Below are 72089 nucleotides of genomic sequence, written 5' to 3'. Positions count from 1 at the left end.
GCAAATGTCATAGACTCCTCAGGGATATCAAGATATACCAGCATGTAGACAAAGTGGAGAACATGTCCTGTAAATCCGCACTTTTCCCCTAAAACAGCTGTTAATAAAACAGATTATCACCCAGAGTGAGAAATCTATTTCTCTCTTTTCCTGACGCAACATGACATACTTACCAATTTGTTGAAGTAGCATACTAGAGGGAATATGGTACAATTGCAGTCAACAAAGATTTGTAATATATCCCATAATTCTAGAAAAGTGTAATGATGGCCTAGTGTGTCAGTGCATCCTAGATCAAAGACAAAGTTGACCTCGCATCGCCTTTTATTTTTTCTTAATTGAAAAGGACAAGATGTGACGTGCTGGCTCTGTATCTGTCACAGTCTCTGGTCTACTTCCTCCTCTCTTATCTTCTCTTTTGGTGTGGTAACATCATCTCCCTTCATTCTGCATGGCCTCACAGCCTACATCCCAAACCAAGGCTCTCATCCCTCGCCAAAATCAGCAACATCCAAGCCATTCACGTGCACGGAGGCAAACGTACACAGACACACACAAATGGACTCAGGAACATTCTCTCATCTGTCAGGCCCCCTTCCCTCAATCTCCTGAGGAAATATGAATGAATATCTTTTCTCCTTCTCTTAGCCCGTCTCGTTCCCTTCCTCACTCTTGCTATTTAGTTCTATCCCAGGCTTTCTATTACCCTGAAAAATCTTACGACTCCAAGAGACTTCACAGTATAATCTCTCCTGGGTCAGAAGCTAGTTTAATCACAGAAAAACTAAGAATTGGATTACAATCTCATATCACATACACAGTTGAAGTCGGAAGTTTACATACACCTTAGCCAAATACATTTAAACTCAGTTTCACAATTCTTAAATTCACATTTAATCCTAGTAAAAATTCCCTCTCTTAGGTCAGTTAGGATCACCACTTTATTTTAAGAGTGTGAAATGTCAGAATAATAGTAGAGAGAATGATTTATTTCAGTTTTGTGTCTTTCACATTCCCAGTGGGTCAGAAGTTTATACATACTCAATTAGTATTTGGTAGCATTGCTTTTAAATTGTTTAAACTTGGGTCAAATGTTTCAGGTAGCCTTCCACAAGCTTGCCTCAATAAATTGGGTGAATTTTGGCCCATTCCTCCTGACAGAGCTGGTGTAACTGAGTCAGGTTTGTAGGCCTCCTTGCTCGCACATGCCTTTTCAGTTCCATCCACACATTTTCTATAGGATCGAGGTCAGGGCTTTGCGATGGCCACTCCAATACCTTGACTTTGTTGTCCTTAAGCCATTTTGCCACAACTTTGCAAGTATGCTTGGGGTCATTGTCCATTTGGAAGACCTATTTGAGACCCAGCTTTAACTTCCTGACTGATGTCTTGAGATGTTACTTCAAAACATCCACATTATTTCCCCTCCTCATGATGCCATCTATTTTGTGAAGTGCACCAGTCCCTCCTGCAGCAAAGCACCCCCACAACATGATGCTTCCACCCCCATGCTTCACGGTTGGGATGGTATTCTTCAGCTTGCAAGCCTCCCCCTTTTTCCTCCAAACATTGTGATGGTCATTATGGCCAAACAGTTCTATTTTTGTTTCATCAGACCAGAGGACATTTTTCCAAAAAGTACAATCTTTGTACCCATGTGCAGTTGCAAACCGTAGTCTGACTTTTTTTAATGGCGGTTTTGGAGCAGTGGCTTCTTCCTTGCACCAAAGTACATTCATCTCTAGGAGACGCGTCTCCTTCCTGAGCGGTATGACAACTGCCTGGTCCCATGGTGTTTATACTTGCGTACTATTGTTTGTCTACCTTCAGGCATTTGGAAATTGCTCCCAAGGATGAATCAGACTTGTGGAGGTCCATTTTTTTTCTGAGGTCTTGGCTGATTTCTTTTGATTTTCCCATGATGTCAAGCAAAGAGGCACCGAGTTTGAAAGTAGGACTTGAAATAAATCCACAGGTAACCTCCATCAAAGGTCTCTTCTTATTATTGGTGTCCTTTAGTAGTGGTTTCTTTGCAGCAATTTGACCATGAAGGCCCTATTCACGCAGTCTCCTTTGAACAGTTGATGTTGAGATGTGTCTGTTACTTGAACTCTGTGTTATTTGGGCTGCAATTTGAGGCTGGTAGCTATAATTAACTTATCCTCTGCAGTAGAGGTAACTCTGCGTCTTCCTTTCCTGTGGCGGTCCTCCATCATAGTGCTTGATGGTTTTTCCAACTGCACTTGAAGTTCTTGAACTTTTCCGGATTGAATGACCTTCATGTCTTAACGTAATGATGGACTGTCATGTCACTTATTTGTGCTGTTTTTGCCATAATATGGACTCAATATTATTCTACAATGTAGTCAATAGTAAAAAAAATAAAGAAAATCCCTGGAATGAGTAGGTGTGTCCAAACTTTTGACTGGCACTGTGTATATAATTTAATATGTTTGTCAAATGTATTTTCCTTCTTTTATTATTTTCCCCCACCACCCCTCTCCTAATTGGAGTAAAATAATAGAAAACAATACGTAGGCTTCCACTTCCAGCTTAAGACACACTACTTACATTTCACGGACAGTACATTTTACATTAGTTATCTTTTGTTTGTTTTTTGTCACAGCCTTCAGCTACCCTCAACCCCTCCCATCTAGCTCTGAAGACCATCCAGTTCTGATTTCTAGCTGCCATGTATTTTTTCCACTGTGCTGTTTCACAAAAGTTCTGACTCTTTCTATTCTTATAGTTTCAGATTCTTCAGATTTTTTGGCCTTCAGACTACAATGACACTGTTGTACACGTAACACCAGCCATCTTGTCTGACTACCCTGCTGTACTTTTTACACACATCTACAAGTCACCTAATGAGTTGCTGGAAGAAAGAAATAAGTGATCTATCCTTTGAAAATAATGATGTATCTCAACTGGATTGCTACCTTCAAAATCAACTTTGAGATCCTGGACAATCTGACATCCTGGACTACTGCAGCTTGGCGTGACAAATGATAGGTAACGGCATCAGGTTTAGGAATCATGACAGGATTAAAATGGCTGCGTATACTGTATGTTTGGATAGACGACTACATTACCTGTGGAGTGGCGTCCTAGTTTGAGCATGCGGAGGGACCTCATGAGCCTGAGCACCTGCACCACGCGGCCCATGTTCTCCAGCTCAGTAGAGCCACCGTGCAGACTCTCAACTGCCAGAGTCACATAGAAGGGCAGGATGGCTAGCAGGTCGATCACATTGGGAACACTACGGGTGAAGCGGCACTTGTCGCGCACGGAGACAAAGCGCAACACCAGCTCGCCGGTGAACCACACCACGCACACATATTCCAGTGCGTCCACGAAGAAAGGTGTACCCCCGTCACTGCCCCCACTCTCGTCACCGATCCCGTTCCCACCCACATTCCCCAGGTCCAGCGAGATGAGCACAATGTTGACAATGGACACCGCCACGAAGATGATGGACAGCGTGCCGAAGGCGCGTGCCGCTCGTGAAGACTCTGGCTTCTCCAGCAGGTCCCACAGGCGCCGCCGGAGATCTGGGCACGCGGCGCCGTTGAAGTCTTCGTCCTGGCTTTCGTCAGCCTCAGCCTCGTTCCGCACGTCCAAGCTCTCCTTGAGCTCCTTGCGGCGGTAGTAGCGTTCCCGGCAGCAGGGATCGATGCAGAGCTCGTTGATGCCCCAGTACTCAATCTCCTGGAGGAAGGAGAACACGCAAAGCTCCTCCCTGACATACAGGTGGCCTGTGCGGTAGAAGTTTATCACATACTGGAAGGTCTGTGAGCTGCGGTCAAAGAAGAACTCATTCACCAGCAAGTCAGCGTCGTCACAGAGCTCCAGGGCAGAGTCCCGTGTGGACAGGGCCAGCTTGCCCAGACGGGTTTCTGGGTGGGATGCCAGCAGCTCCTGGGAGAGAACGTAGCGGCTGCCTCCCACGTTGATGGTGAAGAAGTCCAGTGGGTAGTCACAGACAGGAGGGGGCTCGCTGTAGAAGACGCTAGAGTCTATGGACAGGAGGGAGGTCCTGTCCCTGGAGAACTCAGCTGGGCTGGATGAGCTGCTCATCATGGCGGCCACAGGCCTGCCTGGGGTGGAGGGGAAAACCTGAAGTGGGACTAGGAGTGCAGTTGGGTATCAAGGAAAAGGTAAACAATGAGGTCAACATTTGTTCAGGTTCAGAATAGTGACTGGCACCAAATCCAATTGAGACCACATAGAGAACAGCTAACATGTAAGGTAGAATCTTCATACTAATTCCAAGAGGAATTCTCTACTCGGTCCCTGCTTGTTCCATCCCCTGTGTAGCCTATTAGCCATGTGGCAAGGGAATACATTGTACAGCTTGGCTAGAAGCAGCCATTAGTTATCCCTAATCCTCAGTTAAACTCCCTTTGCTCCCTGAATGAAGGAATCCACATTTCCTTGGCTGCTCCTACCAAGAGCATCGTGTCAGACATCAGATGAGGGGGAGAGAGCGAGAGAGAGAAGAGAGAGAGGGGAAGACAGGGAAAGAGCCTCTGGCCGTGTCCTGCTTCTTAAAGCTCTTTGTGGAGATTTAAATATTTTAGCTGGCCTACCTAATTAATAGAATTAATGTTCCTATTCCTTTAATCATTAATTCCCTTTGTTAAGTTTATCTGCTATCCAACAACGTCATGGTGTTAATTTTAAGCCGCACATATTTAAAAGATACATTCTGAAAAATGGATATCAGAGCAGTTGATCTGTTGGCAAGAACATAGACAATGGAAAATGTGCTCACCTGTCATGATTGAAACAAACTACCATATACTGAAAACATGCTCTGTGTGTAAAAGTGGTGAAAGATGAGGATTTTCCTACATTTTAAATGAGAGGAGGAAGATAATGCCTAAGCTACACCAATTGATATAATAACAAATCCAAAAGGGGCTAAATGTAAATTGCTATTTAAACCAAAAGCTTAATGGTCCTACCAAACAAGTTTCTGGGTATGGAGATATTCTAGTTGTGTTTACTCTACATGTTTCTAATGTTTCTAAATGGCTGTGTGAATTCAGAAGTTTACATTAACTAGTTAATGACTCAACCTAAGTGTTTCAACCACTCAGCAAATTTCTTGTTGACAAACTATAGTTTTGGTAAGTCGGTTAGGACATCTACTTTGTGCATTACACAAGTATTTTTTCCAACAATTGTTTACAGACAGATTATTTCACTTAGTTCACTGTATCACAATTCCAGTGGGTCAGAAGTTTGCGTACACTAAGTTGACTGTGCCTTTAAACAGCTGGAAAATTCCAGAAAAGTATGTCATGGCTTTAGAAGCTTCTGATAGGCTAATTGACATAATTTGAGTCAATTGGAGGTTACCTGTGGATGTATTTCAAGGCCTAATTTCAAACTTTGAAACTTTGAGCCTCTTTGCGTGACATCATGGGAAAATCAAAAGAATTCAGCCAAGACCTCAGAAAAAGAATTGTAGACCTCCACAAGTTTATCCTTGGGAGCAATTTCCAAGCGCCTGAAGGTACCACGTTCATCTGTACAAACAATAGTATGCAAGTATAAACACCATGGGACCACGCAGCCGTCATACCGCTCAGGAAGGAGACGCGTTCCGTCTCCAAGAGGTGAAGGTACTTGTGCGAAAAGTGCAAATAAATCCCAGAACAACAGCAAAGGGCCTTGTGAAGATTCTGGAGGAAATAGGTACAAAAGTATCTATATACACAGTAAAACGAGTCCTATATTAACATATTTTACCTTTATTTATGTAACTAGGCAAGTCAGTTAAGAACAAATGCTTATTTTCAATGACGGCCTAGGAACAGTGGGTTAACTGCCTGTTCAGGGGCAGAACGACAGACCTTGTCAGCTCGGGGGTTTGAGCTTGCAACCATATCAGTTTACAAGTCCAACGCTCTAACCACTAAGCTACATTGCCGCCCCATAACCTGAAAGGCAGCTCAGCAAGGAAGACGCCACTGCTCCAAAACCTCCATAAAAAAGCCAGACTACGGTTTGCTGCACATGGGGACAAAGATCATACTTTTTTGAGAAATGTCCTCTGGTTTGATGAAACAAAAATAGAACTGTTTGACCATAATGACCTTCGTTATGTTTGGAGGAAAAAGGGGGATGCTGCAAGCTGAAGAACACCATCCCAACCGTGAAGCACGGGGGTGGCAGCATCATGTTGTGGGGGTGCTTTGCTGCAAGAAGGACTGGTGCACTTCACAAAATAGATGGCTTCATGAGGGAGGAAAATGTTGTGGATATATTGAAGCAACATCTCAAGACATCAGTCAGGAAGTTAAAGCTTGGTCGCAAATGGGTCTTCCAAATGGACACTGACCCCAAGCATACTTCCAAAGTTGTGGCAAAATGGCTTAAGGTATTGGAGTGGCCATCACAAAGCCCTGACCTCAATCCTATAGACAATTTGTGGGCAGAACTGAAAAAGTGTGAGCGAGCAAGGAGGCCTACAAACCTGACTCAGTTACACCAGCTCTGTCAGGAGGAATGGGCCAAAATTCAAAGCTGGGGAAGGCTACCTGAATCTTTTGACCCAAGTTAAACCATTTAAAGGCAATGCTACCAAATACTAATTGAGTGTATGTAAACGTCTGACCCACTGGGAATGTGATGAAAGAAATAAAATCTGAAAGAAATAATTCTCTCTACTATTATTCTGACATTTCACATTCTTAAAATAAAGTGGTGATCCTAACTGACCTAAGACAGGGAATTTTTACTAGGATTAAATGTCAGGAATTGTGAAAAACTGAGTTTAAATGTATTTGGCTAAGGTGTATGTAAACTTCCAACTTCAACTGTATAATGATAAAATAAAATAAGACTGTAGAATTGAGTAAATTGGATTTTCATGCAGGCAATCACATGAATTAATTAGTCAATCAATGGTCATTGCAGAAGATATTCGATGAGCATAAATGCCAGAAAATGCAGGATAAACTGGGGGCATCTAGACACTAAACTGGCATCCTATTAAACAATAACTACATAACAATATTATATTACTGGCACAACGTCATAATGAAAACGAAATGTATTCATGGTTTTAATTTCACTCGCAAATAAAATAACTACCTACATTTTGTAAGCCTAGGAGGTGAGCAGTTTGGATTATGTAATAACAGAGCAACACACGTGTTTCGAATGAAAAATAGCTGTAGATATTCTGGTTTATTAGATTGAAATAAATTATTAATATGTCTTGCATTAAATTGTTTTTTTTTGTCAGAGATAGTAGGTTACTGGAATGAACCATCTCTGAAAGATTAGCCTGTACTGTACCAAGTGGACCACAAAACTACAGTAATAGCCACGAAACTAGCCCAAATAATATAACTTAACAAGGGGGAAAGATTGGTCTTACCTGGCTATATATTGAGAGTTTCCCTCTTGATAAAAGGGATAGTTGAGTTTTCCATCCTCTCCATTAGCCAAGTTCCTTTTAATATTCTGCGTAAAACAGCCAGTTATGTGTTTTGACACTAATGTTGATCATGATTATTATCTTCTTGCGAGCATAAGTGAAAAAGTGCTCCAGTTATTCGAAGAAAACATGACAAAACTCCGTGCGTTTCAGACAGCTCTAAGACCTCAGATGCGCACCGCACCGTGCACTAGACCCTCTTGACTCTGTTCCTGCTATCTTGGATCCTTTGGACGTCACTACCCCTAGTTGAAATAAAAAATGGTTAGGGTTAATGGTAGGGGATAAAGTTATGGTATGGACGTCCCAAGGATTCCGGATTGCACTAACCCTCTTTGCTCGCGGTGCCGTTTAAAAATGTTGAGTAGCAACGAGCTCTCGCAAGGAAGGGCGTTTTTCTGAATATAGCGCATGCAAATGTATTATGGGTCCAATTTACCTTATATTAGAAACCATGAAAATAAATATTTCATATGAAAGTTTTGAACTCTGGCTTATCAATGATATTACGTTATGCAGATTGATATTTCCAGAGAGATGGCATTGTAGACAATTTCACAAAATTGTTCCATCAAAAAATGTGTCCCATCTGAAAGGTTTTCTAACTGCAACACATATTTTGGTCCATTCAAACATGTCTCTGAAAAAGGGCTCATCTACATGCACCATTGTATGTTCTCAGCTCATTTGTATTTGCAAAAATCCCCCAACCACGCGCTTTGAATCAGACAAAGTCAAGGGTCCTCAATTGACATTTTTACCTGCCATTTCAGTTCTGTAATGAGATTTATTTTCCTTCCTTGTTCAATGAGAGGAAGCCAAGGCAGGGGAGAAACGTCAAAGTACTTTTTTTGTAGGATTTTGGTTCTTAAAATATCCACATTTATTTGTACAGATCCAGGACACTATTTTTAAATGGTAGGTTCCTGAATTCCCATTTCGTTTTTACTTGTCACAGTTCACCTTCCGTTGACCCCAGAGAGCCATCAGATCTTTTCTTCACTTCCCATGGCAATTATGGAAGCGTTGAGACAGGCTTGGTCTGCCGTAACTGCACATCCACAGCTCTCCAGACATGCAATTACTGTCCATCTATATGTGGCATTTCTCACATTGTTCACCCATGTGCATGGAAAGAATATGTATAAAATAGGATACAATGGGTCCTATGTGACATGCAGGACATCAGGATCCAGGTTTATCTGTAAAGTGTCTAAGAAAAATGATAGTTTCAAGTTCATATGGCTACAGAGTTATTATATCAATAGTATACTACTGTTCGATTGAGACTTTTTAATTTATCTGCAGTCCCACTAACATTTATCTAAGCAATTTGGTGGCAGTTTCCAGAGGCACTGTAATATCTGTACCATTTCTCCCATTGATAAGTTACTTGGCACCATCTTCTGTTCATGAGAGGTATCACCAAGATCAATATTGTGATGGGTCCGTTTTATTTTATCACCAAGATCAATATTGTGATGGTGATAAAATATAAGGACCCATCCATTTTGGATGGGTTCATGAGAGTTATCAACAATATTCAAATTGTGATGGGTCCGTTTTATTTTATGCACAACATTAATCATTTTGTATTATTCATGCATTTAAAAAAAACTATCAGTCCCAAAAGGTGGTATCATTTACAAAAAATAAGAGATATTTTAGAGTAATAACTAACTCACACCTCCAGGGAGTATGGACCAGACAGTGATCAGAATTTTGAGCTCCTTAATTCAGGTGGTTTCTCCTCATCGAGTCAGTTTTCAATAGTCACGCTCTCCAATGTTCTAACATCAACAAGTAAACATCCATAAGTATGGTGCTTGATTCAATTCACATATTTCACAATTCAAATATAGACAGCTAAAATGTATAAAACAGAGGGGTTACCCACATTGTCTTCTCCACGAGTGGGTCTATGTAGTCTTGGAGCTCAGTGTTGAGGGTCTCTGGCAGTAGAACGCACAGCCCCCCGCCGATGAAGGGCAGGAGGCCACAGATGAGCATGGACAGGGCCTGGTTGTACACATCTAGCAGATGCATCAGAGGGGCCAGGATGCCCACCCCAAAGGCACAGATGGAGTTAAGACCCACACCATTCTGTCTGCAGGACGACATGAAGAAGGACATGGCAATAAATGTAACCAAAAGTGGACGAGGAGAAAATTTGACACACACAGTATGAAGAATAAGGATATTATTCTGCTGTAATAAACAGTATACATTGGGAATTTAACTAACCGTACAATGGTGGGATAGAGTTCAGCAGTATATACATAGACAATAGTGAAGGAGGCTGCTATAGCAAACTTTCCAGTCACAGCAATGACTGTCACCAATACTGGAAGGTCTAAGGGTCAAAATAAGACAGAAATAAGTACCACCAACAGGTATGTTTCAGAATATAACTCCAACTACACCAAGTTCAGGGAAATTGGGGGGCTCTTGGGGGTGGGGAATGGAATTAATGGGGGGGGGGGGGGGGGGGGGGGGGGGTTGTGGGACAGCTATTTGGGAACTGGGGAGGGATCTTGGCGGGTTCGGGTTCACGTTTTTTGGCCTGGTGGGAGATCTGTCAACGTGCCCTTGAGCAGGGCATCGACCCTGGATGCTTCTTTCTGTGTGTCGCTCTGAATGGAAGTCTGTTGGATGACTGGTATGATGTAGTTGTTGAGCGGCTTCACTGTAAGTATATTGTATGTTTCGGATATTCAATAAAAAATCTAATACAAATTCAGGGAACTACGCCAAAGATAAAACTACACAATACAAATGCTACACAGTATAAACGCAGATTGGCTAGGTGCTTGAGCATTTGCATAACTGGAAACAGCCTTCGGAAGTGTACTGGTCCACTCAGCCCCTTCAAAATAGGAAAATAACAATCACACATTTACAAAAAGGTTTGTGGCTGTCAGCTTGCTCAATAGTCAAACACTGTTTGATGATTGTAGACAGTACAAGGTGTTATATTTTAGCTAATTGAGATTGAAGTTTGTGGTAAGAGACAACCTTGGAGTATTGCCCCACCTAGCACAAATGTGTTCATAGCATTGCCTGATATTGTCATGCCGACCACGAACCGAAGGCCAATGTAGACATAGATGTCGGGGGAGAAGGCAGCAGGCAACTCCAAACAGCAACTGGATAGGCAGGGAAACGAGGATGGCGAAGCGACAACCAAACCTGCGGGGGTATTTCACATTTTTGGGGTGACCTCTTCACTAAACTCGTGATAATTTATAAGTGGATTGTGTGTTTTACCTGTGTGCCATAGGACCAAACACCAGGGACCCTATTAGGAGGCCGGTCATGTAGATGAACTGCGATGCCTCACTCACACCTTTGCTTTCACACACCAGGTTAACTGATGAGGAGGAAATGAAAGATGAGAGAATTTAGTTGCCTTTGATAATCAGGAAATGGATTGCTTCTTTTCATAATAAAAGCGCCATACATGCCTAATCTCACAAAATTTCAGTTAAAGTGCATTTGGAAAGTATTCAGACCCTTTCTTTACCACATTTTGTTACATTACAGCCTTGTTCTAAAATGCATTGAATTGTTTTTTCCCCTCGATCTACACGCAATACCACATAATGACGAAGCAAAAAACAGTTTATTTCACCGTAGGCAGCGATTACAGCCTCAAGCCTTCTTGGGTATGACGCAACAAGCTTGGCACACCTGTATTTTCTCCCATTCTTCTCAAGCTCTGTCAGGTTGGAAGGGGAGACTTGTCCCGAAGCCACTCCGGCGTTGTCTTGGCTGTGTGCTTAGGGTCGTTGTCCTGTTGGAAGGTGAACCTTCAACCTGTTCAGGACCTCAAACTGGGGTTTCATCAAGGATCTCTCTCTGTACTTTGCTCTGTTCATCTTTCCCTCGATCCTGACTAGTCTCCCAGTCTCTGCCACTGAAAAACATCCCCAAAAAAGGATGCAAACACCACCACGCTTCACCGTAGATATGGTGCCAGGTTTCCTCCAGACGTGACGCTTGGCATTCAGGCCAAAGAGTTCAATCTTGGTTTCATCAAACCAGAGAATCTTGTTACTCACCATCTGAGAGTCTTTAGGTACCTTTTTGCAAACTCCAAGAAGGTTTTCATGTGCCTTTTACTGAGGAGTGGCTTCCATCTGGCCACTACCATAAAGGCCTGATTGGTGGAGTGCTGCAGAGATGGTCGTCCTTCTGCAAGGTTCTCCCACCTCCACAGAGGAACTCTGGAGCTCTGTCAGTCACCTCTCTGACCAAGGCCCTTCTCCCCTGATTTCTCAGTTTGGCCGGGTGGCCAGCTCTAGGAAGAGTCTTGGTGGTTCCAAACTTCTTCCATTTAAGAATGGAGGCCACTGTGTTCTTGGGGATCTTCAATGCTGCAGACATTTTTTAAAGTAACATTCCCCAGATCTATGCCTCAGCAATCCTGTCTCGGGGCTCAACGGACAATTCCTTCGACCTCATGACTTGGTTTTTGCTCTGACATGCACTGTCAACTGTGGGACTTTATATAGACAGGTGTGTGCCTTTCCAAATCATGTCCAATCAATTGAATTTACCACAGGTGGAGTCCAATCAAGTTGTAGAAAAATCTCAAGGATGATAAATGGAAACCGGATGCATCTGAGCTCAATTTCAAGTCTCATAGCAACGGGTCTGAATACTTACCTAAATAAGGTATGCAAAAGGTGTAGTTTGTGATTAGATCAGCTAGCTGCAGCGAACTGAAAAGAGGAGCGACCCAGGGATGTGTGTGCTTTGGGGACAGGTGTTGTATGTGGAGGATGAGGCCTGCAGTAGATATCTCAGATAGGGGGGAGTGAGGCTTAAGAGGGTTTTATAAATAAGCATCAACCAGTGGGTCTTGCGACGGGTATACAGAGATGACCAGTGTACAGAAGAGTATAGAGTCCAGTGATGTGTCCTATAAGGAGCAATGGTGGAAAATCTGATGGCCGAATGGTAAAGAACATCTAGCCGCTCGAGAGCACCCTTACCTGCGCCATTGACATGAGCCACAAATACATCTGGACCAAGCCGTGCGCCCTGGGGGAGGCCACAGGAATGTTCTTGAGGCCTGGGATAGAGTCTCATGGGATCTTGTAACCTGGCTACATGCCGGAATGGAAGTTTCAAATTCATGGCATGGTCTCTGGTCGGACAGATAATTGCAAAAGGTGTTTCATTGTAATGGTGTGATCCACAAGATCAAAGGCTGTGCTGTAGTCCATCAGGACCAATGTGCTGGAGGTGCCTCTGGTGTTTGCTGTTGTTCTGTACAGGTGGTTGAATGTCCCTTGAGGCAGCCAACTGTTGTTGCCCATTCAACAACAACAACCTTCACACACCTTTACCAGAAGGGGCGTGAGCAAGGTTGGTCAATGCTCAGAGGATTACTCTTCAGCAGTGAATCTGCCACTGATGAAGGGGCTTTTCTGGTTGGAACGGAGAGTAGTCTCCTGTGCATTTCCCATGGTTCAACAGTAGGGAGTGGCATAGCTGGCAAAAATCTAAGTAGGTCTGACAGGTGTAGTGTAGGTAATGATGTGGTGACAGATGAAAACTTGGCATCTATAGCATTGGCAGAGTGGTTGTCTGAGTGGAGCCTGTCAACTTTGATGGAGATTGTCTTTTTACTCCTGGTCAGAGATGTATTTTGATGGTACCATGTGGTACACCTGCTTTTTGCTAACTGTAAAGAATGTAGCATACAAATCATAAAGAGTGTACCGTGCATCAAAAACGCAGATTTTTTTTTTTTAAAGGTTAAATATTTGATTTCCAGTCACATAAATAAACCTATATTTTAAGCCCAGAAAGCAACCCTGCCTTTCCATAATACACTCAGCCTAGTGTGGGATAGAATGAAAAAAATCCCATTCTGAAAAAGCACTAATATTGTGAAATAGCCCAAATGCAACAGTCGCCTCATTAGTTTTAGGCCTACCTTTACCAGGTGAGTCCCTTGCCCCCGCTGTTTTCCTGCACAACGAGGTGGTAGCAACAGAAAGTACTGTACAGCACATCCCGTGGATCGGTTTCTACTGATTAATTGACACGCCAAAATGTTAACTCTTGAGGGAGTTATATTAACCTGAGCCGCGTTGCACCGGTCAATGGCTTTAAACTCCTCTCACCGGGGTAACTCGGGACAGATAATCGAATCCCCTCATTGAGTGTATTATCCAATCGACCAATAAAACCAGGGAAATACGACGTTGGATGTTAGATTAGTCCTAATTGGCTAATTTCTAATATTGTGTGGTTTAGTTAGTCATGATTGACTAATGTCTAATGTTGTGTTGTACGTCATCTAAATGATTGCCCATTGACGCCCACACTGCAACAACCCCGCCATTTGGAACCTAATCCAATTCTGTTTTGGTGACAAGGTAAAGTATTGAATTTATTGACACACTGCAATAGCTTGCTATAGATTTCGAATGAGCCAGAATGGTCATATTAAGTATAATTATAGCGATGAAACAAATAAATGTTCGGCTTTTAGGTGCATTCAGTAGCTAAAAAGATCTGCCTGACTGGATGCAACGTTGACAAGAAGACTGAGCTAACCGCGGTAACGTTAGCTAGCCAAGTCAGGCAGCATCAGCGGGAATGTATTGACTAGTTAGCTATCCCGTAGATCGGTTTCTACTTAAACACCATTGTCAATTCAACAGGTTAGCAAATATCGAGATAGTTTTCAGTCTGCGTGGTGGTGAACTTTGGGACATGGCGTATTAGTTGACTAGCTGGCTAACGTTAGCTCTATGTTGTGTTCATAACAAACCTGCGCGCCAAATCATGTCTCCGGGCGCCACACCGCAAACAATTTAACTCCATAAGATTGAATGTACTGTTGTAGCTGGCTAGCTATGTATACTAATAATGACAACTATCTGGTGGTGGGTAAATTGTGATTTGATTGTGAATTTAACTAACTAGGTAACGTTAGATGGCTAATTCCAGATAAGTGGTTAGTAAGCACAAAAAATGCAATTGAACAAAAACTATCTAGCTAACAATGTTCTCGGACATGACATTAAGTGCGATGGAAAGTTGTTGACTAGCTAACGTTAGCTTAATGTTGTAGTTTAATATTATTCGCATAAAAAGTAGGGACTATAGTCAGGTGCTTCTCCAGGGATATCTGGCTAAACTGATGGTGGAACTACTTTCTTCCCAAAACAGGGCAGCAGATGTTACAAAGTGCACTGACATGACTGAAACAATGGATGAAAAGATGGAGGTTTGTCCCCTGTCGGATGAGATGGAGAAAGAACAAAAGGTTGAAGACCTGGCTGACTCACCATATAAGGCCCCGAAACCACGGAATGAAATGAGTAGAGACATAAGTATGATAAGTCAATGATGTTTATGAACCCGTTTTGCTCTATAGGCCTACACGCTAGGTATCATCCCTCCTTTACCTTCCTCAGCGTTGCATGGGTCCAACTTGTTAGTTATTGCATGCACAGAGGCCTGGTTTGCTACAGTTGATGAAGCCAGCAGCACTGAATTCTATTTGACCTGTTATGTTCTTCTTGCAGCTCTATCTCAAATAGTTGAAGGGAAGAGGGAGAAAAAGACGGTGCAAAGACTTGATTTCCAGGTTGCGAAACCTGCGAAGGTGCTGAAAGTTGAAAATGGTAAGATGGAGCATCCTCGGACATGTCTATCACCAAAGGCTATAGATGAGCGCAGAGAACGTTTCCAAAGTTTTGTCGACATGAGACAGAATGAAGCCTGTAAAAAAGTTCTCATCAGTCTCGTAGTCTATGTATTGGGATGCAACTGTATCATGTACCAGCCCCGCTGGGATCCCATATCATGCTCCCACCACCATGTTGCCCTCTGTAGTCAGCTCATTATTTAACAGTACACACCTAATTTCCACTCCCCGTCAGGTGGCGGAGATAAATTAGGAGACATTGCGAGAGTGAACCACCACCTTGGAAAGCTGAAGGTTCCAGATCTGAAACCGCTTCATACAATTCTCTTTGATATGCCAGGTAAGGTAAGTGTATCTTACACCTTTTTAAAAGGCTGAGTAATGTCACAATGGACACCCCTGTGTGGGTAAAACAACTCTAGAGTTGTTGTTCTTAGTCGGTTGTCATTGTTGATGGTTCCCTCCTCAGATTGCCACAATGAGGAAAAACATGCGGCTGTTCAATGGCTTCCCGTTCGAGGTTGACAGTGATCCCTATATAAAGAAGAAGGAGAGGATGATGAGGTAAGAAGGAGAGGGGGTTGCTCAATTAGGACTTATGAAACAACAGTAGTAGCGTGTGTGCATACATGCATGCATACACACAGACAGACATACATACAGTAATATACATACATACAGTACATACATACATACATACATACATACATACATACAGTACCAGTCAAGAGTTTGGACACACCTAATCATTCAAGGGTTTTTCTTTATTTGTACTATTTTCTACATTATTCCATGTCATTTTACAATGTAGTAACCAAAAAAGTGTTAAACAAATCAAAATATATTTGACATTCTTTAAAGTAGCCACCCTTTGCCTTGATGAAAGCTTTGCACACGCTTGGCATTCTCTCAACCAGCTTCATGAGATAGTCACCCGGAATGCATTTCAATTAACAGGTGTGCCTTGTTAAAAGGAAATGTGTGAAATGTATTTCCTTCCTGCATTTGAGCCAATCTGTTGTGTTGTGACAAGGTAGGGGTGGTATACAGAAGATAGCCCTATTTGGTAAAAGACCAAGTCCATATTATGGCAAGAACAGCTCAAATAAGCAAAGAGAAACGACAGTCCATCATTACTTTTAAGAGTTTGAAGGTTTCTTCAAGTGCAGTCGCAAAACCCATCAAGCACTATCATGAAACTGGCTCCCAAGAGGACCGCAACAGGAAAGGAAGATCCAGAGTTAGCTCTGTTGTAGAGGATAAGTTTGTTAGTTAGCTACACCTCAGAAATTGCAGCCCAAATAAATGATTCAGAATTCAAGTAACAGACACACCTCAACATCAACTGTTCAGACTGTGTAAATCAGGCTTTCATGGTCCCAATTGCTGCAAAGAAACCACTACTAAAGGACACCAATAAGAATAGACTTGCTTGGGCCAAGAAACATGAGCAATGGACATTAGACCAGTGGAAATCTGTCCTTTGGTCTGATGAGTCAACACCACCGTGTCTTTGTGAGATGCAGAGTAGGTGAATGGATAATCTCTTTATGGTGTGGTTCCCACTGTGAAGCATGGAGGTGGTGTGGGGGTGCTCTGCTGGTGACACTGTCTGTGATTTTATTTAGAATTCAAGGCACACTTAACCAGCATAGCTACCACAGCGTTCTGCAGCGATACACCATCCAATCTGGTTTGGGCTTAGTCCCACTATCATTTGTTTTTCAACAGGACAATGACCTCTAGGCTGTGTAAGGGCTATTTGACCAATAAGGAGAGTGATGGGGTGCTGCATCAGATGACCTAACCTCCACAATCACTTGACCTCAACCCAATTGGGATGAGTTGAACCACAGAGTGAAGAAAAAGCAGCCAACAAGTGCTTAGCATATGTGGGATCTCCTTCAGGACTGTTGGAAAAGCATTCCAGGTGAAGCTGGTTGAGAGAATGCCAAGAGTGTGCAAAACTGTCAAGGCAAAGGGTGGCTACTTTGAAGAATCTCAAATTTAAAACATTTTTATCTTTAACACTTTTTTTTTTTTTTTGGTTACTACATGATTCCATATGTGTTATTTCATAGTTTTGATGTCTTCACTATTATTCTACAATGTAGAAAATAGTACAAATAAAGAAAAACCCTTGAATGAGTAGGTGTGTCCAAACTTTTGACTGGTACTGTATATTTTTCACCTTATTTTATCGGAGTCATACTAAGATCAAGGCCTCTTACAGATGAGCCCTGAATTACACAAATTACAGAAGACAGACACACCCATCAAAATATAATGCAAAATGCAACCAAAAAGAAAAACACGGTCATAAGAAATGAACACATTCATCAGTTAAAAGGTCCTCCAATCAGCTTTCTGAATATCCCTAGAGGCACCAACACATCCAATTTTAAGAACATTTTTAAGATTGTTCCACATAAGGTGCTTCTAACAGCTTTAACGAAGAAACATGTTTAAACATGATCAGAAATATTGTTGTGATTGTGGATCAAACTTACTCTGTTACTATAAACAAGCAAATGAATGACTAGTAATTGTGTGCACTGATTCAGGATAACATGTGTAAGGTTGAGGACCATCTGTAAAGTGTTGGACCTGGAGAAGGGTGGAAACCAGTCAGTCCTCATCGATAGGATCATGACTTTCCTCATTAGTCCCAGAATATCAGGAAAGGTGAGTTACAGGTCTTCTCTTTATTTTTCAAATAAACTGTCCTTAACAGTCGTTTTCATGTGAGTGACTGGTCTTTGTTCTTTAGCTAGGTACACATTTCTTGAGTTTGTGGTCTTGTCAAATAGAATAGAAAACTGAACTGTGTTCACCAATGAGGTCTTGAAAAAGGTATAGGCCCAACCTATAATTCTATCCTTCCCCTGCAGCCTGTGATCTCAAAGAGAAAGAAGAAGTCGAAGAAGAATATCTCAACCAAAGACTCTAAGAGCAAGACCAAGGCTAAGGCCAGGAGTACATCCAGCAGCCCCCGGAAGGTCAAATTAGAGAGCAAGTCCAAAGCTATCGTCACTGATTCTAGCAGTGATGAGGATGACGAGCAAGGAGTCACAGTCGAACAAGACGAGTCGGACGCTGAAAAGAAGAGCGGGAAATCGGGAAAGAGGGAAAAGGTGACGACCGATGAAGATACCGATGATTCTGAAGACGATGAGGTGAGCAACTGAAATGTTGTAATGTAAACTGATAGTTATTGTTCATTGGAAATTGATATTTCCCTTATTTGGTCTTGGACGATACTAGTGCCACTATATAAATATTCTAGAACTGTAAAAGGGAACAGTCAGCCTGTTCTGTCACTCAAAGATTAAACACAGAAGTCCCTTCTCTCCTACCAATCAGGATCCCAAGTCAAATCCACCAACCAAGGGTAAGAGAACACCTTCCAGGAAGCGTACGCAACCAGCAAAGAAGGCAGCTCCTGCCAAAAAGAGAACAAAAGTGGAAGACTCCGACCTGTCTGAGTCTGATTCAGACAAGGATGATTCAGACAAGGAGGATGAGGATGAGAAAGATGGCGAGAGTGAAGTTGAGAAGGTGAGAGAGACTCTTCTGTCAATCTGTCCCAGATTCTGGATTTGCTAAACTCACAGCAATTCTTGTGAATACAAAAGTCAACAGTTTGGGTTTGTCCATATTTGTATGTAACAGATCATGTCTATAATATCTGGATAGGGTTTTTACCCATTTGTCTTTTTATCTTGAACTAATGGAATGAACTAATGGATTGATTTGTCCTCAGCCAAAAAGGAAACCGGCAGCTAAGAGGGCAGCACCGGCCAAGCCAGCAGCTAAGACCAAGAAAGCAGACAGCAGCAGTAACAAACAGAAAAAGACTGCCAGCAAGGGCAATGGTAAGAATGTAGATTTACTTTTATAACACGTTTCATACGTCATTGGCAACCTGTAGCCTAATGCATATTGTTATGTTTTTCTCTGCTTGTTTTCCTAAATAACAGCACTCGACAGCTCGGACGACGATGAGCCGTTGATCAAGATGATCAAGAAGCCTCCGACAGATGAGCAGCTGAAGGAGACGGTGAAGAGGCTGCTGAAAGACGCCAACCTGGAGGAGATGACCATGAAGAAGATCTGCCAGAAGGTATGTTTGCTTCTCAAACATCTCTGATTTGATATCACAATGATGGTTGGCTTACCTGTAAAAGTCTAAGGCAACAACTTCTCTGCCCCAGGTGTATGACACATACCCAGACTATGACCTGACCAGCAGAAAGGACTATGTCAAGCAGACAGTAAAAACGGTGAGTTACCTGTCCTCCCTTGGTGTTCTGGAATAGCAGCACTGTGCTTCTAGACTACTAAAATCTAAGTCATTCCCCACAAAAAATTGTGTGTGAATGCTTTTCAATTGTTTTATGTTGTCAGACTTTTCTTTGTATAACCGTCTGTTTTTTTTTTTTTTTTTTGCAGCTGATTTCCTAAAGGACATGAAAACGGTCCTTGTGACAAATAACTGTGTGAACGGTCCAGTGCTGGAAAAGGATAATCAAAAGAATGTGCCTACCTTAGAACTGCTCAAACCAGAGTTTTACTTCATGTGTTTGTTTTTATTTGAATCCAAATGTTTTTGTTTCTGTATTATGTCACTTCCAACTTGACTGCACACTTCTCTTAGGTCATATTTAACATGCTACTTAAGGCTTATGCATTTTGAGTCATTGCTTGTTAATAATCTGTGCTTTGTTAATACACTTTACAGTTTTTCTACTGATCCCAAGCAAAGGGTATTTAGGCTAAACGAACCGTGTTTAGAGATTCAAGGTTGGTCACTGTAAATGGAAACATGTCCTCAGGCAATGCATGAATTCACACATGGTTGATTTTAAATGTATTTCTTGACTTGACCAGTCAAAATAGAATAAGGCCCCTCACCGTAGCTATCCACTGCCTTTGTCTTCTGTGGAGGATTTCAAATCTTTCCCTCTGTGGTTTTGATGCACATATAACAGCTTTATCGCAACAAGGCAGTCGTATGTATGTATGTATGTATGTATGTATGCTGGGGTGTATTCACTAGAACCAAACGGGGAGGGACCTACAGGAATTTGAACAATAAACTTTCTGTTTTTAGTAAACGGTTTCTGTTGCAAAACATTTTGGACTAATGATGGATTTGCATGGCAAGCTGTTCAATTGAGTTTTGAAAAGTATTGTCACGGTCAAGTCTTCAAACATAATCCTTGATTGCATTTATAAGACTTCATGTTTTTATATGTAAATGTGTACATTTGTGAATCATTTACTTTTGATGAGCTCCTGTTTTAGTCCTTATTTTGTCTCTGTATGCAGTACAGGATGATCTATGTAGTTGTTACTTTGCTCAATGAAGAGTTGGATTTTTTTAGTCAATATACCTTTGACAAAGTAAGTGTCATTGAATGAAATTGTCTTCCAATGTTATGCATATAAATTAAATCAGATTTTTGAATGAACCCTTGTCTATCTAGTGTTTTACTAAAGCAAAGACACTCGTTACTAAGGTGGTAAACAGTTAAGATATTGGCCCTGTTACGGCGCATCAAAACCTTGATGTCATGTAAATTGTGACTGCCTGACTAAGCTACAAACAATATTGGTCAGTACGATCTGGAATCCTTGGGATGTTCCTACCTTAACCATTTTACATTTAAACTTCAATGGGGTTTAGGGATGTCCCAAGGATCCCAGATAGCAGGGACTAAATAATTTTGGCTGCATTCAAGAGCATCAAAACAGTATTATAAACTGGGTGGTTCAAACCCTAAATGCTGATTGGCTGACAGTTGTGTTATATCAGACTGAATACCAGGGGTATGACTTTTTTTACTGCTCTAATTATGTTGGTAATCAGTTGATAATAGCAATAAGGCACCTCGTGGTTTGTGGAATATTGCCAATATACACTGCTCAAAAAAAATAAAGGGAACACTTAAACAACACAATGTAACTCCAAGTCAATCACACTTCTGTGAAATCAAACTGTCCACTTAGGAAGCAACACTGATTGACAAATTGCACATGCTGTTGTGCAAATGGAATAGACAACAGGTGGAAATTATAGGCATTTAGCAAGACACCCCCAATAAAGGAGTGGTTCTGCAGGTGGGGACCACAGACCACTTCTCAGTTCCTATGCTTCCTGGCTGATGTTTTGGTCACTTTTGAATGCTGGCGGTGCTTTCACTCTAGTGGTAGCATGAGATGGAGTCTACAACCCACACAAGTGGCTCAGGTAGTGCAGCTCATGGTACATCAATGCGAGATGTGGCAAGAACGTTTGCTGTGTCTGTCAGCGTAGTGGCCAGAGCATGGAGGTGCTACCAGGAGACAGGCCAGTACATCAGGAGACGTGGAGGAGGCCGTAGGAGGGCAACAACCCAGCAGCAGGACCGCTACCTCCGCCTTTGTGCAAGGAGGAGCACTGCCAGGGCCCTGCAAAATGACCTCCAGCAGGCCACAAATGTGCGTGTGTCTGCTCAAACGGTCAGAAACAGACTCCATGAGGGTGGAATGAGGGCCCGATGTCCACAGGTGGGGGTTGTGCTTACAGCCCAACACCGTGCAGGACGTTTGGCATTTGCCAGAGAACACCAAGATTGGCAAATTCGCCACTGGCGCCCTGTGCTCTTCACAGATGAAAGCAGGTTCACACTGAGCACGTGACAGACGTGACAGTCTGGAGACGCCATGGAGAACGTTCTGCTGCCTGCAACATCCTCCAGCATGACCGGTTTGGCGGTGGGTCAGTCATGGTGTGGGGTGGCATTTCTTTGGGGGGCCGCACAGCCCTCCATGTGCTCGCCAGAGGTAGCCTGACTGCCATTAGGTACCGAGATGAGATCCTCAGACCCCTTGTGAGACCATATGCTGGTGCGGTTGGCCCTGGGTTCCTCCTAATGCAAGACAATGCTAGACCTCATGTGGCTGGAATGTGTGAGCAGTTCCTGCAAGAGGAAGGCATTGATGCTATGGACTGGCCCGCCCGTTCCCCAGACCTGAATCCAATTGAGCACATCTGGGACATCATGTCTCGCTCCATCCACCAACGCCACGTTGCACCACAGACTATCCAGGAGTTGGCGGATGCTTTAGTCCAGGTCTGGGAGGAGATCCATCAGGAGACCATCCGCCACCTCATCAGGAGCATGCCCAGGCGTTGTAGGGAGGTCATACAGGCACGTGGAGGCCACACACACTACTGAGCCTCGTTTTGACTTGTTTTAAGGACATTACATCAAAGTTGGATCAGCCTGTAGTGTGGTTTTCCACTTTAATTTTGAGTGTGACTCCAAATCCAGACCTCCATGGGTTGATAAATTTGATTTCCATTGATAATTTTTGTGTGATTTTGTTGTCAGCACATTCAACTATGTAAAGACAAAAGTATTTAATAAGAATATTTCATTCATTCAGATCTAGGATGTGTTATTTTAGTGTTCCCTTTATTCTTTTGAGCAGTGGCACTCCACGTTGTGTCCGCTTAATAACAGCTCTCAGGTATATTGGCCATTTACCACACCCCCTCTGGCCTTATTGCTTAATTATAAACGGGGTGGTTCGAGCCCAGAATCCTGATTGGCTGACATATTTAAGCAATAAGGCCGAGGAGGTGTGGTATAGGTCAAAATACCACAGCTAAGGGCTGTTCTTATTGGCCATATCACAAACCCCTGAGAAGCCTTATTGCTATTATAAACGGGTTATTAACATAATTAGAGCATTAAAAATAAATGTTTTGTCATACCCGTGGTATACGGTCGTACAGCCAATCAGAATTCAGGGCTCAAATCACCCAGTTTATAAAAGACTGTATACCACAGCTATGACAAAACATGTATTTTTACTGCTCTAATTACGTTGGTAACCAGTTTATAATAGCAATAAGGCTCCTCTGGGATTTGTGATATGGCCAATATACCACGGTTAATGGCTGTATCCAGGCGCTGTTGCGTCATGCATAAGAACAGCCCTTAGCCGTGGTATATTGATCGGGCCTTATTTCTTAAATGTATCATTGGTAAATTGTGGCTGTCTGATTATTAATAACGAGTCATTATTTATGATGCAAGGTGATTTGTAGATCATTAGTCGTCAGTCTGCTGAAATGTCGAACAAGCCCATTGGGTAGCTGATGCAATTGTGATTTATAGATTAGTCAGCTTCGCCTTTAAAGTCGACTTGAGACTGAAAGGACCGAACTTTGACAGATGTAAGACTACTAATGATGCAATGCACACATGCCTACATTTCAGGGAAGCTGGTTATAGTTTGCTGGCTGTTATTGGACGCAAGAGAAGATATCCAAGCGCGCGAATTGGCCAGCTAAACATCAATGGCGATGGGAAAGACAGACGATGTAACGTTGTAACAAACTTTATCGATACATTTGCTTATTTCATAACTATAACTAGCCTAGTATCTTAGATACTGTATTTGCATTGTAACGTATTGTAGCACTTGCAGTCAATACAAAGAATACTGGAATAGGAGTTATCTCAAAACAAATAATTTTGTGTCTACTGTGCTGTTCAAACTGTGAAGTACACCATATCGAAATGTTGCCTGTCATTCTAAAATGGGGTGTCTTAAGTCGTGCTCTAACCTCCATGTCCCTCAATGTGCCCTTTGACCCCCGTAGACATGTGTCTGCTCCAACCGCTTCCTGGTCCAGAGTAGGATCCACGATCACTTCATAGAGAAGTTGGGGAAAGCCATGGACGCAGAGCTCCGTCTGGGCCACGGCTCTGACCCAAACACCACCCAGGGACCCCTCATCAACGTCCGTGCCTCTGAGAAAGTAACCTGGTTCCTACTGTCAAGAGGGTGTTTGTATTATAACTATACTATAACTGTATTATCTGCAAGATGATGTTTATATTCCGATATGTTACATAACCTTATGGTATCCTATGTCTCTCCCAGGTGGAGCACCAGGTAATGGATGCAGTGTCGCGGGGGGCCAAGGTGCTAAGGGGGGGGAAGCGTCTGGATGGCTCGTTCCATCAGCCCACTCTGCTGGCTGATGTCACCACAGACATGCTGTGTACCAGAGAGGAAACCTTCGGTCCTCTCCTGCCTGTCATCAGGTCAGTGGAGCTAGGAGAGATCAGACAACTGAAGACTGGATGGATGCTAAAATGGGAGCTAACTCAAGGTGTTTATTCTCTGTTCCTTATGACAGGTTTAACGCAGGGAAGGAAGCACTTGCCATTGCCAATGCATCTCATGTGGGTTTAGCAGGTGAGCTAAACAGTATTGTATGCACCTTGCTGTCATGTCTGAAAATCCCTCAAACCTTCCAAATGGACATTGACCCCAAGCATACTTCCAAAGTTGTGGCAAAATGGCTTAAGGACAACAAAGTCAAGGTATTGGAGTGGCCATCACAAAGCCCTGACTTCAATCCCATAGAAAATATGTTGGCAGAACTGAAAAAGTGTGTGCGAGCAAGGAGGCCTGCAAACCTGACAGTTACACCAACTCTGTCAGGAGGAATGGGCCAAAATTCACCCAACTTATTGTGGAAAGCTTGTGGAAGGCAACCTGAAACGTTTGACCCAAGTTAAACAATTTAAAAAGGCAATGCTACCAAATACTGATTGAGTGTATGTAAACGTCTGACCCACTGGGAATGTGATGAAATAAATAAAAGCTGAAATGAATCACTCTGGTATTATTCTGACAGGAATTGTGAAAAACTGAGTTTAAATGTATTTGGCTAAGGTGAATGTACATTACATTTTCAACTGTATGTGTAAGAAGCTGCTGAGAAATCCATGTCTCAAGTTCCATGCTCTACATGGTTTCCTCTCCTCATCCTCTCTGACCTCTGGCCTATAAGAACTGGTGAAGGGAAAGCAATATGGTGACAACCCAAACCAGTTCTCCCGGTCCATTAAAAGGAGAGTTAAAGACCCAGTGCAGTCTAAACATGAATTTCCAATGTTTTTATATATATTTCTACACTGAGGTTGGAAAATGGTGATAATGCCCTTTTAGTTTAAGAGCTGCTTGGAAAGACTGCCTGAAATATCAGGCATTTTTGGTGGGATGGAGTTTTGGCCTGCCTGGTGACATCACCAGGTGGTAAATTCTCTGCCAATAACCACTTATTTTCAGTTTCCCCTCCTCACTTAGACCACTCCCAGGTAGTCTTAGCAAAATTATTGTTTGAGAAGTTGCTTTGTTTTCAATTATAATAGTCAAAATCACAGTAATGTACTTAATTGTTACCAGATATTATTTGATGTTGAGATAAAAACGGCTGCATTGGATCTTTTAAAGGGTTGTCTCTTAAAGAGGACTACACTTCTCCAACCTGTGGGATCCCATAACGATCTGGACCTTTAGGGCTGAATCATATGTTGAGATACAAATGTGTGTTCTCAATGTAGGATTGGGCCCTCAATGAGGAGCTCTGTGTAACTTGAAGCCTAGCGTAGAGTTGGGTAGATTTAATAAGCACGTCAATTGCAAACGGTTGAGATTATGAATATGCACAAGAGACATCTGTTTAATAGGAAGATTATTTGTATTTCGGCTATTTTCTAGAAAAGGGAGCTTGGCTGTATCCAATGCCAGCTGTATTAGATATGTCACTTGATCATTATGTGGTTAAATAATGAATGACACTATTTTGGTAATCATTGTTGGGCTAAGCATCCTCTGTTGTAAATAGTTTTTTTTAAACTGTCCTGACTACTTAAAAACCATCTATTGTAGACCATGCCCCTACATTATAGGATATGGTGTTGTCGTTGGTAACTAGTCTTCCCACATACAATATATTACACAGCAGAGCTGCCTTCTGCTATTCAGGCAGGTGGTACACACTGCGTGCTGTATCTGAGCCTGCAATGTAAATGTTGTGTTCTCTGAAACTGAAGTAATGTCTCTTGCCAAACATTGTCTCCTAAGTGCTGTTTGAATGTTTTGACAAATTCTGTTTTCTAGTTGTGACATTGTTATTGTAAAAAATAAAATAAAAATATATTTCTAACTATTGTAAATATTATTGGAGTATTTCAGAAAATATAAAATAAATGACTGTGAGTTACTTTGTTGTTTGTCGAACAATTTAATTTGGTTTACCTTAGATTAGTGTTTCCCAACCCTGGTCCTCGAGTACTCCCAACAGTACACACTTTTGTTCAGTCAGGTGTGCTTGTCCAGGGTTACAATAAAATGTGTGCTGTCGAGGGAATTGGAGGACCAGGGTTGGGAAACACTGCCTTACATCTTACTATCCCTTTTGGACAGGAAAGAAAATTACACAGAATTCAGTACACTGTTCATTGATTTGATGCATTTGTTTTATTTCTGGCAATATGTTATCTGTAAAAACATTGGTAGCTGTAATTAGTTAAGTAAACAGAGCAAATACCAAAAAGTGGGTGGTATAATGGGAAAAATCCATGACTGTTAGTGTTTCCGTCCATATTGGGGAAATATCTCCCCAGTCGCTTACGAGAACAAAAAATGTAAAGCAACCATTGGACATGCTTATGTTGCTTTAATGTCTAAAGTATTTTATCCATTCCATCAATGGTTACCTGTCCTGCATAGTAACGTTACTTATCAAATCCAACAGTCCTCTTCTCAACCCTTAAACTGTGTGTCCTGTCAATCATTATTTTGCACTATACTCATGTAATCAGACATTCTCTGACACTGAATTCAGGAGGCAAAAAATCCATCATTACACAAAGGAATTACTGATTGAAAGCATGTCACCCACCATGTTCAAGTTAGATAATAGATCTTACCAAGGGAAGGAAGAAAGGATGCTTTGCCAAGTACTTGGATAGAACAGGGTCTCTGTCAGCCACAGGTTTATGGTGCATAGTGCAGTTTGGCACCTTTATGGATTGTCCCATGAAATGCCTGGTTCTGTTTCTTCGGGCCCATTTATGAGACCTATTATGCTTATTTAGCATAAAGAAGCTTTAAAATGAGATAGATACCAAAACTATACAACTAGTTTGGAGGACAAGGGTGCAAGCTCAATACAGTAGTTCAGATACAGTAAAATGCTGTGTTATATTGTGTCAAAGTCCAAGACACTCATAGAGAGAGATCACAGAGAAATTGAGTTAGATTCTGATGAAATCATTCACGAGTAGCATCACAAGATGGACTTTGGGTAGTAAATGTAAGAATCATGAGACTTTTTCTCAAATGTGCACTCAAGCCATTTTGACAAATCCAATTTGTCAAATAATTTACAGGAGAGGCATCAGACGCTCACAACCAGGGTTGGGCTTGTCTCCATTTCCTATAGAATAATGACAGTAAAAAAACATTATTGGATGACAAGGCAAAGTTAAAGGTCAGTAGTAGTCGGTAGACTAGTATGCATAATGGATAGTTGTATGTACATTCACCAATCTGGTTATCTGTAGAAGTATGTGAGGCCACAGAACCTCACTGTGCTCCTCACAAAGAGCACCTTCATACTTAGTGTCGAATCATTCAAACAGTCTGTATGCATGTAAACTCAATGCTACTGTTAGTTCCCAGAATCCAGGGATGCCCAACTATAGTATTCTACGGCCCTTGGATTTTCACATCTCCCTGGTGCTGAGTTGTCCAATGAATGTCATAGAAAGTACACACCTGGTTGAAACCAGTATTTGAATAGAAGACGAGACCGAAAACAAGCAGACACTATGGCACTCGAGCTGTGCACCCCTGCCATAATCCCAAAAGTGGGTTTCACTCATGTTGTCTGATAACCACCCCAGTTCTGTGTGTTCCAACTCATCCGAAGGTGTTCCCGTTGCGGGCAGCCTGAGCATTGGTCCGGTTTCTGCTCCGGACCGGTCGGTCTCGGCTGAAGATGGTGTCCTGGTCACTGTCCAGCTCTGACTCGGACATCATGAGGCTGGAGTTGTGCTCTGTGCTCCTGTGTTTGATGTCTGAGAAGGGGACAGACCGGGTAGATCATGGCAGGGTCAACAAAAACAGGAATGTTTTGAAATGTGTTGATTGAAAAATCAGACACTTACTGTATTTGGGCCTTAGCTCCATTTTCTCCTGTTCGTCCATGTTGTCCAGTATAGTGTACTTGGTTTTCTTCCTGACCTTAGTGCGACTCCTCCTAAACATAAAAAAACACATTTCTATTGAAGTTCCAATGCAGCCTTTAAAAAAATCTCAATATCAAATAATTTCCAGGTAACAATTAAGTACCGTACTATGATTGTTTTCAATTAAAATAGTTTAAAAAATACAAAAAATTACTTGTTAGCTAAAAGCCATTTCTCAAGCAACAATTTTGCTAGGACTTTCTGGGAGTGGTCTGAGTGGGGAGGGGGAAACTGAAAACTTGCTGTTATTGGCAGAGAGGTTTGGAACTCTCTTTCTTATTGGTCTATTAACTAATTTACCACCAGGCGATGTCACCAGGCAGGCCAAAACCCCATCCAACCAAAACAGGCAGTAATTTCAGGCAGTCTTTACAAACAGCTCTTACACTAAAATGGCAATATCATAATTTTCACAATTTCACAGTATTATTTCAACGTCATAGTGTGGAAATACTGTTTATATACAGTACCAGTCAAGTTTGGACACACCAACTCATTCCAGGGTTTTTCTTTATTTGTACTATTTTCTACATTGTAGAATAATAGTGAAGACATCACAACTATGAAATAACACATATGGAATTATGTAGTAACCAAAAAAGTGTTAAACAAATCCAAATATATTTTGTATTTAAGATTCTTCAAAGTAGCCACCTTTTGCCTTGATGACAGATTTGCACACTTGGCATTCTCTCAACCAGCTTCACCTGGAATGCTTTTCCAACAGTCTTGAAGGAGTTCCCGCATATGCTGAGAACTTGTTGGCTGCTTTTCCGTGAAGAGGCGACTCTGGGATGCTGCTAAGGGAGAGTACCTCTGTCCAGTGTCTGTGTTCTTTTGTCCATCTTAATATTTTATTTTTATTGGCCAGTCTAAGATATGGCTTTTTCTTTTCAACTCTGCCTAGAAGGCCAGCATCCCGGAGTCATCTCTTTACTGTTGACGTTGAGACTGGTGGTTTTTGTGGGGACTATTTAATGAAGCTGCCAGTTGAGGATTTGTGAGGCGACTGTTTCTCAAACTAGACACTCTAATGTAATTGTCCTCTTGATCAGTTGTGCACCGGGGCCTCCCACTTTCTATTCTGGTTAGAGACAGTTTGTGCTGTTCTGTGAAGGAAGTGGCGTTGTACGAGATCTTCAGTTTCTTGGCAATTTCTCGCTTGGAATAGCCTTCATTTCTCAGAACAAGAATAGACTGATGAGTTTCAGAAGAAAGTTATTTGTTTCTGGGCATTTTGAGCCTCTAATCGAACCCACAAATGCTGATGTTCCAGATACTCAACTAGTCTAAAGGCCAGTTTTATTGCTTCTTTCATCAGAACAACAGTTTTCAGTTGTGCTAACATAATTGCAAAAGGGTTTTCTAGTGATCAATTAGCCTTTTAAAATGATAAATTGGATTAGCTAACACAACGTGCCATTGGAACACAGGACTGATAGTTGCTGATAAATCGGCCTCTGTACGCCTATGTAGATATTCCATAAAATAAATCAGCCGTTTCCAGCTACAATAGTCATTTACAACATTAACAATGTCTACACTGTATTTCTGATCAATTTGATGTTATGGACAAAAATTGTGCTTTTCTTTCAATAACAAGGACATTTCTAAGTGACCCCAAACCTTTGAACGGTAGTGTATATATAAAACATAGGAAATCACATGTTTTACTGCACTGGGCCTTTAACAAACAGCTAATCATAAAATCTATATAGGACCTTGCTGTGTGTCTGAGCACTAAAAGAAAAGTCACCTTTTGCAGCAGTACACACATGCCCAAGTGACTGTCACGATGAAGACAATGACCATGAAGAAGGACAGGATGAAGTAGAGAACCCGCCACTCTGCCAAACAGAAGAGAGAAAGGACTAGCACTGTGAATGTAGCATCTCACAGCAGACGGGGCAAAATCTATGTCATCCTCTCAGGACCGATGAATGAACATAGCTCACCACAGTTGCTCTCTCCGTCGCCAAAGAACCTGCGAATGAGGTTCTCCGTCCAAAAGGGGTCACAGACACACTCCTTGGTGATTGGGTCACACGTCCCATGGCCCGAGCAGCGGAGCAAGCACACTGTGTGGGGTGTGGGATGAACACCAATACACAAACAGGATCAGCATACACCACGGCAGAGGACAAAGACAGACAGCTTTCTTAGTCACCAAGTGATGAGATCTAGTCTAATTTAATCTCTCATGTAATAGAATCAGAGATGGTCTATAATGTTGTTATAACATTGTAACAGGCTTTGATATAATATGGTATGATAAGGCAAGATGTGGTGTTCTGTGTTGTGGTACTCACTGACTGTATCCACTCGAAGGACTCTGAAGAGCAGGTAGTCAGTCTTCTCCCTCAGCAGCTGACCATGCAGCACACTGGCCAGTTTAGGACCAGGGACTGGCCCCTCAGGACCCTGCACTGAGAACCTCAGCACTGTGCTACACACACGCATGCACACACACACACACACACTGCCGTAATACAATGTGTAAAAACACAACCATGTATGTTTTGTATGTGTTTGCTGCATTGGGCAGTACCTGAGATCTGAGTGTCCCCATAGGCACCTGAGGTGGATGTCATTGTCCAGGACGTGAAGCAGTGCTGCCAACTGTCTGAGCACTGTGTCCTTCTGTGACACACTCACTTGGGCCAGCGCCACCAACATCTCCACCTCTACCTCCTCACGACCACCAGGGTCTGTGGTGTCGTAGCAGAATCAGAATTAGTTAGGTAACATTGATAAATAAGATGTTTTATCTACTTTCATAAATATGCTTATGTGGAAAAGTCAGGATTGTCTTCATATGTGAGGGTGAAGGGCTCCACAATGTCTGTACACCAGTCACTCCCTACTTTTCCCATTGGGGGGAGGAGTATGGCAGTGTCTGGAACCGTTGTATATACTTTCATAGTATATGACCTAGAGGCTCACTCCTCTCCGTGAGCTTGTCCAGGAGGGGGTGTATTTGACATGGGAGTATCTAGAATTGACAATTGATATATGCCATTGGATGAGGTAATGTTTTGGTAATAGGAAGTACCAAGAACGAGAAGTAGAGCCTCGTCTAAGAGAGCAAACGGAACAATAATTTATAGCTAATGCTATCTGGCTATGGGATACTCCTCTCTCAAGTAAAAGTCTTCCTTTGTGCAGTTTTCCTAAGACCTGTGGTTCGTCATTGTGATTTGAGAGGGGTGGATCTTTGTTATAAAGATCTCAGTTGCCATTTTGTAAGCACTCTCAGAGAATTCATTTATAAACACTGAATTGATCTGAGAGTCACAGGGCTATGGTGAAGCTCATTAAGTTGATGTATAACTCTTACTGGTTTGTGGTTTGTAACTCTCCTTATTTAGTAATACAGGACATTTCCATGACAGTGGACACACACACGGTCTGAGAACATACACACTCTGACAGAACACACATAAAGTGGGGCAAAAAAGTATTTAGTAAGCCACCAATTGTGCAAGTTCTCCCACTTAAAAAGATGAGAGAGGCCTGTAATTTTCATCATAGGTACACTTCAACTATGACAGACAAAATGAGGAAAAAAAATCCAGGAAATCACATTGTAGGATTTTTTATGAATTCATTTGCAAATTATGGTGGAAAATAAGTATTTAGTCACCTACAAACAAGCAAGACTTCTGGCTCTCACAGACCTGTAACTTCTTCTTTAAGAGGCTCCTCTGTCCTCCACTCGTTACCTGTATTAATGGCACCTGTTTGAACTTGTTATCAGTATAAAAGACACCTGTCCACAACCTCAAACAGTCACACTCCAAACTCCACTATGACCAAGACCAAAGAGCTGTCAAAGGACACCAGAAACAAAATGGGGTCAAAATGATCACAAGAACGGTGAGCAAAAAAACCAGAACCACACGGGGGGACCTAGTGAATGACCTGCAGAGAGTTGGGACCAAAGTAACAAAGCCTACCATCAGTAACACAATACGCCGCCAGGGACTCAAATCCTGCAGTGCCAGACGTAATAGGAAGTACTGCTTAAGCCAGTACATGTCCAGGCCCGTCTGAAGTTTGCTAGAGAGCATTTGGATGATCCAGAAGAAGATTGGGAGAATGTCATATGGTCAGATGAAACCAAAATATAACTTTTTGGTAAAAACTCAACTCGTCGTGTTTGGAGGACAAAGAATGCTGAGTTGCATCCAAAGAACACCATACCTACTGTGAAGCATGGGGGTGGAAACATCATGCTCTGGGGCTGTTTTTCTGCAAAGGGACCAGGACGACTGATCCGTGTAAAGGAAAGAATGAATGGGGCCATGTATCGTGAGATACAGTGTGTGGAAACCTTGTGAAGACTTACAGAAAACATTTGACCTCTGTCATTGCCAACAAAGGGTATATAACAAAGTATTGAGATAAACTTTTGTTATTGACCAAATACTTATCTTCCACCATAATTTGCAAATCAAAATCATCATCAAATCAAATGTATTTATATAGCCCTTCGTACATCAGCTGATATCTCAAAGTGCTGTACAGAAACCCAGCCTAAAACCCCAAACAGCAAGCAATGCAGGTGTAGAAGCACGGTGGCTAGGAAAAACTCCCTAGAAAGGCCAAAACCTAGGAAGAAACCTAGAGAGGAACCAGGCTATGTGGGGTGGCCAGTCCTCTTCTGGCTGTGCCGGGTGGAGATTATAACAGAACATGGCCAAGATGTTCAAATGTTCATAAATGACCAGCATGGTCGAATAATAATAAGGCAGAACAGTTGAAACTGGAGCAGCAGCACGGTCAGGTGGACTGGGGACAGCAAGGAGTCATCATGTCAGGTATTCCTAACAGAACATGGCCAAGATGTTCAAATGTTCATAAATGACCAGCATGGGGGGGGGGGGGGGCCAGGTTCGTTGCTCCAGAGCCATTCCGTTCACCTTCCCACTCCTGGGCCAGACTACACTCAATCATATGACCCACGGAAGAGATGAGTCTTCAGTAGAGACTTAAAGGTTGAGACTGAGTTTGCGTCTCTGACATGGGTAGGCAGACCGTTCCATAAAAATGGAGCTCTATAGGGGAAAGCCCTGCCTCCAGCTGTTTGCTTAGAAATTCTAGGGACAATTAGGAGGCCTGCGTCTTGTGACCGTAGCGTACGTGTAGGTATGTACGGCAGGACCAAATCAGAGAGATAGGTAGGAGCAAGCCCATGTAATGCTTTGTAGGTTAGCAGTAAAACCTTGAAATCAGCCCTTGCTTTGACAGGAAGCCAGTGTAGAGAGGCTAGCACTGGAGTAATATGATCAAATTTTTTTGGTTCTAGTCAGGATTCTAGCAGCCGTATTTAGCACTAACTGAAGTGTATTTAGTGCTTTATCCGGGTAGCAGGAAAGTAGAGCATTGCAGTAGTCCAACCTAGAAGTGACAAAAGCATGGATTAATTTTTCTGCATCATTTTTGGACAGAAAGTTTCTGATTTTTGCAATGTTACGTAGATGGAAAAAAGCTGTCCTTGAAATGGTCTTGATATGTTCTTCAAAAGAGAGATCAGGGTCCAGAGTAACGCCGAGGTCCTTCACAGTTTTATTTGAGACGACTGTACAACCATTAAGATTAATTGTCAGATTCAACAAATAAATTCATTAAAAATCCTACAATGTGATTTTCTGGATTTATTTTCTTCTAATTTTGTCTGTCATAGTTGAAGTGTACCTATGATGAAAATTACAGGCCTCTCTCATCTTTTTAAGTTGGAGAACTTGCACAATTGGTGGCTGACTAAATACTTTTTTGCCCCACTGTATGCTGTACGGGCTGTTCAGCTCTTCCTCCTAATGCTCGGCACGGTCCGTGGGGAAACACAGTCTGAGCACACACATCTACCTGGCCGCACTTCCACGGTGGCTGTGGCGGTGCTGCTGCGTCCCTGGGTGTCTGTGACATGCAGCTGGAACAGATAGGTCCCCTCCACCAAGTTGGCCAGGTACAGGAAGGCCTGCTGCTCTGAACCATACAGCACGTCCTGGGGAAACAACAGGACAGAGTAGTTCCTACCTTAAAGTAGTTCCTACTTCCTACCTTCCTACCAGTTTAGCTAACAGCATATTACAAGTTCAAACTATATTTACCGTATACTTAAGTATCAAGACTCCTCTCACTCACCCCAGCAGCAGGGCTCTGACTGTCCCGGACCCAGAGGAAGTGCATCTCGGCTGGGTCACCATCCGTCACTGAGCCTCTGAGCACCAGAGAGTTGTTGGGCAAGGTGAGGGTATGGCTGCCGCTGGCATGTGCTACAGGGGGAAGGCTTCTGGCTGAGGATGGACAACAGGCTATAGATGAGTACCATCATACTCAACCAGCATGGGTGATGATGTCTTATCTTGTTTTTAACAGTTTTGCTGTGTTTGAAGCATTGTGTGTTTTCTTAGCAGGTTGACGTTTGTCATTAATTATTATTAGGGTTAGCAGTGTGGTTAAGGTTAGGTTTAAAATCTAATTGTATTGCTTTGTGGCTGTGCCAGCTAGTGACCACTCTGCAGAGCTGCCTCCAGTACATGAGTCATCCCAATAAATGCCAACCTGTGTTTTCTTACCCTCTTGAACCCTGACTGTGAGAAAGGCACTGTCTGTCAGCCCTTCCTGGTCACTCACAGTCAGACTAAATGTATAGCGGCCTGCTCTGAGGCCCGTTACTATGGCTACGGGCTTGTCCACACCCTCTGTCCTTGACCCTGGAGGACCTCTAAAAAACAACACAGAAAAGCATAATGAGAAAGCTCTTCAGCTTGTTCTTCATATCTTTATAGACTTTTCTGGACACAACCTTTGACCTATATGAACAGCGTTGGTACCTGATGGTGTCCCAGTGGTAGCTAGTGACGGCGTGGTCATCAGTGCTGCTGCTTCCATCCAGGGTAACGCTGGTCACTGGGAGGGTCAGCTGCCTGTTAGGACCCACTACAGCCACAGGGGCTCCGTTTGACTCCTTGACCTCAGCTATGGGGGTGTTTTTGTTCTCTATGGGACAGAGCAAAACAGATCATTTGTTGAAACTATGCATGTTTTGATACCCTTGGGTTTACTACTAGGTGGACTAAGGTAAAGGAATGCCTGAGGTAAACTGCTTGAGGACAATCTAATGTTGTAAAACATATCTGCTACTCTGTTATAATCTTAATACTGTCCTTATGTCATTTACCTGTCATCTGAGTGGCAGCGGTAGTGACAAAGGAGGTGGCTGCAGTAGGGTCACCCTGTCTGTGGGCCAGGGTAGCAGCAAGGCCAGGGCTGGAGGTGGGAGTGAGGGTGTCATGGCTGGGGTAGGGCAGTCGGTCATTCTCCACTGGCTGAATAACCTTCACTGTAGCCGTGGTGGAGTCTGACAACCCGGCAGAATCTGTAATGGTCAACCTGGAAAAAAATCAAGATGAATCCAGCTACTTTTGTACGCTTGTATTGTAGTGGTGGGGGAAACATTGATGGTAATGGCTTACACAGTATCTATGTCACGTTTCCATGAGGCTTCATTCATAGATATAACTATCTAAAGGCTGTATTCCTGTTGGCTAAACACCAACTATGATTAATAGAGACCATATACTGTAATTATTAGTGCAGTCTGACCTGTGTTCCATGGTAGAGCAGCATACACAAACTATTTTTTCTTCCATTCATTATTTGATTTTCAATCCTTGAGTTTACTGAGATTAAATTGAATTGGACCCCAAGTCTAGGCCACAGAGGTCCTATCCATACCTGAACGTGTACTCCCCAGGGGCAAGTTTGGATAGGTTGGGAATCTGTGTGTCCGAGAAAGCTCCAAGCTCTATGGATGGACCTCCAACCTGCTCCCAGTGATGGCTGATGATCACTCCATCATCAGAACTCTCTGTGAGGGACCATCAAACACAAGATAGGACAAACGGACAACATAATATATCATTAGGTGGGTGCTTGATAGAATTCATAGTCAAATAATTGGATAGGACTTGCAGACTCAAATTCTTCAACAGATTGAAATACTGGCTTAAATACAGCAGTAAGACAATGAAACGACCCAAAACAGATCTTCATCCTCGATTTAAACATTGTTTTTGTTTCACATCAATAAATGTTGGAGCATTTGAGTGTGAATGCCCTAATGGCTCTTAGTCCAGTATTTGATATTAGACTGAACTCCTTGATCTGTAATGTTCATTCATCTGTCTGATACTACTGCTCTGGTGACAAGAGGAAGACTGCCCTCTACTGATTCATCAACACCATGTCCAGCAGAATCTTGACACCCACAGGGGAACATTTCTCCTTACCATTTCTCATTTTGGGGGACTGTCATGATGATAAATATTTAAATAATACATGAAGCCAAAAGCTAAAACAAATTATTTATTGAGGTTATTACAAACTTGGAAAAGAAAGAACAAGCTGATACGAAAACCATTTCTCGATTGAATGAATATGGTCTTATCTTTACAATTGAGTAATTTAGCAGACACTATTATCCAGAGCGAAATACAGGAGCAACTAGGGTTAAGTGCCTGGGTCAAGGGCACATCGACAGATTTTTCACCTAGTCGGCTCTGGGATTTGGTTACTGGCCCAACGCTCCTAACCACTAGGCTACCTGCCACCCCAGCTATATAGTATTATATGCAAACTATTCAATTACACAATATTTGAAACAGATAGCTTATTTTGTTTACAATAACACAGTAATTGTTAGTTTATAAGGCGATTAGAAGTAGAATATACACGCCACGGTGGAAATGGCCACTTCTTTGTTGCCCTCTTTTATTGGGATGTTTTGTTCTAGTATCTCTTTTCAGTATTTGACATTGTTTATTTTAAAATGCAACCCAAATGTAAATTCAGCTTGTAAACTCGATCAACATTTTCCCCACATTTCATATATTTAAGTCAGAGGAGAATCACTTTGTCCAAAGTGACAGTGCCTACATGCTAAATCTCTGGTCTCCAAGGGGAAAAGTCACAGCTTCATCTCTTGGCTCAAAGGGCGAAGCCGCTACTGGTGACCTGCACCACCCGTCAAAGCCCCAAAAGGCCAAAGTCCTATATGAGTCCATCCTGCTTGTTGACCCCAGAAACTCCAATGAAATCAGGATGACCCTGAGGAAGGTTGGTTGTCTAGGCTCATCTCAGATGGCTGTGTCATGTCCTAAGCTGTCCCAGCGGGTCTCCCAGTGTCCAGTCTTGTCCCAGAGTGCTGTGCAGCATGTGGAGGGGAGTGCCAGTCAGGTGCATGGCCACATTTCCTGCCCACTGACAGAGAAGCAGCTGAACAACTTAACAAAGAAAAAAATGAAAAGATTGGAAGATTGGTGATCATTTCCGGGTCACAACTTGCAGACTTGTTTACGTGCTGCTGTGCGCTTTGTTGCTAACCTTACTTTGCTACCTGACAACTTTACGGTTTTTACTTTTAGTTTTTCCCTCACTCAACTTTTTTTCATTCAACTTTTTCACTCGGGACGCTTTGTCGCTGTACTCATAATATACAAGAGAACGATCGCCTTGCGGCGAGGACAACCGTGCTGCAAGCCCAGCTTCAGACACAATCGTTAAGCAAGAGTAATTTCAGTGTAGGAAAGAATGAAACAGCGTCTGTGCTACCAGTAGGTACAGATAGACACATTTCTCATGGCTTCTGGAGGGAAATGCTGTAGGAATGCTCAACCAGTGTCGCTCATTCAGCCGACAGAAACTTTCAACGGGTTCTCCCCATTAAGCAGCGAGTCGGAGTCAGAGGCCGAGCCTTCTTTGGACTCTACTCCTCCCGTTACGGGGTTTGAGACACCAAAGCCTCCCACCATTAGCTCTGACAAATTAAAAACACTAGTCATTGGTGACTCCATTACCTGCAGTATTAGACTTAAAATTAATCATCCAGCGATCATACACTGTTTACCAGGGGGCAGGGCTACCGACGTTAAGGCTAATCTGAAGATGGTGCTGGCTAAAGCTAAAACTGGCGAGTGTAGAGAGTATAGAGATATTGTTATCCACGTCAGCACCAACGATGTTAGGATGAAACAGTCAGAGGTCACAAAGCGCAACATAGCTTCAGCGTGTAAATCAGCTAGAAAGATGTCGGCATCGAGTAATTGTCTCTGGCCCCCTCCCAGTTAGGGGGAGTGATGAGCTCTACAGCAGAATCTCACAACTCAATCGCTGGTTAAAAACTGTTTTCTGCCCCTCCCAAAAAATAGAATTTGTAGATAATTGGCCCTCTTTCTGGGACTCACCCACAAACAGGACTAAGCCTGGCCTGTTGACGAGTGACAGACCCCATCCTAGCTGGAGGGGTGCTCTTATCTTATCTACGAACATAGACAGGGCTCTAACTCCCCTAGCTCCACAATGAAATAGGGTGCAGGCCAGGCAGCAGGCTGTTAGCCAGCCTGCCAGCTTAGTGGAATCTGCCACTAGCACAGTCAGTGTAGTCAGCTCAGCTATCCCCATTGAGACCGTGTCTGTGCCTCGACCTGGGTTGGGCAAAACTAAACATGGCGGTGTTTGCCTTAGCAATCTCACTAGGATAAAGACCTCCTCCATTCCTGCCATTATTGAAAGAGATTGTGATACCTCACATCTCAAAATAGGGCTCCTTAATGTTAGATCCCTCACTTCCAAGGCAGTTATAGTCAATGAACGAATCACTGATCATAATCTTGATGTGATTGGCCTGACTGAAACATGGCTTAAGCCTGATGAATTTACTCTGTTAAATGAGGCCTCACCTCCTGGTTACACTAGTGAACATATCCCCCGCGCATCCTGCAAAGGCGGAGGTGTTGCTAACATTTACAATAGCAAATTTGAATTTGTCTTTTGAGCTTCTAATCATGAAATCTGTGCAGCCTACTCAATCACGTTTTAATGCTACTGTTTACAGGCCTTCTGGGCCATATACAGCGTTCCTCACTGAGTTCCCTGAATTCCTATCGGACCTTGTAGTCATAGCAGATAATATTCAAATTTTTGGTGACTTTAATATTCACATGGAAAAGTCCACAGACCAACTCCAAAAGGCTTTAGGAGCCATCATCGACTCAGTTTTGTGGATCTTAATTTTTTTTCCCTCATAATCCTGGACTATCGGACCACCATTTTATTATGTTTGCAATCGCAACAAATAATCTGCTCAGACCCCAACCAAGGATCATCAAAAGTCGTGCTATAAATTCTTAGACAACCCAAAGATTACTTGATGCCCTTCCAGACTCCCTCTGCCTACCCAAGGACGTCAGGGGACAAAAATCAGTTTACCACCTAACTGAGGAACTCAATTTAACCTTGCGCAATACCCTAGATGCAGCCACACCCCTAAACACTAAAATCATTTGTCATAAGAAATTAGCTCCCTGGTATACACAAAATATCCAAGCTCTTTTATGCAAGCTTCCAGAAAATTGGAACGGAAATGGCGCCACACCAAACTGGAAGTCTTACGACTAGCTTGGAAAGACAGTACCGTGCAGTATCGAAGAGCCCTCACTGCTGCTTGATCATCCTATTTTTCCAATTTAATTGAGGAAAATATGAACAATCCTACATTTATTTTTGATACTGTCGCAAAGCTCACTAAAAAGCAGCATTCCCCAAGAGAGGATGGCTTTCACTTCAGCAGTAATAAATTCATGAACTTCTTTGAGGAAAAGATCATGATCATTAGAAAGCAAATTACCGACTCCTCTTTAAATCTACGTATTCCTCCAAAGCTCAGTTGTCCTGAGTCTGCACAACTCTGCCAGGACATAGGATCAAGGGAGACACTCAAGTGTTTTAGTACTATATCTCTTGACACAATGATGAAAATAATCATGGCCTCTAAACCTTCAAGCTGCATACTGGACCCTAATCCAATTAAACCACTGAAAGAGCTGCTTCCTGTGCTTGGCCCTCGTATGTTGAACATAATAAACGGCTCTCTATCCACCGGATGTGTACCAAACTCACTAAAAGTGGCAGTAATAAAGCTTCTCTTGAAAAAGCCAAACCTTGACGCAGAAAATATTTTTTAAAAACTAGCTCCCATTCCTCTCAAAAATTTTAGAAAAAGCTGTTGCGCAGCAACTCACTGCCTTCCTGAAGACAAACAATGTATACCAAATGCTTCAGTCTGGTTTTAGACCCCATCATAGGACTGAGACTGCACTTGTGAAGGTGGTAAATTACCTTTTAATGGCGTCAGACCAAGGCTCTGATCTGTCCTCGTGCTCCTAGACCTTAGTGCTGCTTTTGATACCATCGATCACCACATTCTTTTGGAGAGATTGGAAAACCAAATTGGTCTACACGGACAAGTTCTGGCCTGGTTTAGATCTTATCTGTCTGTAAAATATCAGTTTGTCTCTGTGGATGGTTTGTCCTCTGACAAATCAACTGTAAATTTCGGTGTTCCTCGAGGTTCCGTTTTAGGACCACTATTGTTTTCACTATATATTTTACCTCTTGGGGGTGTCATTCGAAAACATAATGTTAACTTTCACTGCTACGCAGATGACACACAGCTGTAGATTTCAATGAAACATGGTGAAGCCCCAAAATTGCCCTCGCTGGAAGTCTGTGTTTCAGACATAAGGAAGTGGATGAAGACAACAGCCATCTAGATGGAAGGGGGCTCTGCCAGTACGTCAGATAAATCGTCTATCAGCAAGGGATTAAAGAGAACAGCCAGCCAGATGGAACGAGGAAGCTCAACCTGTACCTCAGGGGAGTCTGTGTAACGGTTTTCGTCCTCCTCTTCTGAGGAGGAGTAGGAAAGATCGGACCAATGCGCAGCGTGGTAAGTGTCCATAATATAATTTTAATGAAATATAACTGACCACAGAAAACAAAAGAATAAGAGAATAAATGGGAACCGCCACAGTCCCGTAAGGAGCAAACACTGACATGGAAAATAATCACCCACAACCAACATGGGGAAAACAGGCTACCTAAGTATGATTCTCAATCAGAGACAACGATCGACAGCTGCCTCTGATTGCCTACCAGGCCAAACACTGACACGGAAAATAATTAGCCTAGTGGTTAGAGCGTTGGACTAGTAACCGGAAGGTTGCGAGTTCAAACCCCCACTGACAAGGTACAAATCTGTCGTTCTGGAACAGGCAGTTAAATCAGGCCGTCATTGAAAATAAGAATTTGTTCTTAACTGACTTGCCTGGTTAAATAAAGGTAAAATAAAAAAATAAAATAAAAAACCAACATGGGGAAAACAGGCTACCCAAGTATGATTCTCAATCAGAGACAACGATCGACAGCTGCCTTTGATTGAGAACCATACCAGGCCAAACACTGACATGGAAAATAATCACCCACAACCAACATGGGGAAAACAGGCTATTCAAGTATGATTCTCAATCAGAGACAACGATCGACAACTGCCTCTGATTGAGAACCATACCAGGCTAAACACAGAAATACAACATAGAAAAATAACATAGACTACCCACACCAACTCACACCCTGACCAAACTAACACAAAGACATAATAAAGGAACTAAGGTCAGAACGTGACAGTCTGGCAGGGGACAGAAGAGAACAGCCAGCCAGATGGAATGAGGAAGCTCAACCTGTACCTCAGGGGAGTCTGCCAGGGGACAGAAGAGAACAGCCAGCCAGATGGAACGAGTAGAACCCTCTTAAGTCTACCCCTTCCTTTTTCGAACATTCTGTTAAAAATCGCGCAACTTTTCAGCGTCCTGCTACTCATGCCAGGAATATAGTATATGCATATGATTAGTATGTGTGGATAGAAAACACTCTGAAGTTTCTAAAACTGGTTAAATCACGGCTGTGACTATAACAGATCGTGTGTTTCATTGAAAAACGTAAGAAAAACTGCTCTCTGAAAGCTAAAAATAATTTCCATAAGTCACTTCCGTGAGTTGTTAAAAGAGGGCAAAATTTAATATCGACCTGCATGCAATTCATACAAATTCCACACGATGTCGCCATTGTCGTCATTTTCAATTGAATTAATTGTTGGAAAATCCATCTATCTGGCATCCGTTTCTTCCAGTCTTCACCCGGATGTTGTTAATGTGGACATGGGCAGCCATTGATTTGCAAACGAGGAGCTATTGAATATACATCGCCCTGTAATCATTTTGATAGATTATAAACGTTTACTAATACCTAAAGTTGGATTACAAAAGGATTTCGAAGTGTTTTGTGAAAGTTTATCGTCGACTTTTTTAATTTAAAAAAATTACGCAGCGTTTAAAAACAATGTTTTTTTCTGAATGACACAGCTTCCATACAAAGCTATTTTGGGTATATATGGACCGATTTAAACGAAAAAAAGACCCAATAGTGATGTTTATGGGGCATATAGGAGTGCCAAGAAAGAAGCTCGTCAAAGGTAATGAATGTTTTATATTTTATTTCTGCGTTTTGTGCTGCGTCGGATAAGCAGAGTCTTTGTTTACGTCGCATTCAGGCATTTTCAGGTGGTGCATGCTATCAGATAATACCTTCTCATGCTTTCGCCGAAAAGCATTTTAAAAATCTGACTTGTTGGCTAGGTTCACAACGAGTGTAGCTTTAATTCAATACCCTGCTTGTGAATTTTGATCAAGGTTTGAGTTGTAACGAGTACATTTAGCATTTAGCGTAGCGCATTTGCATTTCCAGGTGTCTACTTGAGACATCTGCGTCTCAAGTATAGTCAAGAAGTTAACTCCAAATCCAAACGCTTCTTCAATATCCCAGCCAGAATCATTGATATTTACACCCAGCCACATAGCCAATCACACATACACACACAAGCACTAACAACATTTGCTTTTAAGTTTAGGTTTGCAGCATCTATTAGTTTGAAAATATACTTTTACATTAACCACACAGTCAGTGTGTAGTATTTGTAGTCATATTAGTGTGTTTTATGGTACATCGGAGCTGTGACTGATCATTCATCTGATATATATTTATCTTTAGTAGGCCTATTCTAAAAGTAAAGAGTAAAATTATGGTAAGGGTAGTCACCATCCAAAGCCAACTATTTCATACATACGGCTGCTCTTGATGATGGTTGAGCTGGCAGGAAGTGACACGACCTCGGTTACTGGGAGGGTGACGGCTTTGGGGGTCTGGTTCCTTCTCGCCGCTGTAAAGTAAGAGATATTCCATCCATTAGGACTGTCAGCCATGTGTGACTGCTGTGTGCCCTTTCTAATTAATCCAGGAAATAAACTTCCAATCATGCTTGTAAAAACTCTTGTGTTTGTGACTGTACCAGTTTGGGGCTCTGGGCCGACGGAGGCTACCAGCTCCACTGTGTCCCTTGGCAATGTTAGCTCTACAACATTGTCAGATTATACAGAGACAAGAGATTGAGAATAAAACAAGAACATATGAGATAGAAACATGTTATGTAACAGGGGGAACAAAGAATATGAAAGACTACCTACAATCACCAATAAAGGTTTAAAAAATCCAATGAACAAAAACCTATTGCAGTACCTGTCTGTGTGGATGTGGTCAGGGGTACAGTACTGGACAGATGAGATGGGGCTTTATTGGGATGGAAAGTCCTTATTTGGCTCGGTTGGGAGGAGTGAACACTGTCATTCTGTGGTTTGGGCGTGAATGTTGGCCCTGAGCTGGCCATGGATGTGTTCTGTAGTTCACTATCCTACAATGAAAACGCAACAGAAAATACATGACTATTCGTATTAGTAAATGAAGACTCTCTAATATAGAACCTGTATGTCTCATTCCCAAATTAACACTCTCTCCAAATCCCCCTCCTGGGAATGGCTGACAAGCCTACATTAGCAAGAGAAGCTATATGGATTACACTATGTTCTATCTTCAAAGGATACGTGAAGGTCAGGCGCGCTGAGTGAATGTGACTACAGAGCAGTTGAGTCAGCAAAATGCCACTGTAATAACACACACACACACATATATGCAGACTGTCAGCTGGGTGACTGTTTATCATACCTCAGGGAAGTAACCCTATTTAAAATGTAAATTTAGACAGACTGCTTTTTCATGGCCAGTTTGTTCACTAATTGTGAGCTAAATGTGAGCTAAATCCTAATTACTGTATTGGATCAATGGAACGTAGAACATCTATGTAACTCAGTATCATTTCCACCATGTCCTGACAAACATGTATGTGGTCCTCACACTGCCTGCAACCCTATCCATGCCATAATTTATTGTTGCGTCATGATTCCTGCCCATTGTTCCATCTGACACTTACTTTCTTGTTTTCAGGTGTATCGCCAGGCGTGGGGTCGCCGGGGGGTGCCCCCTGGTTCACTGTCGCCCCAGTGGAAGGACTGGGCAGGCTGCTCTCAGCCCCTTCTGTTGCAAATCCCAGCCCCTCTAACCTGCCTTCACTTTCCGATAGGTTGAAACCATCCCTCCCTTCCAATGCTGCAGGCCAATCTGGAAGATCCCCACCGTTATCCTCAGGGCCAAGTTCACTCTCAGGGTATTCCAAATCCATCCCACCTGGGTCACCAAAATCCGTCTGGGGCCCATCTAACAGGGCTAGGTCCTTCAGTGCCTCCACGTCCCCAGAGGGGTGGGGCCTCCAGCGACTGGGATAGGGCTCCCCCCTGACCAGAGACTGGAGCAGCAGGGTCTGGGGGGGTCCTCTCTGCAGGAAGGCCATATAGGAATCAGCTCCAGGTCTTTGTCTGGGCTGGCAGTTCTCCCTCTGCTGGCAGCTGAGGATGTAGCAGCGACGCTCAAACAGCCAGGCCAGGTTACAACCGGGCAGATCACAACAGGCCCCGGCACACTGCGCCAGAGATGACACGTCCGGCACCCGCAAGATATTGCTGCTCCTCAGGGCCGGGGAGACCACAGCCTCTGAATAGGTCGCACCCTGCCAGCACTGTGACGCCTCTGCAGCTATAGTACAGAGCACAGAGATATATGGTAAAACAGCTTTTGCTTATACTTTGCTTATATTTAGTAAAGGTCAGCAATAAAATCAGAAAGAGTCACCTTCCAACAAGGCGTCAACCAGATGGAACCATTAAACGGAGGGAAACTAGCATGAATTATTCAGCGATCACTTCACTGATACTGTGAGCCTAGGTATACTCACATCTTAGCTCTCAACAATATCATCTGATAACATAGGCAAAAGGCATCAGCTGCTTTCTTTGTGTCACAGTGGCGAGTGTACGATAATGAATAAATGGACTCAATAACAGCAAACGTAATTCTTCTGCTGCTCTCATAAGGGGATATTGAGTGCACAAGCAGATCCTGGTAAACATCACCCAAGTATACTGCCACTCTTAGAATGAATCAATAAGCTTTTTGGAGGTACTTAAAGGGCACATTTGGGTTCATTATCCTGTTATTAATTGTTCATTTTAACCCCCGAAAAGCATCTCTTGTGAAACCATTGTCTTTTTGACAATATGGGAATCAGAAACTCAATACAAACATGACTGCTGTTTGTTAACTTCATGCTACAATACAAGTATACAACATAGAACACACAGCAAAAATATTCATTTAACATGAGTTACAGTCACAAGAATGTAATTTTAAAGATGTCCCCTAACCTTCCACATAGTGCAGGATGAGACAGAGAAGCAGGTGAGCTCCTGTCTGCATGATGCACTGGACAGACTGATCTAAACCTGGAACACAGAAGAAATCACAGACACATTACACATTGTCCCAGATATTAATAATAATAATAATCACACATCACCTACTGTATCTACCAATAACCACTTTGATACTCACACACAAAAGCAACATGGACTCTCCTACCCACAGAGAATGACCGTCAGTATCCTCCTGCCTCATGTTGAGTGGATCGTGTGTGACTCTGTGTAAAGCCACATGCCACCTTGGCAAGGATGACACAGCACCACTCTCTGCCCATACCTCCCATGGTGGACTCTACTGGTGGGAACCTGTTACTACTGTCACCATACTGTGCACTTACTGGTCTGTTGCTTCTGATTACTGTGTTGGTAAACAATGATAATATATTTCAGTTGTTTCAGCTAATTGTTAAGGGTAGTGGTTAGGATAAAGTGTGATTCTGATATAGGGCTACAGATCAAGGGTCACTGTTGGTCACTGTATTTGAACTCAGGACAAAGCATTGAATATGAACTCAGAATTGATCCCCATTATCTGTCATTTTGCATACCATGCTGAGAAAGTCACTGAATAAGCTGACACCATAGAAGGCTCTCTAAATAACTAATGAATTAATCAATTACTTAATCATGAGTAAACCTAACATATTGGTAATGTGTGGTCGCACTAAAACACAACATCCAATAAAGTCAACAAGCTGATTTCATTTACTTTCTCCATCCACATCCCTTGTATTATAAAGCGCTGTTCCAGCACCAAGGACAGCAACTGAGGGAAGGTGGAGAAAAAAGGTTTCATGAGGCATTTGATGATGACGCAACCAACTGTTTTCTGGACTGGGGTCTGCAACACAGAAGCTAACGTCATTAGCCTACTAACCTCACGGTTGTTTAGGAGATAACATGGTTCGAATGTGTAGCCTACAACAAGATATCGAATTTAAATAGATACTACCGAGCAAGCCAAGCAGTTCAACTATTCAAAGCAGCCCTCCATTACTCACTGCTCATACAGCACTTGCGAAAGATGTAGCTACACGTGAGACACTCACCGATGACAAAGGGTGCAACAATGTATCCAAATAGCGGTAGAAGTGAAAGTCGTTGTTCCAGTCGATAAGACAAATTATGCTGGCATTTTGTAGAGAGGGTGTAAATTCCCGGTGCTCACACAATGTGCAGTCGAAATACGCCTAGCTCGGCTGGGTTGCTACAGTCTTGTTCACGCCAGCTACTGCACCATCCCTTTCCACTGTTCCCCTGCTGCTGTTACCGGTAGACATCCTTTGTAGCTCTTTTGGGCGCAGCCGAATGGGTGGTGGTAGGTCTCGAGAGGCAATTTGCTCTGCAGCTGAGCAAAATTAGTGCGCACTGATATTCGGGGAAAAGCTGCTCATGTTATGCTGCTCACCATCCCTGCCTGACTGGCTTCGGTGGCTTGCCTTCCATGCAAGGGGAGGAAGTGTCGCCAGCGGGATATATCAGGGGAGGGGGACGATATATCTTTAATATACAGTACCAGGCAAAAGTTTGGACACACCTACTCATTCAAGGGTTTTTCTTTATTTTTATTATTTTCAACGTAGACTTATATGGAAGACATCAAAACTATGAAATAACACATGGAATCATGTAGTAACCAAAAAAGTGTTAAACAAATCAAAATAGATTTTAGATTATTCAAAGTAGCAAACATTTGCCTTGATGACAGCTTTGCACACTCTTGGAACATTCTCTCAACCAGCTTCACCTGGAATGATTTTCCAACAGTCTTGAAGGAGTTCCCACATATGCTGAGCACTTGTTGGCTGCTTTTCATTCACTCTTCGGTCCAACTCACCCCAAACCATCGCAATTGGTTTAAGGTCGGGTGATTGTGGAGGCCAGGTCATCAGATGCAGCACTCCATCACTCTCTTTCTTGGTCAAATAGCCCTTACACAGCCTGGAGGTGTGTTTTTGGTCATTGTCCTGTTGAAAAACAAATTATTGTCCCACTAAGCCCAAACAAGATAGGATGGCATATCGCTGCAGAATGCTGTGGTGGCCATGCTGGTTGTTTTTGCCTTGAATTCTAAATACATCACAGACAGTTAGACAGTGTCCCCAGCAAAGCACCCCCACACCATCACACCTCCTCCTCCATGCTTCACGGTGGGAACCACACATGCGGAGATCATCGGTACATCTACTCTGCATCTCACAAAGACACAGCGGTTGGAACCAAAAATCTCAAATTTGGACAGATTTCCACCGGTCTAATGTCCATTGCTCGTGCTTCTTGGCCCAAGCAATTCTCTTCATATTATTGGTGTCCTTTAGTAGTGGTTTCTTTTCATCAATTCGACCATGAAGGCCTGATTCGCAATCTCCTCTGAACAGTTGATGTCGAGATGTTTCTGTTACTTGAACTCTGTAAAGCATTTATTTGGGCTGCAATTTCTGAGGCTGGTAACTTTAATGAACGTATCCTCTACAGCAGAGGTAACTCTGGGTCTTCCTTTCCTGTGGCAGTCCTCATGAGAGCCAGTTTCATCATAGCGCTTCATGGCTTTTGCGACTGCACTTGAAAAAACTTTAAAAGTTCTTGGAATTTCCGGATTGACTGATTTTCATGTGTTAAAGTAATGATGGACTGTCATTTCTGCTTGCTTATTTGAGCTGATCTTGCCATAATATTGACTTTGTCTTTGACCAAATAGAGCTATCTTCTGTATACCACCCCTACCTTGTCACAACACAACTGTTTGACTCAAATACATTAAGAAGGAAAGAAATTCCACAAATTAACAAGGCACACCTGTTAATTGAAATGCATTCCTCATGAAGCTGGTTGAGAAAATGCCAAGAGTGTGCAAAGCTGTCATCTTGGCAAAGGGTGGCTACTTTGAAGAATCTCAAATATAAAATATAACACCCTTTTTGTTACCACATGACTCCATATGTGTTATTTCTTAGTTTTGATGTGTTCACTATTATTCTACAATGTGGGAAATAGTCAAAATAAAGAAAAACCTTTGAATGAGTAGGTGTGTCCAAACTTTTGACTGGTACTGTATACAGAATAATTGAATGTTCAAAGATAATAATGAACCTTATGGGTATAGGCATATAAGATACTTAAGCCATCATCATCATTATACCTATTATTATAATTTACTACTTTTTTATGCATATATTTATTGGATTTTCAAACAGGACTATCAACAGAGTTGGTACAGAACAAAAAATTAGAACACCTATTATTATTATTATTATTATTGTTGTCCGGCCTTGTCGGTTCACTTTCAGTTTCACCCAATGACTGCATGGTTTCTCTTGAGGGGGGGGCGTATTTACGAAGAATTGAAACCAACATTTCCAGACTGAATTTCCACTGCAATCCACGGTCCATCATGGTTGTATTTATTTTTATAGTCTGAATTTGAAAATCTGCATTACTATATAGCATGTTGGCTAAACTTCTTATGACTGGGGGTCAGTATTGAATAGCTTGGATGCTTAAGTTGCCCAAAGTAAAGGGCCTGCTCCTCAGTCTCAGTTGCTAATATATGCATATTATTATTAGTATTGGATAGAAAACACTCTAAAGTTTCTAAAACTGTTTTAATGATGTCTGTGAGTATAACAGAACTCATATGGCAGGCAAAATCCTGAGGAGAAATCAAAACAGGAAGTGAGAAATCTGAGCTTGGTATGTATTCACCACAGTTCCCATTGAAATCCCCTTTAGATATTAATGATGTTGCACTTCCTAGGGCTTCCACTAGATGTCAACCGTATATAGAAATTTGAATGAGACTTATACTGTGTTGTGGGACTGAATGAGAGCAGAATGTATCAGGTGACTGGCAGTCAGACATTTTCTGATCACGCGCATTCCTCATGGTATCCACTTGCGTTCCATTGCTCATCAAGACACAAAGGAATACTCAGATTGGAACTTTATTGAAGCTATATGTTAAAAACGTCCTAATGATTGATTCTGTACTTAGTTTGAAATGTTTCTTCGACCTGTAATATAACTTTTTGAAGATTTTGTCCGATGTAACGCTGACCAGAATGAGCGTTTTGATATGTATACCAAACGCGCTAACAAAAGGAGGTATTTGGACATAAATAACGGACATTATCGAACAAAAACAAACATTTATTGTGGACCTGGGATTCCTGGAGTGCTTTCTGATGAAGATAATCAAAGGTAAGGGAATATTTTTCATGTCATTTCTTGTTTATATTGACGCCAACATGGCGGCTATTTTTACTATTTTTCTGAGCGCAGTCTCAGATTATTGCATGGTTTGCTTATTCTGTAAAGTTTTTTTGAAATCAGACATAGCGGTTGCATTAAGGAGAGGTATATCTACAATTCCATGTTTATAACTTGTATTATCATCTACATTTATGATGAGTATTTCTGTTGAATGATGTGGCTATGCAAAATCACTGTTGTTTTTGGAACTAGTGAATGTAACGCGCCAATTGTAAACTCATATTTTGATAAATATGAACGTTATCAAACAAAACATACATGTATTGTGTAACATGAGTGTCATCTGATGAAGATCATCAAAGGTTAGTGATTAATTTGACCTCTATTTGTGCTTTTTGTGACTGCTATCTTTGGCTGGAAAAAATGGCTGTGTTTATTGTCGTTTGGTGGTGACCTAACATAATCGTTTGTGGTGCTTTTGCTGTAAAGCATATTTGAAATCGGACATTGTGGTGGGATTAACAACAAGATTACCTTTAAAATGGTATGAGATACATGTATGTTTGAGGAATTTTAATTATGAGATTTTTTATGTTTTGAATTTGGTGCCCTGCACTTTCACTGGCTGTTGTCATATCAATCCCGTTAACTTGATTTCAGCCCTAAGAAGTTTTAAGTAAGCAGACTAACTTACATGTCACCTTATTTGGAAAGGACCTGTAGGCCTGCTCTGTCAGTTGGGAGTAAGTGGAGCTGGATGCAGTTTGTATTTGTACTTATGGTGGAAACGGCTGTGTAAAAGTGAAAATGTGAACAGAGATGGGGGACAAGCAACAAGACTCAGTGAAAAGATAAGTGACAAGCCAGATATGTTTACGATAGGTTATACTAGGCTCGGTGGGGGTGTTGTGCTGAAAAGCTCCCCCTGCTAGAATCCCCCCATCATGTGGACGCGCACGCACTCAATTCTTCATTGCTGCAACTTGCTTGCTAGTTGAGATTTCTGATCACGTTCGGCTGCGTTTCATTTGATTTTTTATGTCGGTTTTATCGCTGGGGATGCACTAGTAATGTCTGCAGTTTTTAAATGTAATAGTCTATAAATAAATCTCTTTGCCAAAATTCATCATCTCTCCCATGTCTTATTCGACTAGTAGTTGGTCCGAAATGTTTATTGCTTGCCTACGTTTTACTCCCTTCTCAATGGTTAATATAACACACATACAGTGCCTTGCGAAAGTATTCGGCCCCCTTGAACTTTGCGACCTTTTGCCACATTTCAGGCTTCAAACATAAAGATATAAAACTGTATTTTTTTGTGAAGAATCAACAACAAGTGGGACACAATCATGAAGTGGAACGATATTTATTGGATATTTCAAACTTCTTTAACAAATCAAAAACTGAAAAATTGGGCGTGCAAAATTATTCAGCCCCTTTACTTTCAGTGCAGCAAACTCTCTCCAGAAGTTTAGTGAGGATCTCTGAATGATCCAATGTTGACCTAAATGACTAATGATGATAAATACAACCCACCTGTGTGTAATCAAGTCTCCGTATAAATGCACCTGCACTGTGATAGTCTCAGAGGTCCGTCAAAAGCGCAGAGAGCATCATGAAGAACAAGGAACACACCAGGCAGGTCCGAGATACTGTTGTGAAGAAGTTTAAAGCCGGATTTGGATACAAAAAGATTTCCCAAGCTTTAAACATCCCAAGGAGCACTGTGCAAGCGATAATATTGAAATGGAAGGAGTATCAGACCACTGCAAATCTACCAAGACCTGGCCGTCCCTCTAAACTTTCAGCTCATACAAGGAGAAGACTGATCAGAGATGCAGCCAAGAGGCCCATGATCACTCTGGATGAACTGCAGAGATCTACAGCTGAGGTGGGAGACTCTGTCCATAGGACAACAATCAGTCGTATATTGCACAAATCTGGCCTTTATGGAAGAGTGGCAAGAAGAAAGCCATTTCTTAAAGATATGCATAAAAAGTGTTGTTTAAAGTTTGCCACAAGCCACCTGGGAGACACACCAAACATGTGGAAGAAGGTGCTCTGGTCAGATGAAACCAAAATTTAACTTTTTGGCAACAATGCAAAACGTTATGTTTGGCGTAAAAGCAACACAGCTCATCACCCTGAACACACCATGCCCACTGTCAAACATGGTGATGGCAGCATCATGGTTTGGGCCTGCTTTTCTTCAGCAGGGACAAGGAAGATGGTTAAAATTGATGGGAAGATGGATGGAGCCAAATACAGGACCATTCTGGAAGAAAACCTGATGGAGTCTGCAAAAGACCTGAGACTGGGACGGAGATTTGTCTTCCAACAAGACAATGATCCAAAACATAAAGCAAAATCTACAATGGAATGGTTCAAAAATAAACATATCCAGGTGTTAGAATGGAAAAGTCAAAGTCCAGACCTGAATCCAATCGAGAATCTGTGGAAAGAACTGAAAACTGCTGTTCACAAATGCTCTCCTTCCAACCTCACTGAGCTCGAGCTGTTTTGCAAGGAGGAATGGGAAAAAATGTCAGTCTCTCGATGTGCAAAACTGATAGAGACATACCCCAAGCGACTTACAGCTGTAATCGCAGCAAAAGATGGCGCTACAAAGTATTAACTTAAGGGGGCTGAATAATTTTGCACGCCCAATTTTTCAGTTTTTGATTTGTTAAAAAAGTTTGAAATATCCGATAAATGTCGTTCCACTTCATGATTGTGTCCCACTTGTTGTTGATTCTTCACACAAAAATACAGTTTTATATCTTTATGTTTGAAGCCTGAAATGTGGCAAAAGGTCGCAAAGTTCAAGGGGGCCGAATACTTTCGCAAGGCACTGTACATTAATTATTCATTTCAGTTGCCTATCCTGATGTGAGGTTTGTTCTATAGAAAGTATTTGACTCTGATGTGGGCCACAGAAAGGCTTCAGAATCATTTTGGTAGCTCCTGTTGACCAGTAGTGTGTGCTACAGAAAGCAAAACTAGAGTATAAAGAAACATACATATTTATTTTAGAAACATTTTGTAATGTTTAAGAAAATAATGATAATACCCAAATATTATCACACAATAACACAAAAACACAGTTTTGGAGAAGAAAGTAAAAGTGCAATATGTGCCATGTAAAAAAGCTAACGTTTAAGTTCCTTACTCAGAACATGAGAACATATGAAAGCTGGTGGTTCAATATTCCCAGTTCTTCAATATTCCCAGTTAAGAAGTATTAGGTTGTAGTTATTATGATGCGTCGACTATTTCTCTCTATACCATTTGTATTTCATATATTTTTGACTATTGGATGTTCTAATAGGCACGTTAGCATTGCCAGCCTAATCTCAGGAGTTGACAGGTTTGAAGTTATAAACAGTGCTGTGATCAAGCATTGCTAAGAGCTGCTAGCAAACTCAGTAAAGTGCTGTTTGAATGAATGCTTACGAGCCTGTTGCCACCTACCACCGCTCAGTCAGACTGCTCTATCAAATCATAGACTTAATTATAATATAATAAACACAAATCCGGGCACTATCATTTCGAAAACAAAACCTTTATTTTTTCAGTCAAATACGGAACCGTTCCGTATTTTATCGAACGGGCTGCAACCCTAAGTGTAAATATTGCTGTTACATTGCAGAACCTTCAATGTTATGTCATAATTATGTAAAATTATAGGAAATTAGTTTGCAACGAGCCAGGTGGCCCAAACTGTTGCATATACCCTAGTTGCAAACTGTTGCATATTTCCCTAGTTAATATTGCCTGCTAACCTGGATTTCTCTTAACTAAATATGCAAGTTTAAAAATATATACTTCTGTGTATTGATTTTAAGAAAGGCATTGATGCTTATGTTTAGGTACATTCGTGCAACGATTGTGCTTTTTTTGCGAATGCGCTTTTGTTAAATCATCCTCCATTTGGGGAAGTAGGGTGTGATTTGATGATAAATGAACAGGCACCGCATTGATTATTTACAACGCAGGACAAGCTAGTTAAACTAGTAATATCATCAACCATGTGTAGTGAACTCGTGATTATGCGAAGATTGTTTTTTACAAGATAAGTTTAATGCTAGCTAGCAACGTACCTTGGCTCCTTGCTGCACTCGCAGAACATGTGGTCAGCCTGCCGTGAAGTCTCCTCGTGGAGTGCAATGTAATCGGCCATCCAAAAATGCCGATTACCGATTGTTATGAAACCTTGAAATCGGCCATGCCGATTAATCGGTCTACCTCTAATTTTGATATTTGCATAATAAGATATAAAATGACAGTAAATCAAATATAAAAAGACAATAAATAACATTTAAAAAATATTGGAACGCTACAACAGCTCGACTGAACATTTATTGCACTTTTTCTGGAAAGTTTTCCAGGTGATACCGTCGCCTGGAACTCAAGCCTAACCTCGTCCTGACAGGCAGCGCAGACATGATCCTCCAATGATGGGATGGTTTTCATACAGGACTGGTGGAACCATCGCCTGGAACTCAAGCCTAACCTCGTCCTGACAGGCAGCGCAGACATGATCCTCCAATGATGGGATGGTTTTCATACAGGACTGGTGGAACCATCGCCTGGAACTCAAGCCTAACCTCGTCCTGACAGGCAGCGCAGACATGATCCTCCAATGATGGGATGGTTTTCATACAGGACTGGTGGAACCATCGCCTGGAACTCAAGCCTAACCTCGTCCTGACAGGCAGCGCAGACATAATCCTCCAATTATGGGATGGTTTTCATACAGGACTGGTGGAACCATCGTGGGCAGCGGTCACAACCAATCTGAAATTTATGATGAAAAATGTTAATATATTTAAAACATTAAATACATTTTCTTGAATTACAATCATTTCATTATCAGAGAAAGTGGATGATACTACCTCCAGAAATATTACTGCTTATACAAATTCGTACTCCTAAAAATGTGCCTTTAGAAGTGAACAAGCAATTACCCAGATAGTGTCTTCCTCATTATTGTCCACCTCCCCACAGAAGTGGCACAGTTGGCTCAGGTCATCTAGCAAAACATAATGTCAAGTAGTTTATACATCTTTACTTGTATTTTTCTGAGCAAACAGGGAGCAGGGAACAAGGGAATAGTATAGGTTTCTTGTAACATAATTATTTAAATAAATGTGTTTTAGTGGCAATCTAGTCGGAAGTTGGATCAAAGATAACCTTGAAAAATCCATATAAATGTTTTTTTTTTATCTACAATTATATTAAATTAGAAATTTAACATACCAGTGTTTTGGAGAATAGTGACTGCTATTTCTTCTCTCATGATGTTAAAATCTTTGTCCGTATTTGAAAAGACAATCGACTCCTCCTTCAGAACAAATTCAGCAAACTGGGGAAAAAAGTTTGATGGGCATTTCAGTTTTCCCCAACAAAATGATGTTACACCTAAGATTATAATTCGGAAGGATACAATGACACAGCTATAATATAATTTGACAGCTCTGTTTTGCCTTTTAGTCAGTATACTTTCAGTAGCTTAATTGTACATTACTTATACTCTAATACTTACTGTCAAGGCAAAGACCCCACAAGAAGTAACATCTTGTTGGCATGGGTGAGAAAGAGTACCACATGCCCATCAGGAGATATTACACCCCTTCTCTCTCAGGAATGATCTGAACATTATATGTTAATAAAAGTACAGCATTTTGAAACACTTTATTGATTACAATATAGAGATTAATAACAGAGGGGAATCTGAGAATGCAGGGATTCCAGCAGGGTGTGAGTTGAAGTAGTCAAATCTGGAGCTGACAAGGGCTGGAATGTAAATGACATGTGATCATCTCGGATGATCTAACATCAGAGAATGGGCAGGCATTCCCTCGGATGAAGAGCATCTCCGTCTTGCTGATTATGTGCTGTCATCCAGGTGGAAATGTCACCTGCATATCTGATGTGGGGAAAAACATAAGAGATAAGTTGAGTGTCCTGTGAATATGTTTATGTATATGTACTGTACATGTGTGTGTATGTGTATATATCTTTTTTATTTTAATTTCTATTATTATTGTCATTATTGTGTTTTGTGGTTGACGGGTGGGGGGTGGGGGGGCTGAAGGGGATGGTGGAGGTGGAGGTGCTGGGGGTGGCCTATTGAGGGCGAAGGGAACTATTGGGGAGAGGATTCTTTATGGAGGCACATTCAGTCAGTTTTGTGGTTGAGGGGTGGGGGGTGGTTGATGGGGATGGTGGAGGTGCTGGGGGTGGCCTATTGAGGGCGAAGGGACCTATTGGGCAGGGGATTCTTCATGGAGGCACATTCAGTCAGTTTTGTTTATTATATTATTATACATTTATAAAAAAATTCAAAATTCAGTCAGTGGGGAGCTTTTCGGCACAACAGGGGCACAGTGTGACACCTGGTATGTGGTGGGTTTAATTCCTGCACGAGCCACATACAACACTGAATAGTGTTAGCGATCACTTTGGATAAAAGAAAGCATCTACTAAATCAGTGGCCATATTATTATAGGTGTCTGGCATTTTGTAAAGTCAGTCTATTTTCCCATTCATAATTGATTAACTAATACCTCTCTTGTGATCCTCTAATGACCTACATAAACAGGCCAGCAGATGGCAATAAGCACCAGACGAGTGACTCCCTCCAACAGGTTACAGCCTCTGGAAATTCCAAGGGGACAAAGAAGAAGAGAGGAAAGAAAAAGAGGAGTGCTGAGAAGATGGAGGACAAGGAGGGAGAGATGGGAAAATCTACCCAATTCCAGTCTGTCTTGGTTCAACCACAATCAGAGGAATCTAACCCAGCCCAATTCTTATCAGTGCAACCTGACCCACCCTTAGGGAAATCTAATCGAGAGAAACCTACACCAGAGCAACCTATCCCAGAGCAACCCAAACCAGAGACACCCAAACCAGCACAACGTAACCCTGCCCAACCACCTACAGGGCATCAAAACCCAGACACGCTCCCTTCAGTGCTATCTCCACAACAGTCATCACCAGATCAGCCAGATCAGTCATCTCCACACCAGTCATCACCAGATCAGTCATCTCCACAACAGTCATCACCAGATCAGTCATCTCCACAACAGTCATCACCAGAACAGGCAGATCAGGCATCTCCACAACAGTCATCACCAGAACAGGCAGATCAGTCATCTCCACAACAGTCATCACCAGATCAGTCATCTCCACAACAGTCATCACCAGAACAGGCAGATCAGTCATCTCCACAAAAGTCATCTCCACAACAGTCATCACCAGATCAGTCATCTCCACTACAGTCACCACCAGATCAACCAGATCAGTCATCTCCACAACAGTCATCACCAGATCAGTCAGATCAGTCATCTCCACAACAGTCATCACCAGATCAGTCATCTCCACAACAGTCATCACCAGAACAGGCAGATCAGTCATCTCCACAACAGTAATCTCCACAACAGTCATCACCAGATCAGTCATCTCCACAACAGTCATCACCAGATCAGTCATCTCCACAACAGTCATCACCAGATCAGTCAGATCAGTCATCAGAGTCATCTCCAGACAAGGAAAAACCTAAGAAAAAAGGAGATCAAACAAACTCACCCTTCTGACCTGGAACATAGACGGCCTGGACCTGAACGATATCAAGGAACGTCTCTCAAAGCTACTGGACTACCTGATCGAGTGAGTCACATCAACATACAACACATTTCGTCATATAGTTTTTAGGATGAGATGTTCGTGTGTCATTCCCATAACCCACCCTCCCACTGCGTGGAGAGAAGCTGTGACTAATCGGAGGGAGACACTCGTCACAGTTAATGAGATTTTGGCCCATTGCTTTTGAAGTCTGTCCTAGATTCATCTTCGGCACAATTTTCTAATTCCCTTTTGTCACGGAGTAAATGCTTTTTACCCTCCCTGTTAAAACTGCACATATACATATAAACCTTTATTATCCATCCTCACAGAACAAAATGATATGTTTACAAGTCATTAAACAACATCTTAAGCAGTGAAATAGCGTTGTGTTGATTTCTCATGTTCTTTCTGCCATGAAGGTACCATCCTGACATTGTGCTACTGCAAGAGGTTATTTCATGAATTTCACCAATTCACCAATATTTCACATATTTACCAGGTTTTACAGTGTGTTATTATGTTAAGATTAAGTCTATGATTTGATATTTGATAGAGCAGTCTGACTGAGTGATGGTAGGCAGCAGCAGGCTCGTAAGCATTCATTCAAACAGCACTTTCGTGCGTTTGCCAGCAGCTCTTCGCAATGCTTCAAGCATTGAGCTGTTTATGACTTCAAGCCTATCAACTCCCGGGATTAGGCTGGTGTAACCGATGTGAAATGGCTAGCTAGTTAGCGGGGTGTGCGCTAATAGCGTTTCAATCGGTGACGTCACTCGCTCTGAGACTTGGAGGAGTTGTTCCCCTTGCTCTGCAAGGCTTTTGGGGAGCGATGTGTAACGATGCTTCGAAGGTGGCTGTTGTCGATGTGTTCCTGGTTCGAACCCAGGTATGGGCCAAGGAGAGGGACGGAAGCTATACTGTTACACTGGCAATACTAAAGTGCCTATAAGAACATCCAATAGTCAAAGGTATATGAAATACAAATGGTATTGAGAGAAATAATCCTATAATTCCTATAATAACTACAACCTAAAACTTCTTACCTGGGAATATTGAAGACTCATGTTAAATGGAACCACCAGCTTTCATATGTTCTCATGTTCTGAGCAAGGAACTTAAACGTTAGCTTTTTTACATGGCACATATTGCACTTTTACTTTCTTCTCCAACACTTTGTGTTTGCATTATTTAAACCAAATTGAACATGTTTCATTATTTATTTGAGGCTAAATTGATTTTATTGATGTATTATATTAAAAATAAGTGTTCATTCAGTGTTGTTGTAATTGTCATTATCACAAATAAATTGTAAAAATCGGCCGATTAATCGGTATCTGCTTTTTTTTGGTCCTCCAATAATCGGTATCGGTATCGCCGTTGAAAAATCATAATTGATCGAATTCTAATTATAAAGTATTGTCATTTGAGATAATTTCTAGCTGTTCTTTGGCCAGATGTGGATTATATGAATGTAATTATGTATTTATATGACTGTGTTTATGGTTATCCTTCCTATGTTATGTTGATATGGTCCATCCCAGGTAGTGACAAAAGCTATTTCACTGCCATACTGCTGAGGAAGTCCAGAGTTCAACTTCTGGAGAGTAGCATAGTGAATTACCCTACCACAGAGATGAGGAGAAACCTGCTTATGGCCCATGTAAGAACTCTCTCTGTACCTTGCTTTATCTTTTCCTGGCGTCTCTCATTCCATCAAATTTCATTAAGTAATAGAAAATGTGCACTGATATTCAAGTTACACATGCAGATCTCAAGTTATGATTCTGCCCTTACTCAGTGTCTCTCTGCTCTCTCTGTCACTGACCAGGTTTCTTTCCTTGCCCATCCTCTGTGTGTGATGACATCCCACATGGAGAGCATGAAGCCCCAATCCCTGGAACTCCATAACCAGGTGGGGACGGTGTGGAAGACAATGAGGGAGCAGGTCCAGGACCAGAGTGTTATCTTTGGGGGAGACACCAACCTCAAGGACTGGGAGGTGAGACAGGGAGAGAGGCAGCGATGTGTTTGACATGTACATCATGTATGTATGTCTGTATGTCTGCAACATGTCTGTGTGTGTTTTCAGGTGAAGAACCAGGGCGGTTCACCTGGGCCAGCCGGAAGACTGCCGGTACACCTGGGACTGTGTCACCAATGACAAAAATGACCTCCCTTTCCCCGCTCACCTGCGCTTCGACCACATCTTCCTGAGGCAGGCCAGCAAGGGGTCAAAGGTCAGCCCAGATGGCATGACCCTGGTGGGCCTGAAGAGGTTGGATGACTGTCACTGGGGTCTCCTCTGCACCTTCGTCATAAAACCTCTCAGTCAAGCAACACCTGAATGATACAAAGGGAACAGTTAGCTGTCCATGTCATGTCAACCAGGAACAGCATAGAAATCTTAGCCCATCTTTATGTACATTGGGAGATTTCGAGATTTCGACCTAGGATTATGGATTATGGGCGCAGCAATAGTGATTAATGACTTCAATTTCTATGTTTGGCAAATGCTGCTGTTCCAAGGCACACTTTTAATTGATTTATCCAGCCACATATTTGTCTGTGCCAACAGGTTATGTACCCTATTCAAGGGCACATTCATACTGTCTCTGGACTTGGAAGCAGAAACGTTGTTGGCTATCCTCCAGGGTACAGTATCTGGTTATTTTCTATCACTGTTTTAAACATCAAAGCAGCATCAAGCCAATTTCACAATAAACTAATTTTGCTCCAGACAATTATTTGTATTGACCCACTTTGATATGACTTTCTATGTGATTTTAATTTGCAAGATGTAAGCAAAATGCAAGATTATGTTATAACACTTTTATTGCATCAGATGGTTGTTTTAAGCAACAGAAGAAGGCGTTGTTAGAACACTCATCTGTGTGTTCTACTGAGGATGTGTCACGTCCTGACCATAGAGAGCCTTTATTTTCTATGGTGGAGTAGGTCAGGGCGTGACTGGTGAGTTAGTCTAGTTTATATTTTCTATGTGGGGTTTTGGTATGATTCCGAATTAGAGGCAGCTGACTATCGTTGTCTCTAATTGGGGATCATACTTAAGTAGCATTTTCCACCTGTGGGTTATGGGATATTGTTTATGTTTTGAGTTAGTTCACGTAGCATCTCGTTAGTCACGGTTTGTTGTTTGTTTGTTTATTTGTTTTGTTCTAAGTTTTTCACTTTAATAAATTATGTGGAAACCATATCGCGTTGCAGCTTGGTCCGACCATTATTACGACGAACGTGACAGATTATCCCATCACACCAGGACCAAGCAGCGTGCCCAAGAGGAGAGGGTAACGTGGACTTGGGAGGAGATTCTGGACGGGAAGGGATTTTGGACTTGGGAGGAAATCCTGGCAGGACAGGATCGCCTTCCTTGGCGGGAGACGCAAGGAGAAAAGGAAGAACAGCGACGACGCTGGGGTTCGCGACCACAAGGACATTTTTGGGGGTTGGGGCACACGGGGTGGTCGGCGAAGTTGAGGGGTCAGTCAGAGACCGTCGAGAAGTTATTGGATAAATTGGAGGAGAGTGAAGCGAGAGAGCTGTTGGTTTGGCGTAGTATGCACGGCATTCACCCTGAGGAGCGTGTTAGTCGTCCGATGCCACCTGAGTCAGCTCTCCGTACTCGTCCTGAGAAGTGTGGTAAAGTTCCGGTACAATTGATGCCGGCTATACGCACCAGGTCTCCAGTACGTCTCCACAGCCCGGTACGTCCTGTGCCTGCTCCCCGCACTCGCCCTGAAGTGCGCCTTCCCATTCAGGTACGTCCTGTGCCTGCTCCCCGCACTCGCCCTGAAGTGCGTGTCACCAGTCTGGCGCCACCTGTCCCGGCCCCACGCACCAGGCTTCCGGCGATGGTCCCAAGTCTAGAGCTTCCAGCGACGGTCCCCAGTCCAGAGCTTCCAGCGACGGTCCCCAGTCCGGAACCTCCGGCAACGTTTCACAGTCCGGAACCTCCAACGACGGTCCACGGTCCGGAACCTCCTGAGACGTTCCACGGTCCGGAACCTCCTGAGACGGTCAGCGGTCCGGAACCTACTGCGACGGTAAACGGACCTGGAACCTCCAGCTCCATGGCAGGAGCTTTCCTCTGCGCCGATACCCAGTCCGAGGATGGCGTCCAGTCCAGCTCCAAGACAGGAGTCTTCCTCTGCGCTGATGCCCAGTCCGAGCACGGCGTCCAGTCCAGCTCCATGGCCGGAGCCTTCCCCTGCTTCCGATGCCCAGTCCGAGCACGGCGTCCAGTCCAGCTCCATGGCAGGAGCCTTTCTCTGCACCGATGCCCAGTCTAGACACGGCGTCTAGTCCCGCTCCATGGCAGGAGCCTTTCTCAGCACCGATGCCCAGTCTAGACACGGCGTCTAGTCCCGCTCCATGGCAGGAGTCTTTTTCTGCACCTAGGTCCAGTGTTCAGCCTGGGTCCATGGCTGGATCTGCGGAATGAGCGGGTTCTTCTTCCCGCACCAGAGCCGCCCCCGATGCTGGTGGATCCACGTGATGAGTGTTTACTTCGCCCCGCACCAGAGCCGACACTAGACACCCCCCCTAACCCTCCCTCTTGGTTTCAGGTTTTGTGGCCGGAGACCACACCTTTGGGGGGGGGGGGGGATCGTACTGTCACGTCCTGACCATAGAGAGCCTTTATTTTCCATGGTGGAGTAGGTCAGGGCGTGACTGGGGGGGGTAGTCTAGTTTATATTTTCTATGTGGGGTTCTAGGTTGTTTTGTTGGGGTTTTGGTATGATTCCCAATTAGAGGCAGCTGGCTGTCGTTGTCTCTAATTGGGGATCATACTTAAGTAGATTTTTTTTCCACCTGTGGGTTATGGGATATTGTTTGTGTTTTGAGTTAGTGCACGTAGCATCTCGTTAGTCACAGTTCGGCTCCAGTATGGAGTTGGGGGGCCAGACACTGGTCTCTACACAATGAGTTCTCATGTTTTTACAGCAGATACTGTCTATTGTGAATTATAAGTATCTTTCATACAAAATCTTAACCTTGTGACCCATTCCATACACCTGTTGTTTGTCATGTAGACTGAAGGAGAATGGACTTTGCTATAAAATGCTGTGGCTAAAACCAGCTGATTGAGTTCTCAGTGATCAGCTCCAGGGGTGGTTACCGACCAGCTTCATTACTGCACTAATTAAATGATAAATGTTGATTGTTTTGAAGAAATCTAAAAGTATCTCCTTTTGATTACAATAATTCCACTACAAAGGCTGTATTGTTTTAGAGAACAGTTAATTAACTTGCTGTTGCTGTAACAGATCTCTACCATTTTGCACTCACAAAGTGAACTTATTGTGTATTAACAGCCTTACCCAACCATTTAGTAAAAATAGCACAGAAGAACCCCATACCAAACAAGTTAGTTCTGATTTCTCTCCACTAGAGGTAGCTCTGGCCATATTCCAGATCCACTCACTGCACCAGACATCATGGAGGAAAATGACCTCCAAAAATAAACTCCTTTATCGCATTAGGGATAAAGACAGCCCTATGAATAACACTTGTCTAGCCCTGATAGCACCACCCTCAACAGAGCCACCCTCAAAGTGAGAGAGAGAAAGCGTGGTGCATTCATTCATGAAACCGGTGCTTTGTCAATGGTATTCATCGTGACATTAAACTGCCGAATCAGACAAGGGAGAAAATACAGACACAAAACAGACTTCAGAATGTTTTTGTGACTACCTGACCACATGTATGCCGTTTCCTGAGCCGCTGGTCTGGTTGAGACCGAAGGTGTCTAGTATCTAATGTTCTGTCTTGACTGTTTCTTTAAGGCTTTTCTCCTCTCTTGGCGTTCTCTATTACTGATAACCTCAAGAATGAATGCTCCCTCATTGAAATGCCTTGAACATTTTGCTATCAATAATGTGCATCAATACGTATGCAAACAGAGCAGCTGACTCATGTATTTTTTAGGGAGGGGTTGATCGCAAGGCTAATGATTTGTTTTGACAACCATAGATCATGTTTATACTGCTGATAATATATTTATTGTGTTATTGTGTGTTAGGGTGACATACTTCACAAAGTGTGTGAGTCTGTGCTTTTGAGTAAGTGTGTGTATGTGTGCTTTGTGTGCTATTATATGTATGATTGTGTGTGTATGCGCACGTGTGTGTGCTTGCGCACGGCTGTATTGGTTTTCTGTGGCTTTCTGTTCCTGCTCAGGTTGTTTCCTGAGTTATCTCTCCTAGGACCAGTGCACCCTCTTGTCTGTTTTAGATGGATGGCAGTATCTTCTGTAGGGAGAGAAATGGATGAACAGGGCCCCAATGTTTTCATTTGGAAAATTGATTGGGAGCTCATTTTCTCAGCTGTTTAATCCGAGCCGAATGGAAATATGTCTGCACAGTCTGCTGGAAATTAGGAGAGATGGCAACCTGTCAATGTGAGGAATTATTTGTTACTAGCGAGCGGGTTAGCTTAGGTGTATATAAATGTACTAGCGCATTCTCCATTAACATCCTCAGTAAAGAGCCTGTCAGTCAATCAGCCAGGTGCATTCTGGGACAGTAGCCAAAAATAGGTTTATTGTTTTGGGGAGGTACAGAGGATGACCTGGAAAAGGTGAAAATCCTCTGTGTGTTATTAGACATCGCACTCATTCTCTCATGCGATGATACTGTCTCTAGGAATGAAGACTAAAGCTGGTTGAAAGGATCATGTCTATTTGTTTTATTATTAAGGTTGTAACCTGACCAAAGTGACATACAGCCCTATTCAGGGATGCAAACTAGTCACCTTTCGGCGAAATTCGCTGTTTTGAATCCAAAATAGGTGACCTACGTGATTCGTGTAGATCTGATGATAAATGTTTGGGAGGGAAGGGGGGGTTGAATTAGTACTGGCTGTAAGCGAATGAGTGATGCGCGTTTGGAGCAATACTAGTGGCTGTATCCAAGGCTCACACGGAACTCAAACCAGCTGCGCGCGTGCGTCATCATGCATAAATGTATTTTGTTCCCCCACACCTAATGCGATCACGACACGCAGGTTAAAATATCAAAACAAACTCTGAACCAATTATATTAATTTGGGGACAGGTCGAAAAACATTAAACATTTATGGCAACTTTGCTAGCTAGCTTGCACTTGCTAGCTACTTTGTCCTTTTTAGCTAGCTTGCTGTTGCTAGCTAATTTGTCCTGGGATATAAACATTGAGTTGTTATTTGACCTGAAATGCACAAGGTCCTCTACTCAGCCAATTAATCCACACATAAAACGGTCAACCGAAACGTTTCTAGTCATCTCTCCTCCTTCCAGGCTTTTTCTTCTCTTGACTTTATATTGCGATTGGCAACTTTCATAAATTAGGTGCATCACTGCCACTGACCTCATTAGTCTTTTGGTCACCCACGTGGGTATAACCAATGAGGAGATGGCACATGGGTACCTGCTTCTATAAACCAATGAGGAGATGGGAGAGGCAGGACTTGCAGCACGATCTGCGTCAGAAATAGAACTGACTTCTATTTTAGCCCTTGGCAAGGCAGACACTGGTTGCAGTGGGTGCAATAATTGAATAACTTACATTTCTACATTTATTTTGCAACGCTTGCGGACACAACACGAGCAGTGTTGTCAGCCTGTTACTAGTTACAGCATCAGAGTGCGCTCTGGAAAAGCAGTTTGTCAGTTACAGCAGCGCATCACTTGAACAATAACAAAGAGGATTTGGAGGCGGAGGGTCCGTCATGGTCTGGGGCGGTGTGTCACAGCATCATCGGACTGAGCTTGTTGTCATTGCAGGCAATCTCAACGCTGTGCGTTACAGGGAAGACATCCTCCTCCCTCATGTGGTACACTTCCTGCAGGCTCATCCTGACATGACCCTCCAGCATGACAATGCCACCAGTCATACTGCTTGTTCTGTGTGTGATTTCCTGCGAGACAGGAATGTCAGTGTTCTGCCATGGCCGGATCTCAATCCCATTGAGCACATCTGGGACCTGTTAGATCGGAGGGTTAAGGCTAGGGCCATTCCCCCCAGAAATGTCCGGGAACGTGCAGGTGCCTTGGTGGAAGAGTGGGGTAGCATCTCACAGCAAGAACTGGCAAATCTGGTGCAGTCCATGAGGAGGAGATGTACAGCAGTACTTAATGCAGCTGCTGGCCTGTTACTTTTGATTTTGACCCCCCTTTGTTCAGGGACACATTATTCCATTTCTGTTAGTCACATGCCTGTGGAACTTGTTCAGTTTATGTCTCAGTTGTTGAATTCTTTTATGTTCATACAAATATTTACACATGTTAAGTTTGCTGAAAATAAACACAGTTGACAGTGAGAGGACGTTTCTTTTTTTGCTGAGTTTAGATCATATTCTTTGTTAAATTAGTTCAAACCTGCATTTCCCCCTAGCAGGGATTTTTTGCATGTTTCAGTGCAAAAATAAAAGTGTCACCTTTTTGGTCCCTCACCAGTTTGCATCCCTGCCTATAGTAGAACATCCAATTATCATTTTTGACAGTGTCATTAATCATGCAGTTAACACATTTATCCATAAAAATGCCTATGTCCACTTTCTATCTTCTTACAATTAAACATAGTGTGGAATATGATTCACATATTAATTATCATGCAATCCTCTTGCTGAATATGAAAATAGGGGGTCAAACAACAAAGCAAAAACATGGTCAATTTGCTTTTCTACTGTATCAGAGATTAGGGCCTTAGAATGGTTAATATTGGTAATATGTTATCATAAATTGATATTCGCTGCTACTTTAACATCATTCTCAAGGTCAGTCTCATGAGGCACTGTCTGGATTGTTCCTTTCAGGACTCAGCAGTCCCTCCCTCCTTCATGTAGTGCTGAGGACAAATGTAGTTCTAATTCCTGTCCACTGCAGCAGTCTAAAGACAGGCCTCTAATGAAGAAACAAATACCTGTAATATGTCTCTATCACCACCTCTTTGTCCTTTCATTGTCGTCCACATCCTCTTCCTCCTCGCTCCCTTTTTCTCTTTTCTCCCCCTTGCTTCAACTGATTTTCATAATCAATCGCCCCCAATCCCATGCTCTACAGTAACAGCAAACCATAACCTCTCCTCTGTCCCCTTCCACCGATCCTGTCAAATCGTTTTTTTTAAGTGCCTGTCTCAGCAGCTTGGCGCCCCATTGATTAACCTCTCTGACCCAGCCAACTGATTTGGCCGGGGGTAGCTGATTCACAGGAAGGGTACATAGGAAGGGGCTACATAAGCACTTCCTCTCCTACCACTGGCAGCCTCTCATTCAGTGGGTGCATGTAGAGCACATTTCTGTACCCTTAAAGCTAACAAGTGTCAAGAAATATGTCTGATGTGTTTTTGTACTCGAGAAACAGATACAGTTGTGATGTATTCTGAGTTTTATTTGGAAACATAGACATGAGAAGAGGTGACATACTGTTCTTCCTGTACAGTACAATTGAGTCAATCCATCCAGTCTAGGCTGCAATCAGAAGGTAATGGCCCTAGTGCACACTGTAAGATAGTGTACCCTTCTGTGACCTGTTTTAATGCACAGTCAATCATACTAATATGACTGTAATATTGTTCTCAGGGGAATGCTGTGTAAAAGTATCTGATCGATAGTAATCACATTTTGGTTTCAAAAGAGATGATAGAAGACCCTAAGAGGTTATTAAGGGACTTTTCAACCCCCCTGTTGGAGCTCAGTCTGTGTCAGCGAGCATATGTGTAAAATGAACTGGGGTCATAAAGGGGTCGTATTAGATTGCACCACTGGCTAGCTGCAGGAGGAATAGTGGCCTTGCTTTTCCCTCTGCCATAGTGGTGTGGCAGTGGCAAAACACTGGCGGAATGGGGGAGGAAATGTTTTGGAACTGTAGGTGTGTGTGTGGTCAGAGCTAGAAGGATCAACAAAGGGCAAATTGTTGCCAGCAGCAGAAATGCTGAAACGACTTCACACACACACATCTCATTTCAGAGAGGCCCCACTTCCTAGTTTAAAGGCCTTTTGTTGGGGTAGCTGGCCCCTTTGATGTTATCCTCAGTCTACCGTATATATCTGTCTTATTGTTGGGGCTTGCTTGCCTACCCTTCCTTGTCCTGCCTACCTTGACATGTTAAGACATACCCAGTAGATCCTTCCACATTTGCCCAACATCAGCTGTTGAAGGCAGGTCTAATCTTCCAGCCGACATATTTTGGCCTGATAAGCAGGACCTGTCAATAAGGATAATCGTTTAGAGGTGCCAAGATAACAACTTTGAAGAGAGGAGGTTTAGGACGGACTGAAAGATCAGAAAGTAGATAGAATTGCAACACACACACTCTAAAGCTTAGGATTTTATATGAAATGTGGGATTTGATTTAATCCTTCCACCTAAGATGCCTGTAGTTGGTATTTCATCTCTCTCTGTGTCAAAGGTGTAGCAGAGGTCAGCTAGTCGTAGACAGATAGCAACTTCTCAGTACAGGGCAGTGTCATTACTTTAGTTGTAGTTCTCAGCTAGCTAAAACTTGGCTATAAGGCAGCACATTTCTTTGATTTGGTTTGTTTCATTTGACAATTTAAAAACACAATTGAGCCGTGTAAGTGGATATACAACATTTAAGATCACCACAAACAAGTTTGCAACTTATTTCCATTGTGGTCCTTACATTAGCAAGTTGATATCGGACCCATGCTGGTAGCCAATGGCACCAGCAGCCAAATGTACCGTAGACAAATGGATGCCCATATTTCCTTATTTTTGAAAATGGCAAATTACCATAAATGAAAACGATTTGTCATATAATGCCACTGAACCATCGACCTATCATCAAGTCCGATGTCATTACCAAGGCTGTCATCATTAAATAAAACATTCAACTATCTTGAATAAATAGAGGTATTTGTTTGACATGGTGGGCTCATTTTGAAATGAATGGATTGAGCTCCATAAGTAAGTTAGACTTCAATTTTGAACTAAATGCTCACTACACATTGGTTTAAACAGTAAAGACAGAGGTCGGGTGAGAAGTGATTTAGTCAATTTCAAGATAAGAATGATTAAATGGCCATGATTGCAAAGACAGTCACCTGTTTTCTTGTACAGGGTATTCCAGTATGTGGCCTGAGTTGGTAAACAGTCTGACCCTCTGGGGACATTAAGGATACCTCTCTGGACATCATGTTGCGTTTTGATTTGAGCTAATCCAGATGGCCCAGGTACAAGATCATTAGATTAGGGTGGACAGTATAATGGGTAAGATTATGCAATCCATCTTAAAATGAGATTGCCCTAGTTTAGCGACACATTATGTAAATGTCTTTGGGGTGTCAATGATAATGAGTTCCTGATGGTTTGTCAGGCGATGTTCACCTTCCATAAACGCTGAGAACAGGGACAATAGACACATCCCTTAGCTGAAGTACACTGTATTCAACCTCCTGCTGTATTAAACAGTATTTGATTGGATTTATTTGATTCTTTATCCAGGAAGTCCCTTTAAAATGAAGAGTATATAAGAGTATATCCTTAAGTGAGATCTTGCTGACTGTACAACCATGCAACAATACAGAGCTATACATTTGAGCTGTGATAGCACATTCTATGTCCCACCAAAATGTGTATGAAATGTTTTCCTAATCTGAACATTTAGCTAACAGGGTAAACTGTGTTCTTTCAATGGACTGTCATTATCATTAACTTAATTGTGTTATTATCCCATGTTGTATATTATAGTAACATAAGTATAGTCAAGAAGACATGGCCATTGACTTGTTTTTTCATCAGTACAGACACAGACAGAGAGTACACTTGCACACACGCACACACTTAGGGAGCAGTGCATTGAGATGGGTGGCAAAGTTGATTTCAGCACCATGGACAGTGTTAGCTGAACTGCCTGAGTGAGAATGGGAAGAGAGAGTCTAGAAGAGAGGGGAGAAAATAGGAGAGAACATGAGAGCCATGAGGAGAGCAGAGGAAAGAAAGAGGATGAAGAGTTAGGTGATAAAGGAGTGAAGAACTGAGGGGAAAGAAGAGGTAGAGGAGAGCAGGATAACAGAAGAGAAACCTAGGATTTATATTTATATGGCTCTGTCCTTGGAGGGACCTCTGTTAATTCCTGAACTAATGATGACAGAGGCAACAGCTGTCATATTGTTCTGCCCTGAACATTTGATTAATGAGATTTTACTATTTGCAAAATGCACGGTATAACTAGCCAATTAAACTCAACTCCACGATTTATGATGGAGTTGAGTGGCAACTACTGTGGGCGGACTGGAGCTCCTACGTCACACAACATTTTATCAAAAATGAACGATGATGTTTGTAATTGCGGGCTATTCTTTGTGTGCTGACATCAATCCTTTTTTTCATTTCATGTGACGTCGGAGCTCCAGTCCGCCCACACTAGTCGCCTCTCAGCTCCTTCGTAAATCGTGGAGTCGGCTATAGCTTAACAGGCCTAATATTTACTGATTTATACTGGATTATTCAGGGATGAGGCCTGGTTTACGACGTCATAAAATATAGTTTAAAAGTGTCCTTCCTTCCTAACTTCTACCCCTTCTATAAATTGGACCATTGGACCAATCGTTAGCTAGATTAGTTAGACAAAGTAGTCAGACAAAGCAGTACACTGAAGTACCCTCACACCAGGCACAATCTTTATGTGGTTATTTTAATACGGCAAAAAGGCACTGGAGTTCAGACTCAAGGCTACAATTTAGTATAATTGGCTTCCGAAATCAATGTAACTGTGACTAAAATAACTGGTGTATGGGGTTCACAAAGAGCAGGGGTGTCTTATCATCACATGACTGATAAGTAGAAGTAATCAACATAAAAACATTTGGTGGACAGTTTAATTATTTTGACCTCCCCACAGTTCATTGGAAGAAATGTTTCTTGGCGGTGTAGAAAACGTGTTGCTGTCGTAAGGCAAATTTTCTGCAATTCTACACATATATCCATGAGCTGAGAGAAAATGTGCCATTTTGAAGCTGAGCAGGGTTGGGGTCAATTCAACTTTAATATGGAATTCCAATTCAATTATTGAATTCACTCATGAAGTGGAGAATTGAAGTATATATATTTTTTTATTTAACTAGGCAAGTCAGTTAAGAACAAATTCTTATTTACAATGACAGCCTATGGTATATACAGTGGGGCACAAAAGTATTTAGTCAGCCACCAATTGTGCAAGTTCTCCCACTTAAAAAGATGAGAGAGGCCTGTAATTTTCATCATAGGTACACTTAAACTATGACAGACAAAATGAGAAAAAAAATCCAGAAAATCACATTGTAGGATTTTTTATGAATTTATTTGCAAATTATGGTGGATAATAAGTATTTGGTATCTCAATACTTTGTTATATACCCTTTGTTGGCAATGACAGAGGTCAAACGTTTTCTGTAAGTCTTCACATGGCTTTCACACACTGTTGCTGGTATTTTGGCCCATTCCTCCATGCAGATGTCCTCTAGAGCAGTGATGTTTTGGGGCTGTTGCTGGGCAACACGGACTTTCAACTCCCTCCAAAGATTTTCTATGGGGTTGAGATCTGGAGCCTGGCTAGTCCACTCCAGGACCTTGAAATGCTTATTTTTTACATAAAAAATCCCCACAAAAAAATGAAATAATAATAATCGTGGACCCTTGCAGTACCTCCGTGGATCCCAGTTCGAAAAACTCTGACTTCACAGGACGCTGCTGACGGGAGGACAGCTCATAATAATGGCCGGAATTGTACGAATGGAATAGCATCAACCACTTGGAAAACATGTGTTTGATGTATTTAATACCATTCCACCTATTCCGCTCCAGCCATTACCACGATCCCATACTCCACAATTAAGGTGCCACCAACCTCCTGTGCCTGACATAGAGGACAAGTGAGTGCTCAAGGTTCTGTCATCTACATATTAGTATGTAGGCAATGAAAGTGAAAAGATAAGCTAAGCACTTACATGATACACATTAAATATGTTGCGCTATAACAAATCAAATTACTTCGCACATTTTATTTTTCTTTGTCTCTTACAAGTATGAACTAAATTAAGATTTAATTCCAAACTCAAAGAAAAAAAAAAAATTAAAGAAGGACTAATATTACACCCCAAGCTCAGGAGGGTGGTGGCACCTTAATTGGGGAAGGGCTCGTGGTAATGGCTGGAGCGGAATGACTGGAATTGTATCAAACACGTGTTTGACGCCATTCCATTTGCTCCGTTACAGACATTATTATGAGCTGTCCTCCCCTCGTTAGCCTCCACTGACCCCAAGGTATGCAATTGTATGCTTTTCCGAGGTTAGCTAGGAGCAGGAAACCAGCCAGAGCATGTAGTGTGGCTGTGGTGCTTTGTATCTGCAGCATCAACATGAGACTGATTCTGTTTGTCTGCTGTCTTGTGCAGGATCAACAGTACTACTGTATGTG

General features: G+C 42.4%; 3 protein-coding genes and 1 pseudogene across 3 annotated transcripts in view; 2 read left to right on the top strand and 2 right to left on the bottom strand.

The window, feature by feature from the left end:
- LOC139405860 (potassium voltage-gated channel subfamily V member 1-like) overlaps nucleotides 1–4080 on the bottom strand; it is a 5423-nt gene extending 1343 nt beyond the window's left edge. Inside the window, exon 1 of the mRNA XM_071148293.1 lies at nucleotides 3093–4080. Within this exon, the coding sequence (XP_071004394.1) occupies nucleotides 3093–4080 (988 nt within the window). The remainder of the gene's footprint in view (nucleotides 1–3092) is intronic.
- A 9553-nt stretch (nucleotides 4081–13633) lies between these two features.
- On the top strand, nucleotides 13634–20599 carry LOC139392002 (protein DEK-like). The gene is made up of 12 exons (XM_071139635.1): nucleotides 13634–13845; nucleotides 14645–14808; nucleotides 15004–15102; nucleotides 15361–15470; nucleotides 15595–15689; nucleotides 17690–17810; nucleotides 18017–18301; nucleotides 18489–18683; nucleotides 18889–19000; nucleotides 19106–19248; nucleotides 19340–19408; nucleotides 19578–20599. The coding sequence occupies exons 2-12, from the start codon at nucleotides 14673–14675 to the stop codon at nucleotides 19587–19589; spliced, it is 1377 nt and encodes a 458-aa protein (XP_070995736.1). The 5' UTR covers nucleotides 13634–13845; nucleotides 14645–14672; the 3' UTR covers nucleotides 19590–20599.
- A 5857-nt stretch (nucleotides 20600–26456) lies between these two features.
- Nucleotides 26457–45853, bottom strand: LOC139405859 (dyslexia-associated protein KIAA0319-like). Its single transcript, XM_071148292.1, has 17 exons — nucleotides 45784–45853; nucleotides 44457–45115; nucleotides 43709–43880; nucleotides 43482–43544; nucleotides 43260–43352; nucleotides 35978–36110; nucleotides 35421–35632; nucleotides 35074–35239; nucleotides 34816–34964; nucleotides 34382–34533; nucleotides 34103–34241; nucleotides 30783–30942; nucleotides 30544–30680; nucleotides 30190–30312; nucleotides 29991–30081; nucleotides 28154–28245; nucleotides 26457–28063 (listed from the first exon to the last, which is right to left on the bottom strand). Exons 1-17 carry the CDS (start codon nucleotides 45833–45835, stop codon nucleotides 27906–27908), a joined length of 2751 nt encoding a protein of 916 aa, XP_071004393.1. The 5' UTR covers nucleotides 45836–45853; the 3' UTR covers nucleotides 26457–27905.
- Nucleotides 45854–57536: 11683 nt separating this feature from the next.
- Nucleotides 57537–60023, top strand: LOC139405856 (tyrosyl-DNA phosphodiesterase 2-like; annotated as a pseudogene).
- Nucleotides 60024–72089: the final 12066 nt, after the last annotated feature.

Source organism: Oncorhynchus clarkii, chromosome 3, assembly GCF_045791955.1.
Source record: "Oncorhynchus clarkii lewisi isolate Uvic-CL-2024 chromosome 3, UVic_Ocla_1.0, whole genome shotgun sequence".
NCBI lineage: Eukaryota > Metazoa > Chordata > Actinopteri > Salmoniformes > Salmonidae > Oncorhynchus > Oncorhynchus clarkii.
This window is presented reverse-complemented; position numbering and strand designations above follow the sequence as displayed.

What these genes read in the sequence shown, in the direction of transcription:
- LOC139405859 (XM_071148292.1), bottom strand. Translation starts at nt 45,835, where the DNA reads ATGCAGACAGGAGCTCACCTGCTTCTCTGTCTCATCCTGCACTATGTG. An exon ending in CATCCTGCACTATGTGGAAG is followed by an intron (nt 45,116 to 45,783) that starts GTTAGGGGACAT and finishes TCTGTACTATAG; the next exon opens with CTGCAGAGGCGTCACAGTGC. An exon ending in CACAGTCAGGGTTCAAGAGG is followed by an intron (nt 34,534 to 34,815) that starts GTAAGAAAACAC and finishes GTCCATCCTCAG; the next exon opens with CCAGAAGCCTTCCCCCTGTA.
- LOC139392002 (XM_071139635.1), top strand. Translation starts at nt 14,673, where the DNA reads ATGACTGAAACAATGGATGAAAAGATGGAGGTTTGTCCCCTGTCGGAT. An exon ending in TCTTTGATATGCCAGGTAAG is followed by an intron (nt 15,471 to 15,594) that starts GTAAGTGTATCT and finishes TTCCCTCCTCAG; the next exon opens with ATTGCCACAATGAGGAAAAA. An exon ending in ATGATTCTGAAGACGATGAG is followed by an intron (nt 18,302 to 18,488) that starts GTGAGCAACTGA and finishes CCTACCAATCAG; the next exon opens with GATCCCAAGTCAAATCCACC.